The sequence below is a fragment of the Lynx rufus genome, unplaced genomic scaffold (assembly GCF_022079265.1).
Source record: "Lynx rufus isolate CCGP_SWC_20201006 ecotype Redwood Valley unplaced genomic scaffold, mLynRuf1.p SCAF_14, whole genome shotgun sequence".
Lineage (NCBI taxonomy): Eukaryota > Metazoa > Chordata > Mammalia > Carnivora > Felidae > Lynx > Lynx rufus.
The window spans coordinates 19390145-19462233 of NW_025814828.1; the positions used below are offsets into that span (position 1 = coordinate 19390145).

Below are 72089 nucleotides of genomic sequence, written 5' to 3' on the forward strand. Positions count from 1 at the left end.
TCACCCAACGTATCATAGTAAGTAGTGGGGCATGGATTCAACTTAGTGGCTATGGAACCAACGGCCTGAATGTCTGTATTGTATTGTCTATGTGTACAATAAATTATCAACAGAGGCTACCCCTGAAAGGTGGTGGGCGCAACAGGGATAGGGGTGTCGTTTTGTTTCCTTCTTTTTCTAGTTTTTATTTTCTAAATTTTCTACAATTAATATGTATTAATTCTTCATCAGAAAAAGGAATAATTTATGAATGTACTGATGGAAACTCTATTCCCAAGGTCATTGCCCCAAATGCAAACCTAGGTCTTTGGTGGTGGCAAGGCTCCTGTGAACATCTGAATCAAAAGAAAAAAAATCAAATCGGGAGGAGGCAACGCCCCCCCCCGCCCTTGCTCCAACTCAATTTAGATAATACTAACTGAATTTCCTGCAGTAAAAAGTGGCAGCAAGATTCGCTCTCAGGCCATTGGGGGTTTCTGAATTAAATCGGGGACTGTGGAAGTTGCCCTCACATATACACAAAGACGATTAGGAATAGAGTAGAAAGGACTAGAAGCAAATGCCAGGGTCTCAAAGGAAGGGCCCTTTCCGAGTGGGAGGACAACACTCCCACCCCCGCCAGCTGAGCAACTCTGGGTTTCTGCCCGCTCAAAGATTCAGCCCAGGCGTTGAGAAAGGGGGCACCTGCTCCTCGGCCTTCGTGGGGGCTAACATTAAAAGGCCAAATTCCAGGGACGAGGGCGAGCCAAGGTTAGGAGGGAACCATCTGGAGGGACAAAGACTTCAGAATGAAAAGAGCTTCGCCAAAATGTTAAAGGCTCCCAAGGAGACCTGTCGGCTGGTTTCCCTTCTCCCGATTCTGTCGCTGCGCTGGCATCAGGGCACATGAAACATCTCTGTTCGCTCCCCGCGCCAAACACCGACTTTAGGCCTCCTGAGAGGTGCCCACCCACCAGCTGCCGCCAGCTCAGCGGCAAAGAACTGGGCTCACAGTATTTCCCATTGCCACCGCACGCGCACCCCCCGCCCTTTCCGCCTTTCCTTCTGCCCCGGCTGAGAGCCACGCAGGGCATCCACCCTGCCATTTAGCACCTCGGCGGCGCAGTGGTGGGTGGTTTCCCGAAGCGAGTGCCCTCGCAGCCACTTGCGCTTGCCTTGCCAGTTGCAGGGGCACAAGTCAAAGAGGCTTTTCCCTCCTCGATCATCGTGAATCAGCAAAGCGCTGCAGAGCAGCGGCGTCTCCTCGAGCAGGAATTACGATGTTGGGGGAAGGGCACAAGCGGAGTGTTGCAAGGGAATTTCTAGCCCCCTCCCAACGTGTCCCTCCCAGGGACCGCGGTACTGGAGTGGGGATGGGGGAGGTGTTGGCTGGAAGCCTTTGGTTGAACCTAGGCGCCCGGGGGAGCCTTCGGAAACAGAGATCGGTGTGGGGAATGAGCGAGGGTGGGCCGAGAAAGTGGACCAGAGTACAGATGGGTAGAAGGACCTAGGGAGCAGTCAGAGCTGAGCGGGTGCGCCCCAGGGGTGGGCACCGCAGCAGCTGCAGGTGTTGCTGAGGGAATGTACGAAGGAGGGTCTGGTGTGGGGGAAGGGAGGAGAGAAACCAAAAAAGGAGGGTTTCCCAGCCCAAGACTTTCTGATTCTAACATGCAAGTTCCCAAGTTCAGTTTGAGAAGTGGAGGGCCGCTTAGCATTGGGGAGTCTGGAATAGGAATATTAGGGGAACACCTCCCTGAATCGCGTTCTCCCACCCATTTCTCTCTCCCTGTCCTCTTCTCCGCTCTTCCTCCTCCTCCTCCCCGTACTTCTCTTTCTCTCCCTATTCCGCCTTTCTTCAGCTTCAGTATGCAAGTCCATGCTCAGTAGTGCGGGCTACACTCCAGGGACCGCGCCTCCAGTCGCCACCGCCTCTCCTTTGACCCTTGGCATTAGGAGGCCAAGCGGCAGCGACTGGAGGCGTGGAATGGGAAAACCCAACACTCGAAGCGCAAAACCTTGGGACCCCTCCACCGCGCACCGGTCCCCACCCCCTTAGCCGGACTGAGCGCCTCAGTAGCCCAGGCTCTGAGATCCGGCTCGGTTTGAGTTGCAATGCATGGACCCCGGGGCTTAGAGCGCACAACGAAACGCGCTAAATTGTACCTGTGCGTGGCCGTTCCCGCCGCCGCCGCAGGTCTATCCCGGGCCCGAAGCCGGCGCCCGCCTTCTCGGGAAATTCTCTGGAGGGGGAGTGCGAGGGGAACCACAGTGGCTGCCTGCTAGCTCAAGGCTGGCGCGCACACGCACACGCCCAACTTTGCCGAGACGTCGGCGCCCCCCGGGCTCCCCCGCGCCCCCTGCGGCTCGGCATGCTCGGAGACCAGTATCTCTCCAGGTCTGAGATAAGGTGTCCCCCACTCCCACACTTGCGCCTTTGAGAATGAGAGGGCGGGGTGTTGGAGAGAAAGGGAGTAACGCTACAGACTCCCGGTTCACGAACACTCTATGCCCGCCCGCAGGGGCGCCCGCTCCAGCCCCGCCGCACCAGGTCCCCCAGACCCGCCTGTGACGACAGAGGGAGGAGGAGGAGGCAAGGCGGAGAGCCCGGAGTCCAGGAGCTCCACGGACTGATCATCAGTACCAGCACTTTTATTACTGGGGGACGGGTGGGCGCGCAGGTTGAGGGGCGCGCAGCAGAACTACCCAACCCCAATACACTCTGGAGCGACGCTGAGGGCGAGAAGAACGATCCTCTACAGACGCCTTTTGGGTGGCCGTGCCCCAGACGCACACTCGGACCCCGCGGTCCCGCGGCAGCTGCAGTGTTGGGGATAATTTAAATGGCTCTTACTTGAGAGGAGGCGTGATTTCCACGTTCGAGCGTCTTCGCTCCCCACCCCCTCTCCGCACCAGCCAGTGCGCGCCACCACCTGAGCCTGGCGAGAGCCGGGGCGCACGCAGTCTTCAGCCTCCTCCTTTCCGCCTCTGGGGGTACTTGGCTCTGAGCGGGTCCACCCGACGCCCCCCGGGAGAACTCTTTACTTTTTGTTTGGAAAATCAGGGCCATTTCTTTATTCATCGCTGGGTCTCCCCGGAGGAGGACAGGGGAGGGGAGGGCGTGCGTGGCGGCCGGGCCGGGGGAGGGGAGCGCGTGGAGGGGAGGGGACTGGGTGTAGCCTGGAATTCTCCGTCCTCGTGTTCCTAGGCTGGCGCGCAGAGTCTCCCCGAGATAGCGCCGCCGCCGCTCCCCGCGCCACCCCGTCGTTGGCCTTGGGGGTCGGGTGAGTGGGGTCATGACGCGCCGCGGGGGCTGCTCCGGGCCCCTCCCGCGCTGAGCCGGGACGCGGCCCCGCCGCGCGGAGCCCCTCGGGCTGGGAGGCGGCGGGGGGTGGGGAGGGCGCACGGGGTAGGGCGGGGTGGGGGCGGCGCGGAGGCCGCCAGGCTGGGGGGCTCTCTGGGCCGGCGCGGCCGCGGGCAGGAGGGCGTGTCTCCGGCCCGAGGGGACCCTCCCGAGGCGCGGCGCGGGACTCCCCGATGGTGGTGCCGCGGCTCCGGGAGAGCTCCGGGTCTCGCCTCCGCCGCCGCCGCCGCCGCCGCCGTCGCCGCCGCGGGCGCCACCACCGCCGCCGCCGCCGCCGCCGCCGCCCGAGCCCGCGCCGAGCGTGCGCCTCGCCCTCCTCCCGCGCCCGCTCTGCTCTAGGATGCTGCGGCAGGTTCTGCACAGGGGCTTGAGGACGTGTTTCTCCCGGCTCGGCCACTTCATTGCCAGTCACCCGGTCTTCTTCGCCTCGGCGCCCGTGCTCATCTCCATCCTGCTCGGCGCCAGCTTCAGCCGCTACCAGGTCGAGGAGAGCGTGGAGCACCTGCTGGCGCCCCAGCACAGCCTCGCCAAGATCGAGCGCAACCTCGTCAACAGCCTCTTCCCGGTCAACCGCTCCAAACACCGACTCTACTCGGACCTGCAGACCCCCGGGCGCTACGGCCGGGTCATCGTCACCTCCTTCCAGAAAGCCAACATGCTGGACCAGCATCACACTGACCTGATCTTAAAGGTGAGAGAGGGGCGGGCGCGGGCAGCCTCCCGCCCGTGCCGCTGGCGCGGCTGGGCTGGCTCTGCGCGGGGGTCCGGGCTGAGAGCGCCGCCTCTACCATCCCAGGCGGCTGCCGCAGGGGCTCCCCTGCACCGCGTGCCCCTCGGAGGCCGCCCGGAGCCTCCTAGCCTCCTGGGCGGGGAGCGTCCGGGTCCGGGTCCGGGCCCGGCCCTGCCCTCGCCACTGTCGCCGCCACCCCGGCAGCTGCTGCAACAGTTGGGGCGGCGGCAGCCACGGTGCTGTGGTCGGTGCGCTTGTTTTGGTTGCAGTGGTCTTGGGGGTGGGGAGGCTTGGGGGTAACGGCCAGGAAGGAACAGAACAAGAGGAGACATTCTGGAAAGTCCTGCTACTTGCAAACAAAGTATTATGCTTGGGGGCGATTCAGAGTCCCCTCTCCCATTCTTTTCTCCCTTCCTCTGGCCTTCGGAATGATGTGGGAAAGGCTGCTTGCAGGGGCCGGGAGGGGCCAAAGGAATGTGAGGCGGGATGCTGAGGAAAATGCCTCGTACCCACCCAGAAGGAAGTATGCTCCCTGGCGAGGACATGGGGCTGCCCTTCCGCCCTCTTCCCCAGAGCGAGGTGGCCATCTCTGTCTTCTGGGGTAGGAAGTGATGTCTGTAATTCGCAGTTATTTCGTCTTTCACAGTAGCTCCCCTCTTTCGAAAAGCAGAAACTTCTTTGGGAAAATAGAGATTCGATTAATCCACTTTTATTTGGGTGCATTTGGGCGTGAGGATGAGGGGCAGAGGCAGAAGGGGGAGGACAGAAGCCAGACTGTGTGGCTCTAAGAAGAGCACAGGAAACTCAGCAGCTGGGTAGAGGGTGACACTGGTGGAAACAGGTTGTGCCGTCAGCCCGAGGTGGGAATTTGATGTGAAAAGTGAGGTTAATGGTGGTAACTTTCAGGAAGTTCCTAAGAAAAGCAGAGGAGTGAGGACTAGAGGTGGAAAAGTGGAGACCTTCCCAGAGAAAAGCAAAAAAGAGGTGAGAAGGTTCCATACAAGCCCCTGGTGGGGATTATGGGGCTTGTTTACTTAAGGTGCCCCTCTGCAGAGGGCCGGCAGGAACCAGTCGCAGCCAGAGCCCTGGGGCAGAGGCAGGAAAGGTGCTGGTTTTGTGAGGGGCTCGGGTCCAGATTTGGGATTATCGGGCCGGTTAGATTTCTAATCTACTTATGCCAAGGGGAGTCAACCAGTGAACCTGGGGAACTCTCTCTTCTTTTCCTCTATAGGTAACCCTTTATCCCTGGAGACCAGCTAATTTTTCTATGTTATTTTCCTTCCTCCATCTGTTGATGTGTTATCAATCAGCAATTAGTAGCGAGGGGAATGCGACTAGGGACTCAATGGAATCAGGACCTTCCCACGTTGGGTGGCTTGTGACATTTTTAATGGCATACACATCATCACAGAACCTTAGTAACAGTAGTCCGGAAATATTTGCTTTTCTTATGATCATGCTTCCAACATTGAAGTGTTTTTTGTGTGTGTGCCAGTACTTCAGTGAACATAATATGACACACAGAACAATACTGCTCCAAATGCTTGCCCAAGAAAACACGTAATAGTTTCATTGCAGGTTTAAAGAAACTATAACTTAGCCAGTCCTGACAGTTGGAAAAGCTGCCCCATGTTTTGATATATGATCTAGTAAAAGATGTTTCTCTCTGTATCCCCCCCCAGATGATGTTTCCACTGGCTTCCCCCCCTCCCAACAAACCGTCACGCCACTGTGACGGGCAGTCACCAGTTACATTCACTCTCAAGGTTAATGAGACACCAACAGGCACATCAGATCTCTTTTCAACAGGATTGTTTCTCTCCTATTTGATTTTGATCTGTTCAGGACAGAAAACTATATTATCTGACAAAGTTGGGACTGGAGAGAGAGGGAGGCTGTCTTTGCCTCCGTGGCTAAAGGGCAACTTTAAAGGACAGTGGTCTTATCAGTGAATTGTTTTCAGATTCAAGATGGTTTTTCATGTGCTAGGTGTCTGGGGAAAATCAAAACCAAGTCAAATAGTGGTCAGAAGCCATTTCTAGCTGATGGCTGTCTGGTCAAATGAATTCACATAGTTTATAAAAACTCAAACCTAGGAAACTGAGGGAATTGCCTTCAATTGTATATATCCTTTTTTTTCTTTCTACATCCAACTCCTATAGCGGGTAGGTATGGAGCTGGGCACAGAAAAATGGACCTCCAGTAGTCATGGAAATAGAAAGTGTGGGAATGAGCACTTATCATTATTTTTCTTTCTTTCCATTAGAGACATGATGAAGATTTGTCTTTTACAAAAGGTGTTAAGAGTGAAAGAGTCACTGTTTCTGCCCATACTAGTGTTATCCTGATACTTTGCTGCTGGCATCAAGGACGGCCCTGACAGCTCACATTGCACACAACGCCATCCGGCTCCTGCCCATTGAATGGCATCACATTTGAAACGAAGTGGACAAAGCATAAGCAGGGCTTTATAAAGGCTTTCGCAGGCCCCATTATGAAACCGGAGGACGTATGTTGCAGGGCTGTGTCACTTACTCCTCATAGTACTCTGCGGTTGTACCCATTTAACGAAGGAGAGCCTTCTTCTCAGGCTATTAGTCCAGCTACTTTTGACCAAAAATAGAAGAGGGATGATGACAAAAAGCGAAAACCCAGGTTGATTCTTTTTTAAATATACTTCAGAGTATCACCAAAAAAAAAAAAAAAAAAAAAAAAACAAGAAAAAAAAACCACATTTGAAAATCCAGCCTATCTCATTTGGAGGAGCTTTCTCAAATTTGTACAAGTGACATGGTTGCCGTACTCCGGGTCTGCAGCGTAGATTTCGACCCCAAACTATGACAAGGGTGACCATCCCTAGCAGTGGTTTCCTCTGAAGTCTCTGGGGCCAAGATGTAGTTTGGGGTGTAGGTGGGTGGGGCCTGATGGTGCTGGTAAAGGATCAACCATTAATTTCTGAATGTCTTTAAATGTCTTCGTTTCACTAGAAGATTAAATTTAGCTCATTATTATATTTTAACAGAAAATTCAGGATGTTCATCTCAGAGCAAATTTCAGAGGAGTGCCTCATGAGCTTTCATAAATATGTTTCTTCTTGATCGCTGAAAATGAAGTGTAAAGTCTTGTTGGTAATTGACCTGGGGTGTGACCAAGACAGTGCTTGATTTATTCCAGAATCATCCATGTAGAAGGAAGAACCTGTTTAACCCAGTGCTTATAATAGTGACATAACCTTTATAGCATTCTATAAGTTATAAATGTATACGTATCAACGTATATAACTTATAATGTATATGTATAAACATATAAATACAGTAAACACCTTAGGGTATAAGTGCTATGATCCCATTTTACAGATGAGAAATCGCCATAGAAATTAACTCACTTATCCATGGAAAGAAGACAAGGACAGAATCAGGGCAGGACAGGGTTTTGACTCCCAGACCAGTATCTTCACTATAATGTACTGCCTCGCATATGATAAACTACTTGAATGATTTAAATGTACATTTTTATTTTTTTTTCAACGTTTATTTATTTTTGGGACAGAGAGAGACAGAGCATGAACGGGGGAGGGGCAGAGAGAGAGGGAGACACAGAATCGGAAACAGGCTCCAGGCTCCGAGCCATCAGCCCAGAGCCTGACGCGGGGCTCGAACTCACGGACCGCGAGATCGTGACCTGGCTGAAGTCGGACGCTTAACCGACTGCGCCACCCAGGCGCCCCCAAATGTACATTTTTAAAACCCAAATGAACTATACTTGACTAAAGTCTCACACCCATCTCATAGTGTTGTCCTAACAGTAGTAACTGGATAATAAGGACATTTTCTTAACTGATTCTGTCTGGTGTCAGTGAAAATCCACATATAGAAACTCTAAATGCCCAAAGTAAAGCATAAGATACTTGGAATTAGCAATACACAAAGACAGAAATCTAAAATGTTTTACTGGAAAAATCCCTGGATGATTGGATGAAGCTATTTCCTATGTGAGCACCGTTCAACTGTCCAGGTGGATTCAAATCCAATGCCTCACACAGTTCCTGGCACATAGTAAACCCTCAAGAAACAACTTGCCAAATGCACTTGCCCTAGTTTACTCAGACACTTATGTGATGGGTAAAGAAAATTCCATAGAAACTACTTTGACATGCATTTTCACAATGACATTTTTAAAATGTTTACGGCTCTACAAGCAGTTTCTAGTCCTTTCTTTTTCCAGGATTCTTCCTTCCTGGATAACCTCTGTAGTCCTATTAAAACGTATTTCAGTTTGGGAATTGTGTGGGGGCATTTCCTTTGTACACCGTCCTTTTCGAAGGACCCTCACAGGATAGTTTATTCCAAACCAATGGAAGGACACATCCTCACCATGCAGACATTCTTCCACTTACTGGGGAATCTCACTTTGTTCAACTGTTGACTTTCTATTTCATTTAAACTTCTCACGTTTGAATACATTAAATAGAACTAGGTTGCAAAACAAGATTCAGAGAATTTAATTTGGGATTAATTACTTCAGGCTTCCCAAGAAGGGCAGCATAACTGCTAGGTCAGGGTCATGAACACATTGTAGCAGTATCCAGACCCCAGTGTTTCCAAATACTGCCTCAGCACTTGCAATCATTGTGGGAACTGCCATCATCACTCTCTGTATATAGGCTAAGGATCGGCACATTCCAACCTAGCTTTGAGGTCAGAAGTTTTTATGTTTTTAAAAGATTGTAACAGAACAAGACAAAAACAAAGAATATGAGGCAGAGATGGCATGAGGCTCTCAAAGCCTACAAATATTTACTCTTTGGTCTTTTACATGAAGAAGTTCCCGTACTGTATTCCAAGCCCCTTTACTGGGACAATTACAGGAAGTTAACACTATTAAATAGCCTGGAAGGCAGTGGGTCTCACCCCTCCCCCCAGGGGACTCTTGGCAATGGCTGGAGACATTTTTAACTGTCACATCTGGGGGTGAGTTGCTGCTGGCATCTAGTGGGTGGAGGTCACAGATGCTGTTAAACATCCCGTACGCACAGGACAGCACCCCTCAGCTAAGAATTATCTGGCCCCAGCCCTGCTTGAAGAGGTTCATTTGTGTTTCTCTTGCTTTCTTAGGGTTTTTTTTCCCCAGCTGCACTGAGTACACAGAATAAAAGAATGCCAACAAGTTCATATGTTACAGAACTTGGGCTGGGGACAAATACTACCACCTCTGAGGAGGTGCTCTTTTTGTGAAGTTGGGCAGAGATCAGATTGTGCAGGTTAACCTTCCCCAAGATGCGGTTCTCCTGCTCTGTCTCACACCTCTGTCCTTTATGGTCTAAATCTCGCCGTAGCAGGACCCGAGGAACTGAATGCAGTCCAACTGCTGGGATGGCAAAGCTGAGGCTTGTCAGCGTGGCCGTCGTTGTCGGCAGGCCTGACCCGCCGTCAGCAGCAGTCACCCACGAGGCCGGCCTCCTCCTGACAGTGTGTGAGACCTCCCTGTGAGCGGTGGCCTGCTGAGGAGGCACAAGGCAATGCCTTGTTGCCTGGTCCATCTGCTTGGCTTTGCTGAACATTAAATGAAAAAAGAAAGAGCTCGCCCCCGAGGAACAGTGGACCAAAGAGCCTTGGGTTTGGAGGCCACCTTCAAGGGCGTCTGTGCAGATGCTGGTGCTGGAATCTGCTCTTGCATCTCAGGGCGCTTTTCCTGGTGACAGGTGCTCTGACGACTCGAGCAGCCCGGGTCCTCCAGTGAGTTATTCTAGTGGCAGATAGTCTTAGAAAAGATTGAGCACGAGCCTGAAAGGGCAACGTGCGTGCATCTGCTGGGCCAGCCAATTGGCTTTTGCATTTTATCTTTGCACTAGGGGAAAATTCGGGAGAGAGAGAGATCACTATTCATTCTCCTTTCACTTCATAGGTGTGCATCCCAATCATCCAGGCACAGTATTCTTCTCAGGTTGTCTGCCTCCTGAGCACATTTCCGTGGTGCAAACAGTATTCTCAAATGCCCACCCGGCTTGTCTCTTCGAGATTTGGGGAGCAATCTCTTACTTCCCCATGTGGATAAGCACTTGGGACAAATCTGGGTAAAGTGTTCATTTAAACTGAAATGTAAAACTAAAGCAGTAGTGTGAGAGGAAGGCCACCTTTTTAGTGACTCCTAGTATCTTAACAGATGCTCTATTAGAGTAAGAGAAGCATGATTTTCAAATCTTAACACCAAAACCAAACTGCTCAAGACTCGGCACACTTCTTAACCTCACAGAACAGCTGAGCATCTAACTGGTGATTCCTTACAAAGCCCGAGGGCAGGAGAAGCAAGCTGAAAGAAATTCGTTCTTCCCTGCCTGAGAGGGGGCAGCACCCCTTGGCACAGGAGCTAGGGAGGTACACGGTGCTAGGGATCTGGTCAACTCTGACTCAGTGAGATGGTGAGATGCGCCATCTGGTACCTGACTTTGGGGCTCAGTGTGAGCCCCAAGTGATACTCAAGAGAGGCTTGACGCAGACCTTTGAAGTCACCTGCTTGGTGTAGCACATCACAGCAAGCAGGCCTGTCTGCCGCCACATGCCCGGAAGGCCACAGAACTTCCGAGGAGTCCTGCCGGACTGATTTAATGACCAGCAGGGGAGGTGAGTAATCTCTAACCTTTAAGAGACCAAAAAAAAAAAAAAAAAAAAAAAAAAGGGAAATCAACACCAGTTGTTATTTTATATGGGAAGCCCTGAATAATGTGTCATGCCTTCAACTTCAGAATTCATATTTTGAACCAAAGCAGGCAATGAGGGAACCGGGAGGCTATTTTTATCTTCTTGCTCTCTAAGAAATCCTCTTGAGAATATTGTTTCTGGTATTTTCAAAGATCCCCACTGTTAGGTCTTCCACTTAAAGTTGAACTTGTGGGCTCCGAGTATGGTCGAGATGAGGATTTTAATGCAAGCAGGTACCTGGTAAGGTGATACCCAAAAATCTCGGCAAGAAAGTGGGACAGGAAATGAAGAGGCAGGCAGCCAGTCACAGGAGCCAAATGTCCACTGTGGGCATCTGGGGCCCCATGTCACTGGGGAACTCTGGGGGACACTGTAGAGCACATGTCTAAACTATCCCACCTGTGGAAGAAGAAGCCGGATATTCATTCCCCCATATCCGGGGGCACTAAATAAGGGTTTGACAATTCCAGATTCCATATGTGTCCCTGTAACGGAATTGTTGTTTTATAAAAGCCTCAGGCAAAGAGTCGTAGGTGTTCAGAGCAAGAGGACTTGGCATGTAGAGAGGAGCATGAGCTGAGAGATGTATCTAGAGTTATACATCTCAGGGCTTAGGGCTCACATTCCTCAGGAATGTTCATCCCTTCACTCAACAAAATGGCCATGACCCCATTTCCATGAAGTTTACAGACAAGAATGATCCAGCATAGACGTTTCATTATTCTTGAATTCGATTTGATCCACTGCCATTTTAAGGATTTCAGTTCTGCCACTGGATGGCAATAAAGATGATTCCCAACAGGGCCGGGACACCACGAGGACTCGGGGTTTTCTGTGCTAAACCCCCAGGTCTGAGTGGCCTGGATCCAGCCCCCCTTCCCTCTGTGAGTCCTAGAGAAGTCTGCAGCCTGCTTCTCATACCTCCACCTCCACACATGGACCTGTTGCTCTCCTCCCTAGAAATGCATTCATTCCTTACTTTGGGTCCAACTCACCTGCCTCCTACTTTATGAGGCCTTCCCACATTCGTGGCTCCTTCCCTTCCTTAAATCTATCTGGCTTTCGGCCATATCCACATTCCTTAATGCTTAACTATACGTTATTATATAATTTGCTGTGTTGTCACGTGATACTTTCTCTTGAACAAGATTGGAAGCTCTTCAAGGGCAGGAACAAGGTCTCCTACTCCTAAATTTCTCCCAGAGCCTACCACAATGTGGAGTATGCGGCAGGTAGTTGATAAATTATTGCTGGTTGATGGCTTGTAGAATGGAAAATGTGCTCTTCCTTCCCTATTGATTTATTTTGGTCACACAAGAACTGCTAATTTCTCAGCATTGAAGGTGAGATTCCTTTGCCCATTTTCCCACAGGCTCCATGACTTTGCCAAATACCACAGCTGTGCCAACTCTGCCTAATTATCTCAAGGGGCAAAAATGCATCTCTGCTAGAGAACTATCACTAGAAGTGCCCCCCAAAATCTTTGTGATACTCAGCACCTTAGTTTTGTGAGGCCTGCATTATTGCCTTTTGTTTTGGTTCTTGCTTTGGTTCGGCATCTAGGCAGGTGCTTGTACTGAGTAAAAGATTACTGGCTCTTGGACTCTTTCATGTGCCCACACATCACCTGGACATCTTGTGAAAAAACAGATTCTGATTCAGCCTGGGAAGACCCCCCCCCCGCCAAATTCTGGATCTCTAACGAGCTCTCAGGTGATGCTGGGGGCCAGTGGGGCGCACTTTGAGCAGCAAGGCTCAAACTTCACTGTTGTGAACAGAATACTGGATTTGGGGTCAGAAAAGCCAAGCTCAGGTCCCAGTTTTCCTAAGTATGTGACTTTGAGTTAGTTGCCTAACTCCCTGAGAAGCAGGTTCCTCCTGTGCATTGACTGTAATATCACCCACCTCTGTAAGGATGCACCGAGACAAGGTATGTGATGGCACTGTGTGACCACACCCTTCCGCTGGGTGGATTAACATTTCTGATCTTGGCCTTAAAAATGACTGTTATCCCTTCATGTGTGCCAGCGCTTCCAGAGCCATCACTGCCTGTTGCGTAAATACACATGTAAGCATTTTTGTCTTTGATCCGCCAGGCAATAATGGGTGCTCAGTCTACGTTCTTAATACTCAAATTGGCAATGTGTTGGCCTCTAATGACTCTGAGTCTCAACAGATGACTGGCGTCGTCCTACTGCTGAACATGCAGCTCTTAAGTTCCTAGGCAGGCAGGGGTCGGGGCGGGGGGGAGGGGTCGGGGGACTGACGGCTGGATTGCATTTTGCCTCATCAAGATGCTTCCTCAGAGTTCAGAACCTCATCTTCCTGCTCGACAGGGCTTCACACACAAAGGAAGCCTTCACTTGCTGCCCAGGGAAGTGTCTTTGGAATTAAAAGCTCTGGGAGGCCACGGGCCCCTGTTGGAAGGTTTCCTTCACCACTCCTCACAGCAAGCCAGACAGGGATTCTCCAGCAATTTCGGTGAGAGAGTTAATTTACATGACTAGAGTGTTTCCCTGAGAAATCTCACCGACATAAGTAGATCTGCAAGCACTTCAAAGGGAAAGCGTGTCCGGAATTGTCAGAGATCAGGAGAACCAGGCAGAGTGATCATCGTAAAGCCCTTTGAAACTGTGAAATGTAAAATTTTGCTGACTGGGGGTTTTAATCATTTAGGTCAATGCATTTCCCCCACCTTCTCCTTTCTAAAATTTCTTTTTATGGGGTTATAAAAGAAATCTATAATTATTTAGGATCAAAATCAAATCCAGCAAAGAAAATTCCCCTGCCTCCCTGGTTCTCTATGCCTGAACTCTTCAAATGGAACGAACCTCAGTGTAAGTGACAATTAGCAGTCCTTCTCAAATCTGAATATGCTTTCAAATTTCCTGGGAATTTTATGAACACGCATATTCTCATTCGGTGTAGGTCTGGGACAGCAGCCCTGAGTTCCACACTTCTTACAAGCTCCCAGGGCCGCTGCAGCTGCTGGTCTGAGGACCACACTGACAAGAGCAGTGGCTTGGGAGAAACCTTTGTGTATTCTGACTAATTACTCAGGGCCATTTAATTGCCTCCATTCTGTAAAACAGTGCTTCTCCAGCTTGAGCGGATCTCCCCCGGAGGGCTTGTCCAAACACAGATTTTGGGTCTCACCCCCAGAGTTTCTGATTCTATAGGTCTGAGGTGGGGCCTGAGGATTTGCATTTCTAACAGGTTCCCAAGATGATGCTGTTCCTGCCGGTCCAGGGAACACACTTTGAGAGCCGCTTCTATAATGCATCTTAGTAATTAGCTGCCAGGTCTAATTCCAAAACTACAGTCTCCCTCTGTGTAGAACTTGGTCCACATATATAGGCAGGGTGCAAAATATATTTGCCCAGCAGTTAATTCTGAACGAGAGTGTAACAGCTGTTGTGCAAAGGGAACTACGTAAGTCCAACCCTTTTAAGTCTGCAGTTCAAGGCGAGCATATTGGGCAGAGGGGCCGGCTCTACTGCCTGTCTCCAGGGGCTGGAGGCTAGAAGAAGATGGCTGAACAGAAGAAAGGATGCTCTAAGATGGAATGGGGGAGAGATAAGCTCCCTACCCACACACACATCTACACTGTGGATGTTGTTGCTACCATCACTGTGCAATTGCCAAGGCTTCCAGAATTTCTCCCAAAGACTTCCCACACAGGGTGACCTGCCATTTGCCTTTGTAGAAAGTCTCTTTACATCAAACCAGAAGGTGCAGTGGGTACACAGAGGAGCTGCACATTGCATTTTTGAGACCAGGACCCAGCTCTGTGGTTGCCAGAGGTGAGGTGTCCGCAGCGAGGGCCCTGGCAGCTAAAGTTCAGTTTCAACTACTGTCTGATGTCAGTGATGTTAAAGAGAGGTAAAGTGGAACTGGAGTGAAGTTCAGTAAGTGCTGGTTTGGGCATAGTGGAAATAAGTATTTCAGAGCCCCAAAGTTCTGGGTTTGAGGCTGTGAACCATTAATGTGTCCTTGATCAAGTCACTTAACTTGAGTCAATTTCCTCACCCACAAAAGGGGACCAGCAATATCATCACGGGGTAAGAAGATAAAAGGAGATACATATGTAAACAAAATTCATAAAGTGCAAAGTGCCTAAAGCCACACAAATTGCAGAGTATCTGCAATGAATGCATGTTTGTCCAGAGCAAGAGAACAAGCCTCTGAGGATTCCCAAGGGAAAAGAACAAGCACCAGAATCAATTCACATGTTTCACATCACCATCTCCTTTTGTAAAAAGTACCCGTAGGGTCCGTGACTACCTTTCGTTAACCAAAAGCTTTGCTGACATGGCCTTAGACTCCCAGATAGTGTAATATTACATCTGTCTCTATTTTCACTTTGAATGACCCAAGGAAAATTAAAAAATAGCATATCTGTTCATCCACTGTTTATACTTCTAAAGACTTAAACCCGCACTGTCCAATTCAGAAGCCACTAGCCATGTGTAGCTATTTAATTTAAATTTAAATTAACAAAATTAAAAATTCCTTCCCTCAGCTGCAATAGCCACTTTTCAAATGCTCAATAGCCACATGTGCCTGTAATGGACAGAACAGGTAAAGAATATTTTCATCATCAGAGAAAGTTCTAGTCAACAGTACTGCTTTTCACAGATAAATAACTGATACATCATAGGGCTTAATTAATAAGCAGTGGAATAAAGATTCAAACACAGGACCAGCTTCTAAATCATCATTTAAAAACAACTACACCAGACTGCCGCCATGAAATACAGAAATACATGAGTGAGGTGTGCCCCTCCCCCCCCCCCCCCCCCCCCCCGTGTCTGATGGCCTTGAGGCAGTATTTCAATCAGTATCAGAGTAAGGGCGGGGTGGGGGGGAAATCCTGCAGTATCAGCTTCAACATGTAAAGAGTTTGGAAGTGGTCCCGCCCACCCTTACACAAAGAAAAACATAGACAAACTGAAAATCAATGACTTCTCTTGGACATATCAAAGAACTGAGGTCACAAGGAAACTGTCATCCCAAAATCTGTAGAGGCAGACACATCCAGAGAGACATAGACATAATCTGCTTACCTGAAGCAGAAGGCTCTGGTAGAAACACTTACATGGTAATTTTGACAAATCGATGGAACCATGAGTGTAGAGTAGCATGAGACTCCTGGGAGCTGCGGTCACTGTCTTTAAAGGGAGAGGAATCAGGAGGCCCACACTTTCTTGGGCTTCACTTCCAGAAACCCCACCAGATTCCAAGGTGAAGGTCTATCAGGGAGAGGTGGAAGAGTAATCACTGTGATGAAAACCACCCAGTTTCCTCCATAAGAAAGGCCTACTGTCTAGAGAAGATTTTGCTAGAGAGCAATTCTGAAACTTTGTCCTAGGTTCCTGCCCACTGAAGCCCCCTTCAGCCTTTCTGTCTCACCTAAGTGGGGGAAAAGAGTTCACAGGTGTCAGGACATCAAGGAAATAGACCAGGGAAGGAAGTAGGGGATGGGGAAAAAACTTTACCCCTGGAGAAATATTTGTGAAAGTCACAGCCCCAAAACACACAGGCCCACTTAAAGACTGAGATTTCATCAGGAGATTATATAGCATTTGCTGTCCCTAAATCTTACCATATCAACAAGGTTCCAGTATAATGGTGGATTATAGCTGCAAGACACAAACTCTCTCCGTGAAGGAGTACACAGGGAAGCCCGAAGTCAAGAGAATAAACAAAAACAATGATGATGGGGGAGTTTGAAGCTTTTGGTACATATACTCACAGCAAACATGAAATACATCCCAACTCCCCTAGAGTAACATAAGTCCTCACTATAAAGGCCTGTTTACCTCAGTTGATATTAACTGAGACATGTCCAGATTTGGAAAAGAAAATTGTATGGCATGCCAAAAGAAAAAAATATATAGTCCAAAGAGACAAAGGAAGCATCAGTACCATACTCAGATATGACACAGATGTTAGAATTATCAGACAGGAAGTTTAAAATAACTATCATTAATATGTTATGGGCTTTAATGGAAAAAGCAGACATTAAGAACAAATAAATGATATAAGTAGAGAGATGGAAACTCTCAGGATGAATCATAAGGAAACGCTAGAAACTGAACCTGTAGCAGAAATGAAGAATGGTTTTGATGGACTCACAGTAGGCTCAACACCGCCCAGGAAGGAATCAGTGAGCTTGAGTACAAGGTAACAGAAACTTCACAAACTGAAGCACAAAGAGATACAAGAGTGAAAACATCTCAGAACATACAAGAATTGTAGGATAATATCAAAATATACACACAATTAGAATGCCAAAAGGACAAGAGAAAATGCAGCAGAAGAAATATTTAAAGTAACAATGGCCAAGAACTTTCCAAAATTAATGATGGACACAAAACTACAGATCCAGGTAGCTCAGAGAGCACCAAGGGGATAAGTACCCATAAAACCACACTTAGGCATATCATATTCAAACCACAGAAAACCAAAAACAAAGAGGAAATCTTGAAGGAGCCAGGTAGGAGTGGGGTTGGGGGGAAACACTGTGCATATAGAGAAACAAGGACAAGAATTCCATCAGACTTCTCATCAGAAACCGCACAAGCAGGAAGACAGTGGAATGAAATATTTATAAATAGTTGAAAGGAAAAAAATCTCACCAGCCTAAAATTCTATATCCAGCAAAACTATGCTTCAAAGTGCAGGAGATATAAAAAAAAAATTTCTCAGACAAAAAGTGAAAGAATTCACTGCCTGCAGACTTGTCCCGTAAGAATGTTGTTCAAGCAAAAGAAAAATTATATGGGTCAAAAACTCAGATCTATTATATGAATGTTAAAAAAGGAATAAAAGGTAAAATAAAATCTTTTTAGTTTTCTTATTCTTTTTTTTTTAGTTTTCTTATTTGTAATTGATCTAAAAGATAACTATTTAAAGCAATAAAAGTAACAATGTATTATGTGATTACAACATACAGATTAAGTGGAATAAATGTCAGCCATGTCACCAGGGACAGGAGGGAGGAATTGAAAATACTCTCTTATAACCCAACTATACTACACATGCAGCATTACAGTATTATTTGAAGGTGCACTTAGATTAGGTGTAAATAGATGTTGTAAGTACTAGGGCAACCACTAAACATTTTTTTTGAAAGAAGTAAAATTGATATGTCAAGGGAAGAGATAAAAAGAAAAAACTTAATTATCAAAACCAGATAAGACAGAAAAAGAAGGGGGAAAAGAAAGAACAAAGGAAACAAATAGAGAGCAGTTACAACCACAGTACATATTAATCCAATTGTATCAAAAATTACTTTAAATGTGAATGCTATCAATATACTGATTAAAAGACAGTGACTGTCAGAGTGGACTAAGAAAAAACAAGACCCAACTCTATGTTGTCTATAAGAAACCCACTTTAAATATAAAGACTTAGGTTAAAACTAAATGGATAGAGGAAGCTATACCATGTTAACACTAATCAACATACAGAAGGAGTAACTATATTAATTTCAGATATGGCTGACTTCAGAACAAGGAAAATTATCAAGAATTAAGAGAGCATTATATAATGATAAAGGGATTGATTCTCCAAAAGGACATTAGATGCTAAACATGTCTGCACCTAACAACAGAGCATTAAAGTACATGATAGAACAGAACTGAAAGGAGAAAGAGACAAACTCACTATTCTAGTTGGAGACTTCAACATTTCCTCTGTCATTGACAGGGCAAGCGGGCAGAAAATCGGTGGGGATACAGATGACTTAGAAGGAAGGGGCAGGATGTCTTACATTCTGAGGAGAGTCATGATCCAATTTTTATAAGGATAGCTCATAGAAGTGTAGGGGTTAAGTTGCAGCAGCAAGATATTGGCGACAGAGAAATCCCCTCCTCCACCCAGGGAAATGTTTTATGTAAGCAGGAGGCTTTTAGTAGGATAGCTATAGAAGAAAAGAGGAGATAGATTAGGCCACCATTTTCCAAAACGTGTTTTAGGAAAGTTTCCCTTGATGTTGCCAAAAAAAAAAAAAAATAATAAAATAAAAAAAAATAAAAGGGTTCTGTGACTAAATACCTTTGGGAAACAATGTTTATGGTATCTCAGTATCAGATCCCCTGTATTGAATGCACATTAGCTGCACATTAGCATATCAAAGGTTTTTAAAAGTTACTCTTAAAGAAATCTATTTAACTCTGTCCAGTTCAGCATTTCTCAAGTTTATTTGGTCATGGATACTTTTTACCTTTTTTGTGACACCTAATAACATCCCAAGGAACTAATATGCTTCAGAACATACTGAAAATATTATCCCTAAAATAGGGAGGTAGAATCAACAGGATGCCAGGTTCATTGGATCTGTGAGTAAACAAAGGGAAAAGGGTGATACTGGCCTAGAGGTTTCCCAACTGGGTAAGGAGAAAGAGGAGGATGCTGTTAAGGATAATAGGAAACAGGTGGAAGAACAAATCTGGAGGAAAAGATTCTGCTGTTGGATATACACCAGTTGAAATATTGCCATAATATGGATTTGCAAATCTTTAGGAGGAAGATGGAAATACAGACCTGGAGTCTGGAAGAGAGGTGAGGTATTGATGTGAACCAGTGATAGGATGGCATAAAGGTGACAAGCCAAACCATGGCAATGGAATTCACTGCCTAAGATGAGTTCATTTGAATGTGAAAAGATCAGAAGTGCCAGAGACAGAATCTTGACTAATACCAGATTTACAAGGTAAGCAAAGGTAGAAGGAGTCAGTTAGATGGACACAGGAAAGCCAGGTTTTAAGGTAGGAGGAGAGGAGAAGTCATGTCATGGAATTCATCATGGCAGAGGAAGAATTTAGGTCAAATCACACGTATTTATTGACCACCTTTGTTTGCCAGGCACGTAGTAGAGGATGCAGCAGTGAAGAAAGCACACCCATGCTTCAATGGAGCCTACTGGATTCCCTTTGAAAAGTTCAACATGCTTAACCATCTTACATATTTTTAAAGTACTGCTTTGACCCCACATTATTGACTTAACTGTGAGTATCTGCTAGGAGTTTAGGAAAGTGAGGACTAAAAAGTAGCCACTGGATCTGCATGCTTAGAAGTCATTGTTGAGTTTTGGTTGAGTGCTGGGATACAGTCTAGTCTGGAGTGGTTTGAGGAGTGAGTGGGAGGTGAGGAAATGAAGTTAGCAAGCATGAATCACTCTCTGAAGTGTGGTTGGAGACAGAAAATATAAAGAGCTCCTTAAAGAAGGGGAGATGTGGCAGAAGCTGGAAGTGAAGTAGGGTCAATGAGGCCTGTTTTTTAACATGGGAGAGACATCAGTGTATTTCAAAGCTCATGGTAAGGAATTAGTAGAAACAGAGACATGTTGGAGGAGATAAACAAGACTAGGAAGAAGGAAAGGAAAACCAGAATCTAATGGAAGAAATGGATCTTAGAGTAGGGGTCATGACCTTGATTTCCACAGGAGGAGAGGACAGAAACATATAGACGTGAATATTTTTATAGATATGGCGGCAGGAAGTTGAAGGTAATTTCCATCTGATGGCTTAGGTTTTTTTCTGCAAGACAGAAAACAAGGTCAGTAGCTGAAAGTGAATCTTGTCAAGTGCTAAAGAAAGTGAGCATTGGTCTAATACCTATGGGCATGGAGGGCAAGTGACAAGTGAATGAAGAGAGACTAGGTAGCAAATCAGAAGCCATCTCTTTAGCAAAATTCTGGTTTGAGAGTCTCATCTTCCCTTTTGTCTCAAGATGGGCAACAGCACAGAGGAGAAACTGAAGTGGAACTGAAAGGCAAATTGAGAGAGTTCGCACCTGATGGTTTTAAATCTCAGAAAACCAGTGTGGGTTATGTAGAAAGGAGGATTCCTTAATTCCAAGGGTTGGTTGGCATTTGGATGGCTCATCAGAGGAGAAGGAAATGACCTAGAATGGTTCAAATAGAAGCTGGAACTATGTGACCTCCAAGGTCCCATCGTTCAAATTCCATCACATGGCTCAGTGGTTCTCAACCCTGGCTACATGGCAGAATCATTGGAAGAACTCAAACCCACCATGCCTAGGTCTCACACCCATAGATTCTCATTCTCTGGGTCTGGCAACAGGGTGGCCTACTCCAAATGTGGTCCACAGACTCGCAGCAGCAGCAACAGCAGTGGCATCCCTTGGCACCCTGTTAGAACTGCAGAATCCCAGGCTCCACCCAGACCCACTAGATCAGAGTCTGCATTTGTACGAGATCCCCGATTGATTTGTGTGCACATGAAAATCTGAGAAATGCTGGACCGAAAGCATGGTCTACAGTGGGGTCTGAGATGGGTACTTTTTTAAAGCTCCCCCTTGACTTCTTTTTTTTTTTAATGTTTATTTATTTTTGAGAAAGAGAAAGAACACAGGGAAGTGGCAGAAACAGGGGAAGAGAGGATCTGAAGCGGGCCCAGCAGTGGCAGTGCAGAGCCTGATGGGAGGCTCAAACTCATGAACCACGAGATCATGACCTGAACTGATGGTGTATGCTTCACCGACCGAGCCACCCAGGCATCCCATCCCCCAGGAACTTCTAATGTGTGACTACAGTTGAGAACCACTACTACACAGAAAAAGAGATACTTCTTAAACTGTATTTAGCTTGTGATAAAATGTCATAGTATTCTATGTGCACATGCACACAGACACATACAAACACAGTATGTGTAAAAACTGGAGAAATCCAAATAGACCTGTGGTTGAGTTAATAATGTTGTACCAAAGTCAGTTTCATGGTTTTTTAATTTGTTTAATGTTTATTTTTGAGAGAGAGAGAAAGAGGGAGAGAGTGAGAGCATGAGTGGGGGAGGGGCAGAGAGAGAGGGAGACAGGGAATCCGAAGCAGGCTGCAGGCTCTGAGCTGTCAGCACGGAACCCAATGCGGGGCTCAACCCTACGACCATGAGATCATGACCTGAGCCGAAGTTGGCCGCTTAACCGACTGAGCCACCTGGGCGCCCCCCCTTAGTTGCATCATTTTAATCATGTACTATGGCTATGTAAGAAGTTATCATTAGGGGAAGCTGGGTGATGGATATACAGGAACTCTGATCTACATTTACATCTTCTTGCAAGTCTTAAGTTATTTTCAAAGAAAAGCTTAAAAAGAAAGCATTTTAAGCCGAGACAGATCCTGCCTAGGATGAGGATCAGCTGTTCTCCATCATCATCTAAGAAATAAACAGGCTCCATCATTCATTCGGAGGGGAGCCATTGGAGGATTTAAAGCAGAGGGATTACAGGTTTGAATCTGTGTTTTAGAAACATAAGTCTGGTGGCAGTTGGAGGATTGACTAAAAGCAAAAAAGATGAGTTGGGAAGCGGTCTCTGTCGTCCAGATATATTATCAGGGCTATCCCCAAATCTGGAGCAATGGAAATGGAACACGAGGGATGGATTGGAGAGACTGGGGAGGTGGAATCGGCAGGACTGGAGGAATGATTCCAGGATTGTCGGTGGCTGTGTGTATAGGCCCCCGGGAAGCTTTTTAAAATACAGATGCCCGAGTCTTCGCCACAAGATTCCAATTCCGAGGGGCGAAGCTGGGCCCAGGCCTCTGAGTTTGTAGCGTTCCACAGGTGGTTCAAATGAGCAGGGTTGAGAGCAGCTGGCTGAGGCTGAGGAGGCGGGAAGTGCAGGGTAAACCTCACAGGTTTGCAATCCAGTCGTGCCGCTAACCGGTAGAGGAGGAGGAGGCAGCAAAGAGACAGCCAGGATAAATTAGGGAGGTAGCCCTTCCTCTTCCCCTTGTTTTATGTTGAGGAAAATTGTGAAACTTGGGAGTTCCAGCGCAGAAATCCATAATGCTTGCAACCTAGCTATCTTCCCATGGCTTATCTGAACAAATACACCTTTTAATGAAAATAAAACCTGAGTCCGATTATTTGTGCCATCTGAGCACAACCTCAGCTTATTAAAAACAACAACTTTCTGTTAAACTCAAAGTGTGAAATATTTACACAAACAAAGAAATCTCCAGGAGGCTGAGCTAAAAGCTTCCAGAAAAGATGAAATTCCTTGTTTTTAGTGCTGCTAGCCCGACCTTCCTCCTAAATCCACCTAGATACTGTATCCATCTTCCTCCACCCAAGACTTGCATGTTGGGTTGGTTGGTTTTTGCTCCCGTGAGGCTGTGTTTTGGAACCCTTCCAAACTCTGCAACAGGTGCCGAGTGTGGTCACTGACTCTGCTCTGCTGGAGCAGCAGGAGAGCAGGCGCACGTAGCCTGTGATGTCAGCCCTCACTGCTAATAAACCCCTAGGTTCCATGGAAGGTGTTCTGGGAGAATGCTCCGAGCCTTCAGAGCCGCAAGGGGGAAGCGGCCGATGGCTAATGGATTGTCTTTTACAGGGTGACCTGCCAAAGCCACCAGTCTCCCCTCACAAAAACAATCTGGGGATTCCCTACTGAGAGTTGCTTGCTGCCCATTGGGGGATGTCTTTACAAAGTTGTGTGCAAAGCACCGTGAAAATGTTCCCATTTCAAAATGGTCTGCTCTTTAGCATTCCGGTTTTCCCCTTTAAGGACATTTTTGCCCGCTTTTTAACTTAAAAAGAGAAGTTACAAAACCCTCTCATATCCATTATAATAATGCATAAGCACATGGCAGAGTTTAACGATTATTTTAAATGGTTAATGTGAAAAAATGTTCAGGTGGCATTTGCAAGGATACTTCTGTGTCCCAGGTTCTATTACAGCTCAGCTTTCTACTAGCTATGTTATTTACAAGGTAACAGAGTAACACGTAAGCTCATCCATTTTTTGAAATGAACCTAAACTTAGTTTGAAATCTGTAGGCTTGTTTCTATCGATTCTGATAAAGCTACTAAAGCTTGGAAAAAGGGAGAGGAAATGATAGACTGAGAATTTAAAAATCTCTTTATTCCTAATTCTAATCTCTTGTTCTTTCAGGAGCTGCACATATTAATACCTGCCTGTGTATTCCCTTGAGGGCTGGGCTGGAAAAACATTGCTGTACTGTTTAGTTTTGTGTGTAAATTGCCACAGCATCTTTACCTTTAAACATGAAAGTACATATACTCACTGCAATAGTCACCTTTCCCCACATGTTCTGGTTCCCCTTGTTTGCTTTTTTTGTTTGTTCTGCTTTTTTTACCTCTGAGTTTTTGTGAAGTAGCTAGTACTTTTGCTCAGTCACTCATTTGCAGTATCTAACTAGGTTTCAGGACATGAAAGAGGAAACTGCTTAATGCACACCGGTGATGCTGAGGCGATCGGACAGGAGTCTGCTGGCTTGTCCAGAACATTTGTGTCTTGAGTATTGTGTGCCTGCACTGTGCTGGGAGTAGGGACGTAACAAAGAACAAGGCTCAAAGAGCTGAAAGAAGATGTCCTTCTCATATGACAAGAGAGGAGACAGATGTGTCCCCATGCAGGGGACCTGGGAGGATCTCAGGGCAGACTTCCTGGAGGAGGTGATGCATGAGCCAGGCACATCACTCCTTGCAAGGCCTAACCCCCAAAAGGGAGGGTTGGGGACTGGGACTTGACTGCTCACTGGGCGGCCCTTTCCAAAGCGGCCCGTTCCTCGTGGCTGCCGGACCACAGCAGCTTGGCCCTCAGATAGAGGACGGGGCTCTAAAAAGTGCCCTGCGCATCCTCCTGCCTCACATCAAATACGGCACTGCAGAATATGATCGCAAACCTTGCCATCGTGCCTCCGCAAAAAAGACACATGCTGCTTCTCACAGAGAATGAAACCCTCACATCAAGAGACGGGCAGTTGCTCTACGACAAGAACACCACCGGTCAGCCAGGAAGACTATGGGATTTCCAGGCGTTACGTTAAAACCATCATGTGCTTCAGGAAACTATGGGTGAAGATGCCAGCGACACTTTCTGATGGCAGTGGGGAGAGGTGCCAACACTTATGAAGAACTCATGATGTGCTCTTCTGCCAGGCACACCATCTGCATCATCTCATTCAGAATGAACAACGCTTCTAGACCATCATCCCATTGTGATGATGAAGACGGTGAGGCTCAAGAAGGGGAATTTGCTCCATGTTATCAGCTGGTCACTTCGTGAGCTAGGAACACAAGTCTCCGTGACCCCTTTGTCAGGTTCTTTCTAGCATGCCAGGCTGCGTCCAGCGCTCCTCTTTCTTTCAGTCTCTCTAGTCAGTCTCAGTTATCTTGAATTAGATAGTCTCCTACAAATCGGTAAGGAAAAGACGAAACAAGCCAATACGCCCAGTAGGGCAAAAGGCTGGAATAGGCCCTTTGGAAAAGATGACAGCTGCATGGCTAATGTGCACGTGCAAAGGCGCCTAGTTAGCTTCAGGCAGCGTGGAAGTGCAAACCGAAACCAAAATGAGATACCAGTACACACTCACCAGAACGGTAACAGTTTCAAAGACCGACAATGCTAAGTGCTGTGGAGGATATGGGGCAACTAGAACTTTAACACGTTGCTGGTGGGAATGTAAAATGGTACAATCCCTTTGGAAAACTTTAAATATATGCTTACTCTCTGATCCCCAAATTCCACTCGCGGGTGGTGTCCTGAGGCTGGCTCTTACTGGCTCCTGAGAGCTGATATGGCGTATCCCTTTCTAACTCACATCCCCTGGGTAGCTTGAAATTGGCCACAGTGGGATATTTACAAACGCTTTTGAGTCAGAGCTGCTTTCGTTGGTGAGCTTCCTGTTAAACACGTAGCCATACCACACTGTATATACCTGAAAGACACGACTGCATGTGGCCACCAAAGGATTTGCACAAGAATGTTCATCGCACTTTTATTTCCTTCTAAAAAAATTTTTTTTAATCTTTATTTATTTTTGAGAGAGAGAGACAGAGTGCGAGCAGGGGACGAACAGAGAGGGAGACAGAGAATCTGAAGCAGGCTCCAGGCTCCGAGCTGTCAGCACAGGGCCCGACGCCGGGCTCGAACTCAGGAACCGTGAGATCATGACCAGAGCCAAAGTCGGCCGCTTAACCGACTGAGCCACCCAGGCGCCCCGCACTTTTATTTCTTTCTTTTTTTTTTTTTTTTTAATTTTTTTTTCAACGTTTATTTATTTTTGGGACAGAGAGAGACAGAGCATGAACGGGGGAGGGGCAGAGAGAGAGGGAGACACAGAATCGGAAACAGGCTCCAGGCTCTGAGCCATCAGCCCAGAGCCTGACGCGGGGCTCGAACTCACGGACCGCGAGATGGTGACCTGGCTGAAGTCGGACGCTTAACCGACTGCGCCACCCAGGCGCCCCCGCACTTTTATTTCTAATAACCGCAAACTGGAAATAACCCAAAAGGTCCACCAACAGGAGAAGAAAAATAAACTGTGGTATCTTCATGCAATGAAATCCTACACAGCAAAAATAGGTAACAAACTACTGCTAAAGACAACATGGGTGAAGCTCACAAGCTGTGGGTTGAGTAGAAGAAGGCGGACACACATCAGTGCAGACAGCACCGTTGCATTTATCAGAAGTTCAGAATAAGCAAGCTAATCAATGTTGACAGAAATCAGAAGCACTTTGCTCTGGAGGTTGTGGGGAGACTGACTGGGAAGGAAGATGAGGGAGCCTTCTGGATGCTGCAGTTGTCTATTGTGATCTGAGTGATAGTCATATAGGTATGTACATCTAAAATTCACTGAGCGGTACACTTAAGATCTGCACATGTTCCTGTAGAAACATCATACCTCAAAAGTGAAGAGCACACACACATACATTCTACTCAGCCGTCCTGTTCATAAGGTGGAAGAGTCACTCCCATCCCAGCAGTGCAGAGCATGCAACGATGGTGAGTAATGACAAGAAGGCAGCCTGAGTCTTGGCAGACAGATGATCTTAGTTTTACTGACGTCCGACACACTGCCATCATGGACACTTTCAACACCTGTACCGGCAGCAGGGCCGGTGCATGAAGACTGCCTCCACCGGCACATACTCCCCAGGCACATCACTGCCTGGGAAGGAATCCAGTGAACACATCAGCTGTCTCTCCCACACACCTACCACCACCATAACAGCAGAAATCTAGAAGTGTAAAGATAGGAACTCTCATCCAACTTGGGCAATATGCCAGCCTTTGCCGTCAACAGAGAACACCGAAGCCTCAGACCTTACCTGCTGAGTTATTCCAGAAGGATGCAAAGAGGCTGCTGTGTCTCTGAGTATTTTTTTTCAAATACAGTGAAAGCCGAAGAAATGCCTGCTTCCTTTATCGTCAGCAAGAAGAAAGACGAGCGATCATGTCATCTCACAGTTCTCTGTTCCTGGCAGGAGGTAGGCCTAAGCCCTTCTGCACGAGTTACGGTGCGTTCTTGTCATGAGTATACCCTAGACCCACCGTGCTATTAGCTTTAGACTTTAATGAAAAGACTGGACAATATCCCACACGAGGGAGAAGTGCAGCTGACAGCACCGGCCATCTGCACTCATGAACTTATCAGAGCCGCGTGAGAAATATTTGTTGCATCATCCCAAAAAATCTGTCCACCGTCAAAAGATTGAGGATGAATAGAAGCTCGAAAGATTCCTCCCTCAGGGTTGCGTTTTATTCTATTTTGACATAACCATATTTGGGTTTGGGGTGTTTTGAGGGAGGAGCGCTAAGTACTCTATTTTTTTAAGTTCCTATTTAAATACCAGTTAACATACAGTGTCGTATTAGTTTCAGGTGTACAATAAGAGTGATTCAACACTTCCGTACATCACCCGGTGCTCATCATGACAACTGGACTCCTTAATCCCCATCCCCTCTTTCACCTCTCCCCCATCCCACCTCCCCTCCAGTAACCATCAGTTTGTTCTCTACGGCTAAGAGTCTGTTTCTTTTGACATAACCGCATTTTAATACATAGGAAACTGAGAGTTGGTTTTAGAATGCTTTAGTGTTTTGGGAACAGCAGGAAACTAATTCCAGAGACTTTGACCATTGTTAGACATTCTCTTAGTTGGGGTTCCCCCAGAAACAGACCTTGAAACAAGAAATCAAGTACAGATTTGGGAGGTGAAAGGCAACCAGAGGGGAGCAGGGCAGCAAGCGGAAGGAGACAGAAAGGGGAAGGAGCCTGAACTGGTGTGTGACAGGCAGGCCACGGCTGGAAGGAAATGGAGCAAAGCCCCACCAGGGAAGCTCTGGGAACCAATTTAAAACACACTCACCCATGAATAGTCCCACCCATGGGGAGGGAAACAGGGTATTTCCATGCCAAGTCCCATCTGTCATTGGTTGAAGTCTGATCCCAGGGGGTGTTAATGCCCCAGAACTTCTGGTCTGCCAAGCAGATGGCGGAGTGGGCTCTCTGACAAAGAAGCATGGGCGCTGGCATTTGCAGTCAGGCAGGTGTGCTCTCAAGAGGTGAGCACTAGAGGATCTGAGCAGGGTGCCAAGTGCATCTGCGACAGAGGAACTTGAAGCGATTGGCCAAGAACTTCTGTATTTGTGCAGTCTGTGGTTGCACTTGGGAGGCATACGCACAGAAGAGTGAGAGGCCACACATCAGCTAGATCTGTACCTTTATAAATCTACAATCCATTGATGTAGCAGCTCAAATGCTTAATCGGTACCATGGGTCTAAGAATTGTCATCACATTGGACTACCTGGCTTACTCCCTGGGCTAAGCTGTACAGATCTTTAAGAAAATAGAGACATCAGTGTTCTGCCTTCTTCATGCCAATATGTCCACCGTGGTTCAGACCTTCATTTGCATCTCCCTGCCTCTGCTCTCCAGCCTTCGCAGTCTGTCTACCACACTGCACACAGAGTAATCTGCCCACGGTTCTGATCATCTCATCCTCTGCTTGAAACTCTCCATTGGCACCCAGTTGCCAGCAGGACAAAGTCTGTCTCCCAAGTTCAGCAGACAAGGCCCTGTGTGATTTGGACTTTGTTTGCCTCAAGCTCTACATAAAATATAAAAACTCTCATGTACCTACATCCAATGTCATGTCTATTTGAAGATTCTGCCCCCCACCCTGTATTAACGCTGTCCGTGGGTGGGGTGATCGTATAATTTATCATTCAGACTGGAATACTTTTGAGAGTGCAAGAGGGCATGTTAATTTCAGAGAAACACCAGGCATAATGTGGGACCATCACAAGCAAAGCAGGATGCTCTCCTTATCTATGGGTGTCTCAGAGGATGTGAGCACTAATACGACTTCATCCATTTATGCCTCACAGCAGGCATGAGACGGCAATGCTTTGGTTTTCAGACCCATCACTGCTGATGGAACCTACACTTTTATTACAGGTGACACTATCCTGTCATCAGGCCTCCAGGAAAGGAATCTGGGAAAACCCCTTACACCTCTAAATACTTCCTACCCTCCCACCATTGCAACTTCCTTCCATGGCAAGGCTCGGATGTTTTGTGGAATTCGGCTCTCGTATAGCCCAGTTCAGCTCACTACTGCAGAGGTGGAGTGCATCTATAGTGTCCTCAGAACATTCCATCTACTTGCCCTAAGCACACCAGCCTTGCTGGCATTGACAGATGGCTTCCGCTTGGTTGTCTGAGTGACGTGGCTTCACCCAGCCAGGAGCAAAGACTGCTTTCATGTCCAAAGATGTCACTCTGGGTGATTCTATCTTGCTTTAATGCTGGCAATGGCTCACAGATTTGGGTGATTAAATTTTGCAAAGGCTCGCACATGTAAAACCTGTGATGGGTCTCAGATAGGCAGCAGGTGGGAGGCCACAGCATTTTTGCTTTGCTGGGAGAAAGTCATCTCCATTTCATCACCAATTATAGCAATGAACCATTTACTGAACATATATTAAGTGTCTACACTATGCTGGATATTAACATAAGCGCTGGGGAGATAAGAAACATTAAGACATAGTTTTACCTCAAGAAACTTAAGTAAGAGTCTAGCAGAAGGACTTCAGGCAGAATCTCAGAATTGGTTAGTGCATGCCACCAGCTCTATATCTCTCAACTTTTCTGTATTTAAAAAGAATTCTCCAAAAATAGAAATCCAACAAATACACAACAAAAATTCAAGCTACTCTGTAATTAAGTATAATACATAATTATTTCAGTATCCAATCTCCTACCGAAATTGTTTCTCTGCTCTTATATTTTTTAGATTATAGTCTAACCATATCCATTTATCTAATGAGATCAGCCATTTGTCTGCAGCATAAGCGACAGGACTAAATTCAATGTCATCTGTTTACTTAAGATGGAAATGATATGCATGTAGCAGAGTAGCCTTTGGGTACAAGTGAAGTATCATTCAATGTCATCAGAGAAAATATAAATCAGCGAGAAGGAACAAACATGGAAGGCTCAGTCAGTACATTGTTGTTGGACTTCCCGTATGTGCCAGGGATACAGGATGGAGTGGAACAGAGTCCTTGCCCTCAGGCCACATATATATTTTGGTCTTGACCAGCCTTTGGGGAGGGGCGATACACGCATCCCGCAGGATCCCCAACTTCAATCCAGTGTTTTGCAATAAATTCCCAAATTGCCAGACCCATTCGCCAGTATGTTCTGTAAAGTGTTTTTTCTCTTTTTCCTTCTGTGTGTGCATGGGGCAAGAGGCCGGTAGTCACACAGGAAACATACAAGACAGAAAGGATGCTGTTTAGACTGATGAAAGTCTCATCTCTACACGTCTGTCTTCTTCATCTCCAGCTGGCTGTGCATGCCTGTCATTGGTAATAGGCTGGTGGCTCCTCTCTGAGTTTTCTGTTGTAAATATCTTTGCGGGGTCCCAGTGTTCAGTACTTTAGTCTCGGCTGCTCTGTCACGTTTGGCTCCTTGACTTTGCTATGTCATCACCACTTTCAGTTCATAACTGCTGCTGAACATCTCATGCTGTGGCTTGACTGTGCTGAAGCCTAATCCCCAAACACAAATTTATCAATATCCAAATGGCCAGAGCATAGACATTGGGATATGAAGTCTTTACTTTGCCAAAGGAACTCCAGTTGGGGAACAATGTACCCAGCCCAGGATTTAAAGGTGGGCTGATCCATATACTAAATCTGTGACCATGGGCAAGTTATTTAAGCTCCCTGAGGCTCAGTTTCCCCACCTGTGAATGTGGATGTAACAGTCTACCTCCCTGAATTCCCATGAGGATGAAATGAGGTGAACACAGGCAGCATTCTCTGCACAAGGCCCAGCACAAAGTACGCACTTAATACCTTTCAGTTTTCTTCCTTTGCCCCCGCCACAGTTCCTGGCCTGCTCTGATGTGCACAGTAATGTAACTAGGCAGCGGACCTGGAAAAAGTGGGATGGTGTCAGGGTAGGAGCTGATCCTGGAATTGGGGAGTGCCAACTTTTAAACATATACTACCCAGCTACTCTCTTCAAATATTTGCATCGATGTATGCACTTATCCCCTAGTTTCTCAGCGAAGATGTGAGCAAAAATATGTCACCTTTCCATTTCACTGAATATACTTTTCAAGACCAACTGAGGAACTGTTGTTGAGTTAAAGAAAAAAAAAACGTTGTGGGGGACAAGGCAAGACAGAGGGTAGGAATGGAGTATTTTGTTTTTGCTCACAAACCTTTACTGGGAACCGCTTGTTTGTCAGAGACCATATCGACCAGTGCACATTCAACTTCTCATTTATCCTCCAGCAATCTCACTGAGGTGGGTACTATGATCGGCCCCATTTTACAGATGAGGAAAGTGAAGCACAGAGAGCTATTCCAGCTTAGTGTCGAGGATCACACAATCACTAAGTGCCAAAGCTGGCAGGTGAGCACAGGCAGCCTACGTCCACCGAGCCAGACTGTGCCACCAACACGAGCACTTCCCAGAAGGGCCCGGGCCCAAGCAAGCTGAATCATAGCCTTGACTATTTGCTCCATAAGGCCTCTTTCCAGATCCAGAAAAGGAGGGCAGTGGCTGGCATCACTACTCTGAGTTTTAAGGGCAGTAGTTTTGTTGGAGAACCTTGATAACAAAACGAAACAAAAACCCATTATTTCCAATGGGAAAATGCACCATCAGGTAACACACTCTTTTCTGAGTTGTATCACATGCTCGGTCTTGTAAAGCTCATGGACCATCCTTCAGGAGTGCCATTACCACATCATTATGTGTAATTTTTTTCTTATTCCTTCTTATATCAGCCATAATTTACACTGTTCTCAAGCTCAGTGCTCATTAGAACCTTAGTAAATCCTTGGAAGGAAATAAAAATTGCCGAAGAGTTCATCTGATAGAGACATTTTTTTCATAATTTTGTAGATTTAATATTGTTATTAATTATTTGCCGTTTCAAATATTTCAGGGATGTGGGTTATACTGTTTTACATTTTTTTCTTAAGCCAAAACTGCTGAATGTGTGAATTCTAGTTGTATGCAGGGACTCATCATGCCCACAGTATCTGCAGTCTTGTTTGTGGATATGGGACAACTTTCCTAGCCCAGAACCGTTGTCTTTTTCCTAAAAGCCTGTCCCAGTACCACCAAACTGTACCTTGGAAAGCAAATAAAACTCTCTGGTACTCCAACAAGGGAGGTGCTGGGTCTGTCAGGGCTCGTGGAAAGGAAGAGAGGCTAACGGGGGAAAGAACAGACCCTCACTGAAGGTCGATTAGGTGAACTACAAAAAAACTACCAAACCACTTTGTTACCTACAGAAATGGCAATTTCATATGGTTTAATGCAACAGTAAATGCCAGGGAAGACGCCTTTTATATCTTTCCACACTTGATCCTCATAATGACACTATGAGGCCAGAGTGATCCCCATTTTACAGATAACGAAACTGAATTAAATGCTGAAGTCATCGTTTTAGTTTGGGTTCCTCCACAAGTTGGCCCAGAGTCAAAGACACAATACGAATAGTATGTTTGGAAGACAATCCCAGCAAGCACTGGTAAGAGAATGGCACTATGCAACAGGGAAGGGAAGCGGTAAGTTACAGGGACCTTGTCAAGCTAGTTACCCTCTGGGCCGCTGGAGCCTAATCCTGCTGGGGAACTCTGGGAAACAGGAAGGAACACGTGCTGCAGAGTCATCCCACCTTGGGGACAAGGGAGCTAGGGTATTTAGTCACAGGTCCAGGCTGCTTGGGACTAAGATAGCACATTAGTGCCCCAGTATTTCCACATCAGGCTGGAAGTAGGACCAGTGGGTAACGAAGTCATGAGACGAGAGGGCCAGGGTCCAGCTGTGTTTGCTATGGTCCCATAGGTAGAACTAACAGAGGCCGGATTTGAACTTATGGCATTCTGACCTCATAACTCATGTCCTTCCCACTAAAGCACAAGATACTGTCAAAACCCAGGAAAGATCAGGGGCACCAGAACTATCAGGAATCAACTCTAGGGCTACATCTGGATAGCTGTGGGACATGTGCCAGAAGAAATACCATTCCATGCTTCCCTGCTGTGTAATAACTGCAGTCACATTTGTGGATCCCTCTAGAGTTTACAAAATGCATGCACTCCATCACTTCACTTGGCCCTCCTCTTGCCCATGAGGCAGACTAAAATCCATTCACTCACAAGATTATTATATTTTCATAAGTTTACTCTAGAACTATTGAGTAAATGTGGTAGGAATTGTTCTAGGTGGTGGAGATGTGGAAGTAGACCAAATAGACAAACACACCAGCACGGTAGAACTCCTACTCCAGTGGGGGCAGCAGAATAAAGAAACAAAAAGAGATGCATAACACAATGTCGTATCACAGTCAGTGCCATGAAAAACTTTAAATGAGAAAAACTGACGGAGATAGCGAGGGATGCTGATGTTTCCAATCGGGGGTGGGGTCAGGGAAGACGATTACATCTGGGCAGGGAAGGGAAGGAAGCAAAGCTATCTGGAGGAAGGACATTCCTAGCAGAACTAAGAGAAAGATGAGCCATGTGACTAGGGCATGGTGAGAGGAGTTCCGAGATATCAGCAAGGACAATGTGCCATCTTGTTGGCTATAGTCAGGACTTAGGTGTTGGCTCTCAGGGCCATGGGGAACCACTGAGGGATTTAGAGCGGGGAAGTGGCATGATATATGTTCTAAAAGGCTCATTTTTTACTTATCTCTAACTCATGTGGTCAGCAAGACCCGACACCAGAATTTAAGTGGAAGTCTTGTGACTCCTGATCCAGTGCTCTTCCCACTCAGGTTCACGGTCATTTTCCAGACCTGGAAGTCCTTGGTACCGTGTTTTTCCTATCCCTTGAAGAGTTATTTGTAGCCTCCTGGCCAAATATTAAAACTGCTGTTGCATATTCCTCAGGCATCTGGCTCTCTGGGACTTCTCTTTGCCTCTTGGCCAATCAGCTTTGACATTCTCCCATTTCTTTAAATTTTTTTTTTCAACGTTTATTTATTTTTGGGACAGAGAGAGACAGAGCATGAACGGGGGAGGGGCAGAGAGAGAGGGAGACACAGAATCGGAAACAGGCTCCAGGCTCTGAGCCATCAGCCCAGAGCCCGATGCGGGGCTCGAACTCACGGACCGCGAGATCGTGACCTGGCTGAAGTCGGACGCTTAACCGACTGCGCCACCCAGGCGCCCCTACATTCTCCCATTTCTGAGAGCATCCTGTCCTCTTACCAGATATCCAGCAAAACTCGTGACCCACAAAGTGGCTCACCCAAAGCTTAAGCCTGACCATGAAAGTCAAGTGAGGACAATGGGATTCAAAGATAACCACTCTAATCATAGAGTTTAACATAACAGGTTTCCAGGGGTCTTCATGGTATCAAGGGATTTTTTTAAATTAAGACCAAATGAAAATTCCCCCAGGCTATGGAAACAGAGATTACTGGATCTCATTGTCTTTCTCCTCCAGACCAATATGGAATCGGGCAAAAGATGCAAGGAGATATTGTAGTTGCCTTTTCCTTCATCATTACTATTTTTTGTTTCTAAAATCTCAGATTTATTTGCTTCAAATCGAAAGCTGCATTGCTTTTTCAGCCAAGGCTGCAAAGACAAACAGCCTGTTTTGGGAATTACAATGTGGGGCTTTCTTGGCTGCTTTTTAGTGTCAACATCTGCAATAAGAGCATTTACCCCCGGTAAGGCAAGGAGAAGAACCGACACATCCCACTCTCCAGGACCTCCGGTGACACTACAGTATTGACAGAAGTCACCATTTGTCTTTTGTCACTGGAGCAGGTCAGCCTGACACCAGGCGCACATGTATAGAAGAAGCGTGTAGACAGATAGTCACTTGTTTGGCTACATCCACAGCTTAAATTTGGCGTCCTCCAAACATGTAATGTTTCAAAGGCAGAATGATATTTCTGTTCACTTATTAAGGGATGACTAACTTGCTTTTGGCTGCACTACAAATGAATCACGGTAACAATCCCCAACTTGCGACTTGTGGTGTTCTGATGTAATGCATTTCTATTAAAAGAAGAGGAAAGAGAGTGGGTGAGAGTGAGATCATGCAAAGACAGAACATAACACCGAGGGAGCTAGCGTAATTGATGAACTGCCGAGACCAGGTCTGTCCACTTCAAGGTGTTTTCCTGTGTCCTGGGTGGGGATCCCTTGCCAATCAGTTCCTACCCATTTACTAGACCCAGATTACGACCTGGAATTTGGAGGGATTCAATGAAGAAAACATATCATTTGGGGTTGAAAACCAGATATTCCTTGAAAGCATTTTTAAAGCAGTTTTGATTTAGTGTCACTTTGTAGATAATTATTTGGGAGCAAATGATACAAGTTAGAAAAGCAAACGGACAACCTCACCTTTTAAGGTGTTTTAATGGGGGTGCCTGGCTGGCTGGCTCAGTTTGTAGGGCATGCAACTCTTGATCTTGGGGTTGTAAGTTCAAGCCCCATGTTGGGTATAGAGATCACTTAAAAATAAATCTTTAAAAAGGTTTTAATGAATGCAGCTCCTTTGTGAGTGGCAGAAGGAGGGTGTGGGAAGGCGAGACAAGGAATGGAAGGCAGCTAATAAAGGTGGGTCATCAGACAGACTCCCCCTGGGGAGCTGGGGGACCCTCACCTCCTCCACGTCTCCCCTCACAGGCAAGGTTGCCAAAGACACCTTGAGGCCCCTCCCAGAGCCTGTTAATTGCCTGGCCTGGCTGAGTGGCTTTCAGGCCCTTTTCAACAAAAAACAAATACAAAAAGACCTGAAAGGTATCCTAAAAGATCCTGTGAACCCACAGGTATTTTTCCTGTGTTAATCACCATTCGGGAGCGGACACTTCCTTCCTCCCAGATCCCTTCTGTACTCTCTACAAGGTGCCCCTGCTGTCTTCTGAGCAAGATCTGAGTGTGCCAAGGAGAGGCAGAGAGGAAATTAGACTCTGGCCTGTCGTGACCGGCAGCCCACACTGGCTTTGTCCCAGGCTCTGGCAGAAGGGGATTATAAGAGCCAGTGCCTCCCCAGAACGGGAAATCACTCAGAGAAGGGAGTCTTTTTTTTTTTTTCAGTAAACCTATTTTCCCTACCCTGTGGTTTTCTTTCTGGGTTTCATCTACTATCAGATCTGTCATTGACCTAAAAAGGACTTCAATGTGTTGGAAAAGCATGCTTCAAGCAGCTATAATAAATCTCAAATTGATATTTATGAAGTTAACTTTCTCTCACCCAGAATCTGATCGCATAGTATGTGGATGTCACTCATCTTAGAATTATGTCGTGTTAGAACCAAAAGGGTCTGTCCGTAAAGATTAGCTAAACCAACCTCCTGTTTTTTACTGATAAATCTGAGACCTGAAAAAGTGACATTCTGAGGGTCTCTGACACTCCTACGTAAGCAGCAGAAGCCAGACTTGAAGCCAAAACTTCTTTTTGCTGGGTTCCATTGTGTCCCACAGCCTTTCTTCTTGGTAAGCCTGTCTTTGAAAAGTTTTATTTGGCAACTACAGAGTCTGGATGGAGGATAAGAAAAGGCAGTAGGCTCAAGACCCATCCCCTTTGCTGCCTGTTAGTATCGCCACCTAATGCTGCCATCTACAGATGAGGTTTGGCCCTTGGGATTATTTCTGGTCTCTCTTAGTGGACCCCAGATCTCCAACTACGGCCAGCCCACAGCTCTGTTACAGCCATGGCCCTTCCTCAAATCTTCTTCATCCTTGTGCAAACCGGTCTGTGCTGGGCTAGGGCCACACGTCCCACTGCACCCAAGATCCTACCTCCACCCTTTACTCACTGGGTCCGCTTAGGTGAGCTACTGACATTCTTTAGGCCTCAACTGCTCCAGCTAGAAAATGAAGGTAATCATTTAATCATTTCCATAGGGTCTTGTACTGAATAAATTTTTTAAACTGTAAAGAAAGAACTTAGCAGACCAGTTACTATTACTGTTACCATTCTTCACCTGGAGGGTGATGAGAGCAGAGAAGCTAACAGCTTAAGTGGCATGTTCAGAGCCTGGGAATCAATCTCGATTTAACATTCAGTTCTGGCCTCTTTGGCAGCAAACACAGAACAGAAAATATTGTGATCAAGATTGACATTGGATTGGGCCTTACCAGTACAAAGTGCTTGGCACTGGCTACTGTTAGAATATTGCCTTTGTTTTGAATGTTGTTATCTCTTCTGTGATTTTCCATGTGTGAGTGTGAGTGCACTAAATTCAGGGAAATTATCCTCTTGTTGACAACACGGTAGACTTGATGAGTACTTATTGAATGTGTGTTGAGTGAATAATCTAGAATCTATACATAGGTATGGAAACATGGATTATGTGTTGACTCACACGACAGACTCCGACTATATTAAGGGTCAAGACTATGACTTTGTGTCATTTCCCCCTGCTTTTTTCTGAAGATCTCTCACCTAGCTCAATAATAAGCCTGTGTAGCTTGAGGTTGTCCATTTTGCGGACTGAAGTGTCTCGGTCACCATTTCACTATTGTGCTCTGATGTTTTCCTGGCTTTCTTTACCCCTTCCAGACCCAAGAGAAGAGATTAATTTAAGGGCAAAGATAAAATCACTATAAACTAACCAGTCATCAGTTTCACCTTCCTTTTCCAGTGCAGAAACTAAAAGTAAGTATAAAGAAAAAAAAAAGAGCATAGCTTCAATCCCTGGCTTCCCTTTTCCCCTGTGAATATGTCAAAGAACACCTACTAATGTCTCTACTGTCCTGAGTGGGGCTTCTTTAGGAAAGTAACATCCTATACAGGTTGATATCCGGGTAGCATGTGGACAGGCAAGAGTAGACAGTGCGTGTACTTGATATGCTTTCACAACAACCAAAAAGCAGAACTAAGAAGTTTCAGAAGTCACAGAAGGGAGTCTCAGTTCTTCCCCATGCCTCCATCATCCTCTCCCCTCTGATCCCACAGTAGAATCCCACAAACTCCTCCTGCCAGGTGGGTGGCCTCAGCCAACACCCCCTCTCCGGATGGTTTGTCACTCAGCATCTCCCTGCCACTCAGAAGGAAGAGTGACACATGTTCCACCCACCTTTCCATTGGAAATTCAAAGCAGCTGCGTCTCACAGCAGCTCGCGTACTGAGAACTTAGAAACCTTCCTTGTTCACCTTCACGAAGGTCTCCCTGCCCAAGTCTCCATCCTGCGATCTGCTGGGACAGGACTTAACACAGTGGCTGCTTTCTTCGGTCTGTCATCCCAGGGGTCATGGCAGTAGATCTGCAGATCTGGCAGATCTCTAAATAGTTTACAATGCCCCACCCATCAGGGCCTGGTCGCCTTAGAGAATGGATGGAAAATATCCCCTTGCTGTAACTGGGTTCAACCCTGTGGCTTAACACCATCTTATTTGGCAATCTTTTTCTCTTGACATATTTAGTAATCACTCTAAGGGAGATTTATTAGACTGCTCATAGGAACAAACAATGCACTAAATATTACACATATGCATGCTTTCAATACCACTCCTTTTCTAGCCTATTCTGGATCTTTCCGCAAAGTCTTTTAACAGTTATCAAAACTCTCTCTTGTCTTTAAATTCCTCTTGGTTCTTCCCTCCCCAAAATAACTTTATTGTTGGGATTTTTTGTAGCTGGAAGTTCTTTTAATCAAAATTCACCGGGCCATGCTTAGAGAAAGAAGAATGGATAAAAAAGACACACTCACAGTTGAAAATCATTGACGACATTTTGCTCCTCATTAATCTCCAAGCATCAAAACAAAAAGCTAGAGTTTTATGAAAATAATCTCTTAGGTATCTCTGGGAGATTGTGTGTGTGTGTGTGTGTGTGTGTGTGTGTGTGTGTGTGTCAAGGAAAGAACTCAAAATGTTTCAGCCAAATGTCGTACTATGAAGTGTTTCCCAACCTGAGGGGTGGTGCCCACGAGGAGATGTTGGGGAGGGTACACTGAGAATTAGGGTTAACAACTCATGCTCTGTGCTAACTAAAAGACTGACAGCTGGTGCCCCTCTGACATTTTCAAAGAGCATAATAAATATCCCACACACCCTGGCACATGCACAGCAGAATGTCTTCACAAATAATCCATCTAGAGCAGATTCAAGAGAAAATATATCAGGGTCATGGAGATGCTCAGGTTATGAGTTATAATGGCATAGTCACAGTGTGGTGACTGGATGTTAAACTATTCCCTTTACATACAAAATGTTTTTCTTTATCCATTAGATACACAGAGGCTATCTCTGCTCTAGAGAGAGCGCACTCAGTTTTAGGCACAGGTCTACCTCGCCTACCTGGCACCCATTACGTGTCCACCACCGGCCTCATGTTGCAGACCGGGCACATTTCACAGAGCACAGGCCTTGGACCGTAGAGTACACACACTCCTACCTATGTGAACTTGAGTACTTGTGATTTTTTAGGGCTGGGGCAGTGAAAGCACAAATGTGGCCATTAGTTGTGAGCACGTACCTTGATTCAACTGCCAGCATTGTTAACCTAGAAGTGTGTGGCGAGGCGCTGGGAGCACGGGTTCTGGAGCCAGACCCCCCGGGAGAGCCCAGCTTTCTCTCATACTAGGCGCGTGACCTCGGGCAAGGAACTGTGTCTCGGTCTCCTCATCTGTAAAATGAGGCTAGGACTTGTAGCGACTTCATAGTTTCCTGTAAGGGTTAAATGAGTTCATCTGTATGAAGCCCCTGGTACTGTGCCGGCTAGAGGAGGAGCTGTTCAATGAGTGCTCGTATTCCCAGCGTCCACTTCGATCACAGGTGTAGAGGGCGTGACGCGTGACGTGGCCACTGTGACTTGGGGTGAGGTGTGCTGACTAAATCCCACTGTGCTCCTTTAGCACGACTGCCACGTGTCCCAGCCAGTGTCTTGCAGTTACGTCTCCCTTCCCATGTAAGCACGCAGGGAATGCCAGAGTATACAAAGTCCCTCGAGGTGAACCTCTTATCTTTGAAGGCACTCAGGGACTAAGTTGGACGGGGAAATCATTTGGCTGCCCTACCAATTGGCAGCAAGGGAGGGGCCCACGGCAGACCTCTGCACCTGAAGCTGCGCCTCAGTTCACACCATACCTTCCATCTTCAAGACGGTGGACGTACGTGAGACTTTCAGGCATTATAGACCAACTGAGTCACAAATAACAGAACGTGTGGAAAGAACGCTGGTGCAGTAGCCCAGCATGTCTCAAACTGTACCTTTATCAGAATCCTCTGGAGAACTTATGAAAACCCAGATTCCCAGGCCCCACCCCCCGAGATTCTGATCTCCCAGGTGTGAGGTGGAGCCTGGCAGTTTTCACGTCTGGTAAGTTCCCAGGTTGTGCTGCTGCCGCCGGTGGTTTTGAATCCTTACTACGTATCTCTAACGCAAGGTTATACCATTTAATGTGAACTCTTTAGCTTAGAGATGACATGAGAAACTCCCCCACCCCACACAGACATACTTGACTCCACAGAGCCAATGCCATGCATGAATGTCTCGTTCTGGGTAATAAACACTGACTTTCATTTTTTCCCCCATAGTTGCATGCTGCTGTGACCAGGATCCAGGTTCCAAGGCCTGGTTTTAATTACACGTTCGCCCACATATGTATCCTGAATAATGATAAGACTTGCATCGTGGATGACATAGTGCATGTTCTGGAGGAGCTAAAGAATGCTCGGGCCACCAACCGGACCAATTTTGCTATCACATACCCAATCACTCACTTAAAGGACGGGAGGGCGGTGTACAACGGACACCAGCTTGGAGGCGTCACTGTGCACAGCAAGGACCGGGTCAAGTCCGCAGAGGCCGTCCAGCTCACCTACTACCTGCAGTCAATCAACAGTCTCAACGACATGGTGGCTGAGAGGTGGGAGTCCAGCTTCTGCGACACTGTCCGACTATTCCAGAAATCCAACAGCAAAGTCAAAATGTACCCTTACACATCCTCCTCACTGAGGGAAGATTTCCAGAAGACCAGCCGCGTATCAGAACGTTACCTGGTCACCAGCCTGATCCTGGTGGTCACTATGGCCATCCTGTGCTGCTCTATGCAGGACTGCGTCCGCAGCAAACCCTGGCTAGGCCTGCTCGGGCTGGTGACTATAACCCTGGCCACTCTCACCGCGGCCGGGATCATCAATCTTACTGGTGGGAAATACAATTCCACCTTCCTGGGAGTCCCTTTCGTCATGCTAGGTAATTACTGCCCTTCATTTTTTTCTTTCCTCCTGCTGTGTGGTGGTGAGTACGCTCCTGAAAGGCAAGGAGTAGCCATATGACAACTTTGTTTCATTTATAGGGTCTTGCTTTTGCCCAAATGTCCTGGGACCAATTCTGTAATGCACTGGCCATCAGCAAGGGGAAACCTTATTTGGTAAATGTGCCAGAAGTCCAAAGTCCCGGGTCCTAGCCCTAGTTCCCCATTAAGTAGCTGTGTGGCATTTAGCAGATACTAATCTTCTCCGGTGCCCCAGTGTCTGAGGTGGGGCTTCCCCCGAAGCAGAGCCTGAGACAAGGATTTAGATATAAGTAGCTTACTTGGGAAGTGAGCCCAGGAAGCCCCAGGAAGGAGAGAGGACATGAGCCAGGGAAGGAAGGCCATTCAGGCTAACGGGCAGGTTACTTCTTTAGGCACCTGTGGCTCAATCCCACTGGAGACCTTTGGGAGACTTAACAGAACACACCTCAGAGAGGTCCTCCTTGAGGGCTGAGGAAGCTGCCAGCTGGGCTACATACCCAGAAACCCTGTGTCTGATTCACTGAGGGCTCTCCCCGAGAAAGACAGAGCACATTCCTGCAGCTGGAAAAATCCCTCAGGTGAATGGTATTTGTAGGAAGAAGCCTTGAGTGAGCTCAGGAATAGGGAATAGAAGGGCACGTGGGTTGGGCACTGACAGTGTCTGCTACCCTCAGTTTCCCCACCTTATGAATGGAGTGGATGTGAACATCATGGAAGGGGATATGATAAACGTACAAGAACTTCGAAAGCAACAAAGGAGACCTAAGTAAGAAGGGTCTTTTTTTCTACTCTTGCTATAAACTCAGGAGAATGTCTGAAAATGGCGGCGTGAGAATCCCAGCATATTCTCTCTTGGGGCCTGTAAGAACTTCCTGATAGAGGTAATGGTCGAAACAAAGCCACAGTGTTTATAATATCACATCAGTTGCTCTGTTCATCTGGTACTGAAGATGGCTGATGGCAGGGTTCTTGCGGGCCAAGGGTTCCAATGGTTAACTTCCCCCTTTTCTGTGGCAACTTCTCATCCATTCCTTTAGCAAAAGAAAGTGTCATTTGAATCAGATACTGACATGACACATGAAGTGGCATTTTTCACTGAATGAGAAAGAACTCTGCTTGAGTCCATTAGAATGCCTAACGCCCTGCGTGGGGGTGGCAGAAGGAAAGGGAAGAACTTACTTGGGACGTTTCAGCTGCATTAAGGTTAAATGACAAGCGGGGTGGCGGGGCTGCGAGGTCGCGGAATAACGTGAAGCCCTGGGGGCTCTGAGGCCTGTGGGAAGTCAGGCCTGGGCAGTCAAAACAGAAATGGCAGCTCCTGGGAAAGAGGGAGCCGCAGAGACCGAGCGAGCTGCAAAACTACCAGGTTGAAAGCCACAGAGAAGGAGGCTGCTGCACTTCCTCCTGAATTCAGTCTGTTAAAGAGGCAGCATAACTTGCCTCCTTAACCCCAAGTCAGTGAGCACAGATGCTGGGATCCATGGCGGTTCCATGAAGACAGTGTGAGCGGTTCTCAGCTTCCACGGAGGCCTGAGTCAAGGTTTCTTGAAATTAAGATGTTTTGCTCATAATTAGGCCCATGCTTGGATTTTATTTTTTTAGCTTTTCATTTTTAAAAATGCAGTGTTTTGTGTTTTGATTGTTTTTGCGGGAGGAAGAAGAACAGAAATAAGAAAAGAGTGGGGAACTGAAGGAAGACGGTGGGTTTTTAAGGTAAAGACAAAAGGATGTCCGAGCTAGAAAAAGGACTATTGGGCTTGGTTTTATAGCACTCCAAGCTGTGACCAATGAGCCCAGAGGATGATACAGTCAGTATTTAAAACTTCCTAAAAACTGACTGTGTTAAGTAAATTAAAATTTCAATACTTAGAGCTTCTTAAAATTAATTTTTAAGTAAAATAACATAGCGATAGGAGTGCCTGGATGGCTCAGTCGGTTAAGCGTCTGACTCTTGATTTGGGCTCAGGTCATGATGTCACCGTTTGTGAGTTCGAGCCCCATGTCAGGCTCTGCGCTGACAGCACGGAGCCTGCTTGGGATCCTCTCTCTCCCCCTCTCTCTGCCCCTCCCCCGCTCACACTGGCTCACTTGTTTTGCTGTCTCTCTCAACATAAATAGACATTTATTTAATAATAGTCAAAACTCCTTAAAATCAATTTCACCACGTGAAATGAAACTGAATATTCCACACTTCTAATAAATTTTATTAAGTAAAATAAATTACGATATTTAAGATTTCTTAAAACTAATTTCGGTACTTCCTAAAGAAGTTTTAAATATCGTAAGTAAAAGTCGGCACAAAAAGGAATACACCAGCTAGTCCTGGCGCAGGGAAGGATGTCAGAGATGGAAAGGTGCTGTGAGCCGAGAAGTGGCTTTAGAAAACAAATCCAGCAATCGTAGTGCCACAACTCCACAGAGACTGAGTACCAGCGAACTGTACGGCAGAGTTCAAGTCCCAGGAGTCTGGCATTTGCGATGAAAGAGACCAAACGCTGCAGGTACCCAATACTCCCTTGTTTGCAATTTGTGAGGAATGATACATGCATTGATTTGACGGCGGTTTTCCCTGCTGACAATCAGTATGCAACCTTTCTGTACATTTTCAGCCCAAAGACATCTCACATTACTGAGTCACAACATTAAAGGAAGCTATGCATTTTAGTAGCTAAGGCCCATTTGCAATAAATACTTTGCACCATGTAATGGGTGCTTCATATGCCCATAAAGCCAACAGTGCCTGGATTTAGGACGGTTACCCTTCTGTATTGCACAGATAAACTGTTTATTCTCAGAATTTGATTGTAAAATGAAATACAGGCAAGGGCATGTTCATAAATGTCGCGTTTAGGGCCAGTGTTTAATTCTGGATTTTTGACGACCAGTCCTAAAATGCCAATAAATATTTCAAACGACCAAGGAGAAATATAGTGCTAAGGGGTTTGCACTAGGAGTCAATAAACTGTCCAGTTTTAAAAATCTGCCTGTCTATACCATAAAATGGCTATGCTTAAACTAAGATTCAAGCAAAACTTCTTGATTTTCTGTTGTATACATACAGTGTCAAAAATTTAAAACTATATGGCCTCATTTAAAAGGAAAAGTATCTTATACAAAGTCTCTAATATACAGACATTTCCTTGGCAACAACAGGTCTATAATGCGATAAACATTATATTTAAAATTCAACAAACTAAACATTCTCAGTGTGATGCCAGTCACATAAGGCCAGATCCAGCCAAATGCCAAAATGGCAGAAGATTTAGAATGGAAAATTTTGAGACCACGTGTGTCAAGCAGTATTAACCTGACAAAATTCCAGAATAGGAAAGAATTTGGATAAACTCTGAGAGTTCGCCATAATGGGATGTGACTGTGTGATTCTAGCCAAGCCGATACGTGACATCTCTGGCAATAAGAATATATCCTACACAGATGAATCATTTTGGCAATGATGTAAGCATAGATACATCATGATTTAGAATGTTTTTAATCAGTGTCATGCATATTAGACAATCCCACTTCTGCCAAAACCCTTGTCCATATGAGTCACATCAGTATATTTAGAGCTGAAATCCTTAACGGTCTACAGCATTATAAATGCCCATTGACATTTTTTGGTTACTATAAACTTGGAAGAGAGTTTATTTCATCCCTACCCCTTCTGCATAAAGTAATATCCTTTCTTTCCAAACTATATTAATTCCAGGTACTGAGGTACTTGAACTGCCGTTTGTAAACATGTGACACTCATCATTTTAATCCGTTATAGAACTTCCTTTAAAGGATGAGAATTTACACCATTGTCCTACAGTTGACTATGGTTTAAGAAACGGGCATAGATTTTGTGCATGCAAGCTCTCCTTACAGGCTTACTAGTTCCACGGCTTTCTTGGCCAGATGCAAATCAGGAAGGGAACAGAATGCTGGAGAATCTTTGGGATTTTGAGACAGTCAAATGCCACATCCAGGGTGCCCTCTTCCTTCTGACTTATCAAGCCAAGCCACTCGAATTCGAGGATGGGAAAGGAAGAAAGGATGTAATTAAGTGCTAGGAGGAGAATAATAGCAGAGATGTTTGGTTCCTTTCAGGTATATTCTAAGATTATCTGTATTTAGTAGAAACCAGAAGATCAGGTTCAATTCTCTAAGAATACATTCTCATTTGATGCTACCTGGAATATGATGCAGTATTGAAGTACATGGAGCTCAGGCCTATAAAGAGGTGAAAGTTCTTGGGCAGAAAATTTAGTTCAGAGAAATGAGAACCCCTAATTATTTTTTCTCTGAACTCAAGCAAACCTGAAAGGTTTTGCTTTCCTACTGCGTATTCTGATATAGTTCCCTTTTTTTTTTTTTTAAGTAATCTCTGTACCCAAGGTGGGGCTCAAAACTTATGTCACATGCTTTACTGACTAAGCCAGCCAGGTGCCCCATTCTGGTATATTTCTAAAGTCATGAGACAACGTGGGGGGAAATCAGCCAAATAATAATAAAGCTCAAACTAAATGAAATTGCGACAACTATTTTTTACCTCAAAATTGGTACCAATAAACAACCATTTTGGAACTCCAAAGCAACAACTTCTCATGGTTCAACCTAACACATTATTGTAGAAGTCCATTATTTGCAACAATATGACAGTCTACATGATGGAGTAGAATGCTGTGGAAATACTCTGCTTGGATATAAATCACTAACTGGTTTCTAGGGGAAAAATTTCTAGGGGAAAAAACATGGTTTATAATGGTTTAATTTTTCCCAGTTTTGTTTATATCTGATTAAGAGAGTAATTCCATACAATATTTTTGAAGATTTTTTCCATGAGTATCTTTTTATAATGTATGATGGGTCATTTGGGGACTAATTTACAAGGAGATTGTGTAATCTAGTTTTGTGGGTAGTTTTCACCCTTTTATTATGCTTCACCAATCGTAGTACAGTAAGGGGTGGGTGAGGAGAAATAGGTTTGATGATACGGAACAAAACATGCTTTATTGTTCTCTTCTTAACCATAAAGGAGGACGAGAACAGGACTGAGGGGGCAGGTGCAGGGAGGCATAGTATCCTGTCAGAGCTCAGTAAGGCAGAGGAGTATGATGACACTTCCTCTTTGACCCAAGCCTGCTGGTACACTCTGACAAGTCTGACCCCTAGTCTAAGGAATGGGGGAATGGCAGATTCTACAAAGGTCAGGCAGCAGGAGGCAACATCAGGACACTGAACTGGTAAAAATGGACTATGAAGAAAAACACTTAGTTTACTGTTGCATTGGAACCAGCATCTCAGAAAGTTACTACCGAGGCCAGGTAGTACTGACCACATGGGTCTACAGAGCTCACAATCCAAGCAGATTCACAGTCACTGTCGAGGAAAACCCTGCATTTCCCCTAGGCTACTTCAGCAACCAAGACCCAAAATGTAGACAGAACATAAGAGAGGGATTCTAGCCTCTTTTCTGCACTGATGGTAAAGGAGCACTAGCATTTTTTCTCTTCCTCATCAGTACAATAAATTTCAAATCAGCCTACTGATACACACATACACATCGTGTGTGTGTGTGTGTGTGCATGTGCATGCGCATAATCTGGGTGCATAACATATATATCACATTGGGTATATTCTGTGTACTATGATATATTATGCAATCAGTTCATGTGTATATATATGTATTTCATGTGTTTATAACATATAGTACATATTGTTTGAATATTTGAATATAAATGTACTATATATTTCCCTATATATTACACAGTATATATTCACACATTTTATAAATACATAAAACACGTTTGAACAGGATATGACATATATGCATATATTTATATATTACATATGTCTTCTATATGAAAAGATATTACACAATTACCATAGTATATATAGTGGGCCCCATTTATACACACTGATTTTATATAGTGCATGCACATACACACACACACACACACACACAGTATCTAAATACCTTTCTTTCAACAAGAAAGAGCTATTAGCATATTCCTTTCTTGGACTCTTATTTGCAGCTCTCTAATGAAGCAAAAAGCATTTTGCAGATTAAAATCCAATGCTGTGATTAGACCCGCCACACTGTGACGAGACTCCGGTAGAAAGCATGAGATATGTGCATTTGCCCTGATGTGTGCCTCTGTCTTAACTTAAGCAGAGTACATCTTCCTTTACTCTCACTCTTAACTGTGACACAAAACAGGCTGTGATAAACCAAACAATTCAGCACAGAAAGTAAATGTTTATAACTGGCAAAGTGTAAATGTAACCCAATTAATGAACTTCTCCCTGAAAATAGATGTTACTTAACCCAGACATACATACACTTTAAATTTCTTCTCAAAGAAACAAAAATCATGAATTTATGTGGATGTCACTGAAAGAAAAGCATTTTATAAACATGAGCTACTTAGTGAACCTCGTCTAAGAATAAAATATGTTTTAAGCAGATTTTACTCATGCATTCATTATACTCTGGATTTTCTAGAAGAATGCAGTACTTTTATTTCCACATATGAAATTTGGCAATGCCCAGGCATGCTATAAATGGCTTCATTGTCTCCTAATATTAAATGTTTTCACACTGAAACTAAAAGATCATCCATTAGCAAGCCATCCCATTTCACCTCCTCATCTTCTCAGCTATTCCTTGTTTCTGGGAACCCCCATGAGGAAATCCTGCCAGTATGGAGGGATGAAGACGTGAGCCATGCCCAAAGGCATCAGCCTCTGTGCTGTGCGTGTGCCGGGGAAGGCATGAGAATCTGGGCCTAAAGAAAATCTGCCTTACAGAATTCAGATGTACAAAATAGATCAATTTGCTTGTGATTATTCATTGACAAAAAATTAATAAACAAACCACCCAGACTGCCTCCGATAGCAAAACCATGAATACATTAAAAATAGGATTCATTGTATGAACAGCTCTCCAGAAGCACATCTACTGGATAGTTAGGTTAACTCTCAACTATTCATTGGTGAATTCCTACGTTAGTGGATTATAAACAACCCTGAAGGCTTTGGTCAGGCCCCAGAAAAGAGTCCGGGTGAAGGTGAGATTTAATCTGTGAGTTCCTGAGACTCCCCGCAAGAGACTGCAGGATTAGCCAGGTGAGGGTTTTCCACCATTAGTGCCATATATATCATTTGTACTGCTTTTTCTCGTCATTGGCCCCAAAGCCTAAAAGTCAAGTGCACATAAAGATATAAAATCACTTGGAAAAGAAGAAAAATTATTAGCCTAAATCCTCTAGTATTTGATTTTACTAGATGACAGTTCCAAAGCCTACTGCTAATAAAATATAAATTGCACTCCTGGTACAAACTGTATCTGAACACTGGTGAAGAGCTCGGCTGTCCTCATCTCAGGACTTGGCTAAAAGTCCCCGTTGCGTCAAGGCCTTCACTCGTGAGTAATGAGAACTTGGGCCTGGATGTATATCTTGACACATACTGATAGGCATGGAACTACCCGGATATGCAATATACCAAAATAGAAACAAATACCTTGCGTGTGCTTTTGAAAAAGTGAATACTTTAAAAGCTTCTTTATCTTAACAATTTGACAGAATCAGTATGTGGTGTTTACCCGTGCCCTTTGGCAACTCTTCTGCCTTAAATACCGTGCCTGTAAGAGAGGGAATGCCCTGGGATACTGGTCGGTTCCTGGCGCACTCACCATCATAGTCTTTACTTCCAGGTCTTGGGCTGTCGACCTGCTGTGGTGATGTCATGCCCGGGCTCCTATTACCACCACAGGGCCTCTGGTCACCAAAGGCCGAGTCTGTTTGGAACTTCATGTTTAGGTGGCTCCCTGTGTGAGTCCTGCCACCCGGGAGTGCTCATGAACAGGCGTGGAACACCGGAGATGGATAATGGCCCCTTGCCAAAATGATGCTTTGGGCCAATGACATAGGCCCCTTGGTCAGAGTGAACACGGAGGCTTGTAGACTTCCGACTTCATACAGAAAATATAAAAACTAGAGTGCAAAGAAGACAGCAGTATTTTTGCTTTTGAAGCACCTTTCAAAAATAGGGGAAATGACAGCCAAACCTCTGAAAAGCATCTTCAGTCCACACGCACTGTTTGCCTGCCTCTGTACGATCTGGCCTCAGAGTCCTGCTTGCTAGACCCCAGCCCCAAAGTGAGGAGAGTGGTGGATGATGGTGAGGCTAAAGAAGGGAGGCACATGCTGAGAGAGGAGAGTGAAGAGGAACAGAACCCACCAGAATCTTTCTTCCCTGCCTTTCCTTGAATTCCACTGGCCTGTTTCTGAAGTAGCGACAAAAGATATGGCCAGGGCTGGCTGTGAAGGAAGAACTGAAGGATTCGATCTCTGTGAAAGCCACCCACCTACAATTTCCTCTTCACTGCCTCCCCATCTCCAGCTTCTGTCCTACCCCTCAGACCTAAGGCAAGCTGCTTCAGGAGACCACTGTCCGAGAGGGGTTTGCATTTCTAAGAACACCCTTGAAGGCCCAAACCAAAGGGAATGTGGCTATAATTATGGACAGAGCAGGCATTCTGAGGAGTTAGGGAAGCAGGCAATGTATTCCCCATATCAAGGGCTCCTGGAATAGGACTCCCCTGGAGTCCAGGCCAGAAAACAAGAGACCCCACAGTTCAGCTTTCCTTTAGGGTAACAGACTGACCTCTTCAACAGAACTACCCAGCTGTGAATCGGGTCTAGTGCCAGCTGCGCGCTCCACGCTGTCACTCCCTGGGAAGCGCCTAGAGCCATGTGGGCATCCATCCTTTTCCTGACTGACTGCGCTTCAGGAAGGGGGCCCAGTTATGGCGTCAGCACTTGTCCCTGAAACCCAGAGAGCTCTTCGAAGACACTGTACAACTCCAATTTGGAATTTGGGAAAACATGCATTCGCCAGAGAGGTGTGGCTTGAGAAACGAGAATCTGCCTTATCAGGAATGACGGTGGGGGGCTTTGGAAGCAAGACCAACAAGGACTAGCAACAAATTCTGAGTGACCAGGTAGAAAAGATTCTTTGTCAGGGCCTCTTCTTCTTGCCTCTGTGAGTGTCTGCATGTACACCCCTGTCACAAGAGGAATGAAGGAAAGACATAGTTTCCAAAAGCCCCTAAGAATAAAATTAAAATTCTCTCCGGAGCTGCCCCCAAAACCAAGAACCTATGCAAAGAGAGTCAGGACTCAATAAAAATGATCAAACCATAGAAGGACAAGGCATTTAAAATCCAACAACAGAACTCAGGAGACAAGCTAACAGCCTCTTTCTGCCTTTCCCTGAGTTTATTTTCATTTTGGACCCTCGAGCCTCACTCTCTTCACCTAATAGCTCAGTTCATTCCAATTCCTTTCCTCAGCTAGCCTCTAAGATTACTCAACAGCATGGTAAGAAATGGAATCTTATGGTATTTTCCAACAAGAGTTAGGGTCAGATAATGTCCAAAAACATCACATCAACCTAAAAAAAAACAACAACAAAGGACTGCAGAACAGATTTCACTTAAATTCTACTATATGACTAATTCTAATCTTGCTCTATGCTTCCTTATATTCTTCCCATATTTAATGACTCAGGACTATAGCCCTGTTTTAAAACATTTTTCTTGTTTCTAGCAAGTAAATACTACAAAAAAATTGTCATTTGCCATTTTCAGTGAAACTCCAAAGTGTGTCTTACCCATGAAAACTTAGTCTACATGGCCCCGGGTGAAATGGTCAGCACTGTTTCCCCAGGCCACAGATGCCTCGGAGGTATTAATCCTTTTTACTCTCATTGTCCTAGAATGGCTTACTTTTAATTGAAGGTCGGTCAGTCCTCTCTGAGAACAGTGTGGAAACAAGACTTAATAAATAGTTTTCCCTCCTGAGACTAGACGTTAGCTTTCTGAAACATAATTAGCGGGACGCCAGTCAAAGAGTGCATGTTTTACCACACGTCTGGGGAGTTTCGGTGCCTCCAATTTAATAGGGGCCACGGTGCTAGTTATCAAATTGACAGTCTCGACCTGACCTCTAAAAGGGGCTGTAGAACGATGCCTAGTAAATTAAGATAAATGCCAAATCCTTCGGAGGAAACAGGCCTACGTCACGACTATGAAATGGGTATTCGGGTTTGAGACCAAGCAAGACTTCACAGTAAGGATATAAACACGGGCCTGAGCACGAGAGAAGATGTTCACCCAGTTATTGTGCACACAAGATAACAGTGACTCTCTTCACTCAGCATTACACTTGGCCAGAGATTTTAAATTCCTTTTTAAAAACAAGACTATTGCACCACCGAGTAAAGATTTTATTATCCTCAATAATGGGATTGAATATGCCAAGGCAAAGAAGCAGAAAATTAGATCTGCTGTTCCCAGTGCCGAGATAGGGGTTACTGAAAGCCACAACAGGTCACTTTTGCTGGGCTTTCTGATGTTGTAGTGGCCTAGAAACCCAGGGAGAGCCATCAGCGCAAGTGTCCACCTCCAGATGGGAGAGGTGGGAGAAGTCAAGATAGATCAAGCCTCAAGCAGTAGAATGGAGTCAAAACACGAGCACTTACCGTGCCTCTGCTACTCCAGTGTTACTGGAATACTAACCAACGAGGCAGAGGCACTAAGTAGTTAGGGAAAGAGGTGACAGATCAGCCTCTCTCCCTCAGAGGCCATTGCCACATAGTGCAGAAAAGCCAGCACAGTTACCCCCTACTTGATATGTCATCTATGAACAAGTAAAATTGGTCAAACAGGTCCCCGAAGACAAAATGTAAGCCCTACACCTACAAGCTGAATTTTAATTTTGATCAATTGCAGGCAGAGTTCATGTGAATCGTGTTCCATCTTCCGTCTTTCCTACTCACTCCAACTTGTTCCTACTTATTGTGCTTCCCTGTGTGTCTCAGATTTATTGCTTCCTGAACTGATGCTTGGGGGGAAAAGGGAGGCTGTGGTTTAGGTTCCCGTCAAAGCTCAAATTAAACACAGTGCCTCTTTCTCCCGAAAGCCCTCCACCTGGCCAAACTCAAATGAGGTGATAAGACATTCAGAAACCTCTGCCCACTCGCTGCCTTCCTCCGTGCTAACCTCCAGCCAGACTCGTGGGGATGACAAGCCAAGTGATGAGTGGCCAAGAGCCCTCTCTGGAGTGTTGCACCAACCAAGGGGAAACAAAAACTCTGCAAGCTGCACCAACAACCCTAAACTAGCACTGTATATAGTCCCCAAGAGACAGGTGCAAGTCTACTCGGCTTTCTGTGGGCAAAAGTCCACCCAGCATTCTTCAGGCAGAAGGGAGCATGAAGGTCTTGGCTCCTGTCTCTCCCCTTTCACTAGCCATTCACATTTAAGATTCACCAAAACACAGGTCTCGCTTCCACAGGAGAAATTAGTGGCATTTACCTGTCACCACCAGGGCTGGTTAGATTTCCCGTGACCCCATAACCAAGTTGGTTCCCCTCTTGAAAGATGGTGGCAGTCTCTGCAACTTTTGATTTGGTCTTTTTCTGTCCCCTCAGGTCATGGATTATATGGGACTTTTGAAATGTTATCCTCCTGGAGGAAAACTAGAGAAGACCAACATGTTAAAGAGAGAACTGCAGCAGTCTATGCAGACTCCATGCTCTCCTTTTCTCTCACCACTGCCATGTACCTGGTCACCTTTGGCATAGGGGCCAGCCCTTTCACGAACATTGAGGCAGCCAGGATTTTCTGCTGCAATTCCTGTATTGCAATCTTCTTCAACTACCTCTATGTACTCTCGTTTTATGGTTCCAGCCTGGTATTCACTGGCTACATAGAAAACAATTACCAGCATAGTATCTTCTGTAGAAAAGTCCCAAAGCCCGAGGCATTGCAGGAGAAGCCGGCATGGTACAGGTTTCTCCTGACAGCCAGATTCAGCGAGGACACAACTGACGGCGAGGAAGCGAACACTTACGAGAGTCACCTATTGGTATGTTTCCTCAAACGCTATTACTGTGACTGGATAACCAACACCTATGTCAAGCCTTTTGTAGTTCTCTTTTACCTTATTTATATTTCCTTTGCCTTAATGGGCTATCTGCAGGTCAGTGAAGGGTCAGACCTTAGTAACATCGTAGCAACCGCGACGCAAACCATTGAGTACACTACTGCCCAGCAAAAGTACTTTAGTAACTACAGTCCGGTGATTGGGTTTTACATATATGAGTCCATAGAGTACTGGAACACTAGCGTCCAAGAAGATGTGCTAGAATACACCAAGGGGTTTGTGCGGATATCCTGGTTTGAGAGCTATTTAAATTACCTTCGGAAACTCAATGTGTCCACTGGCTTGCCTAAGAAAAATTTCACAGACATGTTGAGAAATTCCTTCCTGAAAGCTCCCCAATTTTCACATTTTCAAGAGGACATCATCTTCTCTAAAAAGTACAATGATGAGGTTGATGTAGTGGCCTCCAGAATGTTTTTGGTGGCCAAGACCATGGAAACTAACAGAGAAGAACTCTACGATCTCCTGGAGACCCTCAGGAGACTTTCTGTCACCTCCAAGGTGAAGTTCATTGTCTTCAACCCGTCCTTCGTGTATATGGATCGATATGCCTCCTCTCTGGGAGCCCCCCTGCACAACTCCTGCATCAGTGCTTTGTTCCTGCTCTTCTTCTCGGCATTCCTGGTGGCAGATTCTCTGATTAACGTCTGGCTCACTCTCACGGTTGTGTCCGTGGAGTTTGGAGTTATAGGTTTCATGACATTATGGAAAGTAGAACTGGACTGCATTTCTGTGCTATGCTTAATTTATGGAATTAACTACACAATTGACAACTGTGCTCCACTGTTATCCACATTCGTTCTGGGCAAGGATTTCACAAGAACTAAATGGGTAAAAAATGCCCTGGAAGTGCATGGGGTAGCCATTTTACAGAGTTACCTCTGCTATCTTGTTGGTCTGATTCCTCTCGCAGCTGTGCCTTCAAATCTGACCTGTACACTGTTCAGGTGCTTGTTTTTAATAGCATTTGTCACCTTCTTTCACTGCTTTGCCATTTTACCTGTGATACTGACTTTCCTGCCACCCTCGAAGAAAAAAAGGAAAGAGAAGAAAAACCCTGAAAACCGGGAGGAAATTGAATGTGTGGAAATGGTGGATATTGACAGTACTCGAGTGGTTGACCAAATTACAACAGTGTGATAGAGTCTCTGCTTGTTATATTTTCACCCTAGGTCTTATCGAGAGCAAAGAGATTATGTTACTGAAACAAATTCAAAGTTGTTCTTTCTTTTTTAAGTATAAGAAACAGACATTGCCAAAGTAAAGGACAAGGGGGGAAATGGGCATTGCACATTTTCAGTCTTTAAAACAAAAGGACTGTTACCAGAAAGAATGTACACACACACACACACACACACACACACACACACACACACATGGAGACAGTCTTAAACTAAAATCAAATAGAAGAAAGCTTATTAGCAAGCAGAATCCTATTTTATTCACACTGCAGATGTTGCTGGTATTGTGACAAAAACCTACTGATTGAAAGGTCAGCTGCCAAGGCAGAAATAGCTTTAAGCATTGTTCACACAATAAAGCTTCCAGAACTTCTGCAGAGCAGTAGCTCCAGGCAGGGTCTGTGGTTTGAGGTCTTAGCTGTCTCATCTAGCTCCGCAGCACCACAAGGAGATGCTTTCAAAAGTTCTGGCCAGCAGAAACAAGCCAGAACCTTGGAAGTGACACACAGTAGAGTGGCCATCACCCATGGAGTGAAATTGAGTGATGTCTAAATTCACCCAGGTGAGGCAGTTTTGTTTTGTAGAATGAATTGATCATATCCCCCCATCAGTATACTTTCAACGTTTGTATGATTTGGTTAATACACCTTTAAACCAATGACAGCTCCAGCATCGCGGAGTTGGGGCGATTCTATTTTGGAATATCTTGTTGCTTGTCACCAAATGGATCTGCTTTATTAGTTACAGCTCTTGGCAGGAGGCTCTGAGTACCCAAAACGACAGAGCCAAACCCAAATACCTGGCATGATGGAGAAGCAGGAGTCTACTTGAACCCAGAGACAGCGTCTCCATTTTAACAAAACAATATGGCCAGCTGGTACAGCTGTTTGCAGTTTGACCCTACATGCAGTTTTTGCGTGGATGCCCAGAAACAACATCTGCCTACGCACAGCTGAGGAAGGAGAAATGAACACTGACATGGTTGTTTGCCATAGCTTTCAACTAGTAGAGCCGGTCTGCCTTCACGATGAGACACGGCTGCTCAAAGACACAGAGGAGAAAAGAAAGTTCTTTGGTGAGTGTAATCCCGAAACGAAGAAAATTTTCAGAAGTGCAGGCAGGGAGATGAAGGACTGAAGGGGAGACAGATGGAAATGACCGGAAGATGTAATCACCGATACTAGCGTATCACTGGTGACAGTCAAACGTTCCTGCTAAGCCGGCTGCACTTTCATCTCCCTGGTTCCCTCCCCCTGCCCCCGCACACACATACCTTTGCTGGTGCCCCTCTAATGCATTGCACGGCCCTTCTGTACATTAATGAGCCTAGTTTATACTGTTCATACTGTTGATTGCCATATCCACAGGCTCTAAAAAGAAACAGCTTGATTGGAAGAGGCTGTGTATGCTGTCCCAGACCCCTGCATTTCTTTATGTCTATAAAAATGAAGCTAACTCCTGGTCACATTTGAGGCAAACGTCTACAGTATTTTTCCCTTTTAGAGACGTAGCTTATTTAGACATCTATAGTGGTAAGCATTTCCCAAAAGCACCTTTGCTCTCTGGACCTTAGCGGATGTACCGTGCAACTTCCCCATCCTCCACAGAGGAGGAAACCAAGACCTAGGAGGAAAAAGCGACTCAGCCAGGGTCACACCACTAGAGGGTTTCCATCATTTTAGCATGCCTAAGACAGGGCAGGCCACTTTTAGATTTTCCCTTAAGAGGGCTATTACTCCCTTCAAGGTACATTTCCAAGGAAAGAACATAGGACTTTACTGGCCACAAGGCAGACTTTTTTTTTTTTTTGTAATGTCTGGGTAATGTTTGGGATTTAGCTTTGCCATTGTCTTTCCAAACAGCAAAAATGCCCAAATGATTCAGATGTAACTGCACCAAGTGCAAACCTGTGCTTTCTATTTCATGTACTGTTGTTCACAGAGTTCAAAATACACGTGCAGGGGGTCGTAGCTAGTGCGTTATGCACTTGTGCAGTCTCTCCTGCAGACACACTAAGTGATCATACCAACGTGTTATGCACTCAACTAGAAGATAATGAGCTTTAATCTGAGGACAAGTATAAGTCCTCGAAAAAGGGCAAGTTCGCATAATAGATCTGCGATCAATTCTCTCTCCAAGGGGCCTGCAACTAGGCTATTATTTATAAAACACAGATGAAGAGGGGATTGGTTTTATTCTTGAATCATATGTTGCTAAATCATTTTCTGAACAGTGTGTTCTAAATCAGCCATTGATTTAGTGTCGGCCACGTGGAGTACCTCGGGTTAAAGCTACTCCACAAAACTGATAAAACACACACGCCAATTAAACAGATTTTGTTGAGAATTTCATCATTCAATTTGGTCAACCAGAATGACTTGCTGTGGAACTTTGTTTTATGACAGATGGTAGTTTTCCAACTTGATTGAGTCTCTGTATACCTTGGAATATTGTATTTTTAAATGAAGGGCCTTTTCAACCTTGTCAACTTCCCTTTTCAGCACTTGAAATCAAGGCTTATGGAATTCTAACTGTGGAATGATTTTTTTTTTACTAGGGGACTCTGCATGTCAAGATTTATTATTTATTGTTACATCATTATTTATTTGTTAATGATTATTGCTCTGACAGCATTGGTTTAGCCCCACCATGGAGAAGCCACTTTAGAAGCAACTCAGAATCACATCCCCATAAAATTTAAGTCTTTACTTGGTGAAGTTTTACTTTTGCAATTGCTATAAAGAGGGAGGGAAGAATCCTGGAAAACACTTGCACAAGTTTTATTTTTCAATTAATTCCAACCAAGACGTTAATTTTCACTTTACCAAAGAAACTTTTTTGGTTGGTTTTCAGTTGGTGTTTGTTTACCAAAGAAAAATATTCCATTCATCAAAAATATGTCTCCTGGTCAACTAAAAAACTGTGATACTTGGGCGTTCTTGGCCAGTTGTAAGGAAAAAAAGAAAAGTCAGGGTCAGGGTGGCAATTCTTTCATTGAAGAGAACTCAGCAGAAAATGTAAATTCATAAGACACTCGGGGTTTGCAAGCCAGAAAATGATACTTGAAATAGGGCACTGTTGTTGAGCCCTATACCAACGGTCCAACACGAAGCATGTGGGCTCCTCAGGCTAAAAGGAGTACATTTTTTTCCACAGGAAAAAAAAAATAAGACAAACCCTCATGAAGCTCCCTCTTCATCGTTGCAGTGCATAAGTTTTGTCTGGGTTTGGTTTGAAGTTCTGGGGTTTTGTTCTACTTTGGTTTGGTTTGCAGTGTTTGTTTGCATTTGCTTGTTTTGCTCCCATCTTTCCTACCATTTTTACCTCCTCAGTTTTCACTCAGAAGGGAGATAATCAGATGCCATCCTCCATTGCAATGGTTATTTAGGCAACATACTGCTGTAAATGAGGCCCATGATAACCCAATTGTTTTAAACTTATTTAACCACCACTCAATTGTTCTAAGTGGCATTCCAGGACCATGGCACCACGACCCCCCAGTCCCAGCAGTGGTTGGCTGTGTCTGTCTCACGAACAGGTGGGCTGGGCAGCCACCTGGGTAGGGTTGGCCGTGGGGCGGGGGGGGGGGGGGGGCAGAGGCAGAGACTCTTGGACACAAATGGTACCCTCCTCATGATGGCTTTATTCCTTTGGATTCTATTAAAGTAGCCCTGCAGCTTGTAGTAGTGTCCGAACTCTGTGAATCTCTGTTTTCTCATCTGTAAAATGGGGATAATAACAGTAAGTATCTTTAAATTTGGCGAATACTTACTGAGGGCCTACTATCACCTAGATACTGTTCTACAGACTGGGGACAGAGCAGTGAGCCAATGAGATGAAATATACCTGCCCTTGGAGAGTATACATCTGCATGATGCTGTGGATATACTGAGAGGATCAAGGGAGATGATGTTCAGAAAGCACTCATGGCAAGGGCTGGTGTAGAGAAGAAATTCAAGACATTGTAATTCCTCTGTCCCACACAGTAGCACTAGGGCCCAGGACGTAAAGCTACGGAGAAGTATGTTTTTCAGATTTGGGCACAGAATTAGGGCTATATAAAGATGCAGTGAGTTCTCCTGGTCATTTCAGGGCACTCAAAATGCAGCCAGATCACCATTCGGCAGGGCAAACTGTCAAGAGGGCACAAGCTCCAGATGTGGGGGTTGGATTGCAATCCTTGAAAAAAATGGGCTATAGGCACTTGGGGATCAGAGTTGGGAGGCAAGGGCACTTGCTATTTAATTACTGTGCCTGACTTGATTGAAGGTATTTGAACATTCCTGCTGGGTAATTTGCTTTTAAGTCCGGGCTACACAAAAAGCACCAGGTATTTGAAGACAAAGTTCCCACTTTTTAAAAGCACGGTAAAGCGGCAACATGGAGGAAAACATTAAATTAGTACCACCAGGTTCTCTGGCGAAGAACTGAGGATGGCTGCAGCCAGCACATGGCAGCGTTCCTCCCCGTGGTGGCTACAACTGTTTCTGTTTCAGGCCAGTCCAGGACAAAGCAAAGAGGAGAGTGAATGAGCTAGAAGCCGTTCACCTGAACAGGCGGTGTCAGGAGGTCTTCCCCAGCCCTGCCTCTCACCTGCCCCCCTTCTGCCCACGACATCTGTGTGAAGTCCTCTTTGAGATCTACGAGGGTACCGTGCAAGGAAGAGGAAGTGAGGCGACCAGAGTGCTACGGCCTCTGTGCAGATTTCCAAGTTAGAGTACAACTAGCGCCATAAGGGTCCAGAGGAGCCTACCTCATAGGGAAAGAAGGCTTCTCATTTCAAAGTACAAAGAAAGCAATATATACCAAGGAGGCAACCCACAGAGGATCCCTGGTGGAAGAAATGCTGTTCGTGTGGAATGTGCCAGCCTCTTCTCCCTCCAGAATGTTGGCACCAGATGAATCTTTGGATAGAATTAAGCTTACTCCCTCATTTTTCACGTGAGAAAACTGAAACCTGGAGAAGTGAAATTACATGCACAGAGCTACTTAAAAGCAGATACAGGACTATAATTCAAGTCTCCTAGCTCCTAGCCTCAGTCCTTTCTCCATTCTACCACTTTACTGCCAAATTCTATGTATCTAAATTATGGGATCTTAACGTAGGGGCCGCGGATGAGTTGGTGGGAGGGCGGGGCTCTGAACTCCCGAAAATTAAATCATATGCAAAAATGTGTGTATATGTTCAATATGTGCATTTTCCTAAAAAGAGAGTTCATACTTGTCATCAGATTCCAAAAGAGGTCTGTGACCCAAAAAGGGTGAAGAACCACTGTCCTAAATTAATAAAGACCTCACCGGGAGTGTGATTCTGGTGTCCTCATTTTGGCTAATGGGCAATCAAGAGTTTCTCCACCATCTTTTCTTCAAGGAGCCCAAAGTGCTTCCAAACGTTGGTCTCTTCATGCCCAGCCAAGTGCCTACTTCCACTCATTTATTCCTCAATCAGCAATCTGTTTATTTATTCTGCATATTCATGTTCCAGCACCAGCTACACATAGTCTCCAGAGCAGAACAGAGGAAGGGACCCCTGCACTGTGCTCTTCTTAGCAGAAAGAATACCAGGTTGCTACCACACTCTCACTGTCGCAACAAAGTATATGCAGCCTCAAAATTACAGTAAGCACACCCCACATACACATGCACAGAGGGGGCAGTCAGCAAAGCCAACATCGAAAAGTGGGCCCTGTGGACACAAGAACCTGTGTCCAAGTTCTGCAGGGACACCCTGTGCGGCAGCAGTACGCCCTGGGCTTAGAAGGGGTGCTCCCAGTTGAGCCCTCTTCTGAGATGTCTACGCGAGGCCTGCATGCACACGGTTGCGGCAGCCGACTCGCCAACAAACAGGGAGAGGATGTGTCTCATTCATCTTGATAATATTTGTAGTAGGCAAATAGGAAATCGTGGCTATGGACATATGGTTACATTTACGGACAGGTGTGTCTTGGACACAGAGATGCAAACAGAAGCCCAGTTTTCTTGACTCGTAGCCATAAGCTAGATATAGTGTGCACACTGATGGAGGAAGTTGGAAAAGAAATGACTCTATTTGTACCTGGTGGTTCTGTTTCTACTGGTGTAACTTTAGGCAAAATGGAATGTACCCGGGTTGTCCTAATAGCGATACTGGGGGAATCACCGCTTGGTCTTCCCTGAAGCACAAAGAAGACAGTGGCAGCCCAACACTGCCCTTTACACGACACTCTGCCCAGCCACAACAGGGAGGCCTTCTATTGAGAGGGAGGAATATTAGTTCCACTTAGTAGCATCTGATGTGAAGTTACAAGACTTGGTTCATTGAGATATATAAAGTGCTTTGTTTACTTTCTACAAAATGGCAAAGACTACTCATTCCAGGCTCATCACTGGGAAAACCCATGTAAGTCTCCTTGGAAAAACAATGTACCTGGGGCGCCTGGGTGGCGCAGTCGGTTAAGCGTCCGACTTCAGCTCAGGTCACGATCTCGCGGTCCGTGAGTTCGAGCCCCGCGTCGGGCTCTGGGCTGATGGCTCAGAGCCTGGAGCCTGCTTCCGATTCTGTGTCTCCCTCTCTCTCTGCCCCTCCCCCATTCATGCTCTGTCTCTCTCTGTCTCAAAAATAAATAAACGTTAAAAAAAATTTTAAAAAAAAAAAAGAAAAACAATGTACTTAATTTCCAGGGAGAACCTTCAATGTGTTTAACTCGGACTTTCAGATCTTCATTTTTTAAATTAACATCCTGCCAAAATTGACTATGCCCCCTATCCAAAAACACCAAGTCAAATTCCATGATGCCTCCCAGGACCAAGGATGACTGGCCAAAAACTGGTAATGACCCACTGGCTCTGCTTCTCTCTCTCTCTCTCTCTCTCTCACACACACACACACACACACACACACACACACACACCCCGCGTACACATAATGTACATATATTCAACACGCCCGTGTGTGTAACAGTGTAACACATGTACAACACATAAACACATATATATCCCCATATACACATAACATACGCACACGCACATATACACATTGCCATTTACAACATAGCTGGCACATCTAAAGCACATTAAAATACTTTAGCAGGTCCAACCCTGTGGTTCTGTGGGGTTTGGCAGGCCATGGTCTTCAGCTATCTGCAGGGAACCACAAAACATATGATCTTCCCATTCTAAATGTTTTCTTTGCATGAGCATGTTTGAGGCCAGACCAACAGTACACTTAAAAAAAAAAAAAAAACAAAGAAAACCAGGGATGTAAATGTTTCTTGAAATTTGTAAATTGCTAACAGTTCTACAACAGGAAACTGCATTTGATGCAATTCTCTAAGTTATAGGTGAGAACAGCAGAGACCCCAAACCACCGAGACCTCTCCCAGTGTACAGAATTGTGGATATTATCTAAAATTTTGCTTTGTGACCAAGACAAAGGGAAAAGGAGTGGGGAGGAAGGAGGAAGGACATACCAGGTGTTCTCCAAGTTGCCAATTTCCAGTCCTTCATGTTGCCAATTCCCAGTCTTAAGAAGGAGTGGACATTTTCCATTTATCCCTAACATTAGTTTGATAGAAAAACCAGTACCTTTCATTCACCTCAAGGAAAGAAAGTGCCATCCAAGGAAGCCTGATAATAGGAAACATCAGTTTGGGAGAAAAGTCACACAAGTAACAGAAAGAACCATCCAACACCAGAAACTTATAGCTAACACACACACGCACACACATACACACACACACACACACACCATTTGGGGAGTGGACATTAGGACATTAAGAAGAGTGGGGAGAGAAACTTAGCAGAGTTCCTAACATTTAGACGAGTATAGAAGGAAAAAAGTAATTATTGGGAAGATGAAACAACTCAAATTTGAGCAGAAGGGCTAAAAATATGAGCTGCAAATATGGGAGTCATTCAGGAATCTCTAGAAGATAAAAATACGGAGCCTGAATTTGTACTTTTTTAAAATAAAGCCAAAGGACTGAACATTTTCTTTTGAATTCTCAGCCCAGAATTCCTCTTTAGTAATTTGGTAAGAACACATTCGGGTTCTATTTCTATTGTCTATGATCCCATGTTCAACCACCCACTCTTGGTTGTGTGTTCAACATTCTGACTTAGAACCTGTAAGCAGAATTATTGAATGTCAGGCCCAAACAAGGAAAGTTTCAGCTTGGGTTTAATAACTCCCTGGTCAATCTCTCTCATTCCTCTGGATGTGCAAATGTGTCAAAGCTGTAAAAAGTGTGTCTAGATAGGCAACGAACATAATTTTTTTAACATCAAAGATATCCCCTGCCAATAATAACAATGACATACTCATAACAGTTAAAAGTGCCTTTAGCAGTCCAATTTTGGTGAGGGACAAAAGTGAAGAGAGTCCATACCAAATATTTAATGATGTTAGAAAAGATTCTCACCTTAGACATAAAATGGTTTAAAGAGCAAAATGTGGTCCCTCTCTTGTTCCCATCACTAATGAAAGAAGTTTCTAAAATCGTATATTATTTTGTACAGTTTTGAGCTAAACCACAATGGATTTTTAAGTTATATCCATGGCAATTAGTCATAAGATTACATCTAGTCAATCAGATTAATCACTAATGCAGCATTGGGTAATCTTTTCCTCCAAAAGCAACCCCAGCATTCTGTTGTGTTTCTTCACACTTGGCAAGTAAATGACTCTGGGAGTAATAAACTGTTTTTAAACTATGAAAGAATACCCAAATCCTAGAGTACATAATTAGTTCAGTTTGGTCACTTCTGAGACAGGTGCAAGGATTAGACCCTGTTGGGAAAAATAGCACAGTTGCATCCCAATCTTGACAACGTGTGGGTCATTACACCTATGATCTGTGACAGGCAGCACCTGCTTGGGTGGGATCAGTTGAAAACTTGCCTGGAAAAATTTTCCACAAAGAGTTAAAACATGTGTCTATCAAGCAGCATTAATAAACTATACTTTTTACTTAGAGTCCTGACATTTTAAAGATGCTTAAGGAAAGTCAATGTAACGAGTGACCGGCTCTTCAGGAAAAATGATGTCCTATATCTTAAAGCACTTGAGTTTCTCTGACACCTAAAATATGTATTTACCTCATCCCACGGCTACAAAAACAAAAACAAAAAAAACAAAAAAAAAAACCCAAAAAACCAAAATCAGCAGGGAAAACCATTCCACTGATGATTGGGCCTCCCCCAGCTCCCCGCCATGTGACCAGCTTTCAGCAGAGGGCAATGTTTCAGGCCTGCGCCAGGAAACGATAGACTGCAGAAGTCCCTGAGGAGCTCAGCATATTAAACCTGGGAAACGGCTCATGACAAATACATTGAGTTGTTAGTTGACTATCCTGTCATATTTCAATCCCACCTTCCAATGAAGCATCCTGTTTCTAGTCCTGATATCAAATTTCAAGTGTAAAGAAGATTTTGCATTTATCGCTTTCACTTTTTCATACATGTGTCTAATTCTCTGATAGGCACACACCAAAGAGTGAAATGGCAACGAGCCAGAGGAATGTCTTCACTTTTACTTTTTTCCCTTTTCTTTCATTTTCACATCGAGATCATTTCAGGGCTCTTTAATAGCAAGTAGTACGTGTTCTGTTTTGTTGTGTTGTTTTTTTCCCAACTGAGCAGTCAAAAAGTTTATATGACTTACTGTCTTAAAGTTTGGGTTATTTGTTTAGCCAGGAGGTGTCTTTACAGAACTTCGCATATATATAGTACCTTCATTGGCTTAAGGGTCGCAATGTTACACCTCGGTCTCTGGAGAAAGAAAAATCCATTTCCTGGCCTTAGTTGAATACAGGATCACAAACAGGGCACAAAAATCATAGCAGGAAGCATCCAATATACCTACATGCCAGAGCTTAAAAGAAGCCAGTAGACGCCTAAGAAAATAAGTTTAGCCTTGCTCATCTGTAGCATTCTGATCTTCTACAGGTATTCAGGGTTGAGGAGAGAGGAAATACTGGATGTAATAGTTACAGGTCAACACCTGTCCGGAGAAAGAAGAGAAAAGCCTGAGACAGGAATAACAAAGCAGCATATACGAACAGGGTGTTAAATCAATTGTGGAGGAGTAGTGGGTCAGTTTTCATTTTTAGTTTATTTCACAGGGCTAACTGAACGGATGCATGATTATCACTGTGGCAAACAAAGTTTAAATCCAAAATTACATGTCACAGGTACCAAATTATACTATTGATCTCCTAATGTAAAGGACTGGAATGATGTCAGATTTTGTCTCAATAGTTCTGAGCTGGGAATAGCAAAGAAGTTGCACTCGTACTCCTGTCTGTTAAAATCCTTATTTAGCCCATTTCCATGGAAACTGAAATCAGCTCGCTCACTCTCTCTCTCTCTCTCACGTTCACACACACACATACACACACAGAAGACAAAAAGTGTACAGAGTTTGGCGTGTGCACATGTATGCGTGCACGTGTGCACGTGTCTGTGTGTGTGTGTGTAACCATCCACAGGATAATTTCTGTGGGGACACTCTCTCATCAGTGGTAACTCTCCCACAAATGGAAGAAAGGCCAAGCTGACTTCCTTTTTCAAAAGCCAATTGGTAATGTGGATAAAAATCCCCGGTCAGAAAAATAAGCACATCACACCAGGCCTTTGTTACCAATTCCTTGGAGAATTCCATTTCAGAAGTGCATGTTCATTTAATCTAGTTAACTAACTTGAAATATTCTATGGTGGAAAGTCATCCACAAGAACTAAATTTAATCCCTTGGACTTGTGCCCACTTTGCTTTATACTCAAGCATCGACATTTCCCTAAATAGCCCAGAAAAGTAAGGGCCAAGGGAAAAGAGAAATGAATGAGTTCATTTGAATATTTCAACATATACTTGGTTAAGTTTCCATCCTAATGGCAAAATAATATGTGCACATTCCCGATTTATGGAGATATTTAGTCAATTATTGCATCGTTGTCCACATCTCCCTTGAAGTTAGACCAACATTCAAATTGCTGTCTATAAAAGGGCACTGCTACAACCCAGAGTAGGTTTGGAAAAAGAATGAGTACTGCCCCCCTCCTTATTTCTTGAATGATGTCATCGGGCAACCAGGATTATCTTCTATACATGGACAATTTGTGATGGGGGAAATATTTTACTTGCTATTTTTGTTCCTTTTTTCTGTAAGAAAAGAGAAAACGGGATATCTTTTAAAAGAATTTCATCTTAAAACGGATTGTAGATGATGATTTTGAATCTTAATTTAGACTCTCTTACCATTCCCTTCAGCAATCTTGGGGAGTTTTACAACCCATGAAAGATCTGGCTTTTGCCAGAATCCAAAACAGAATGAAGAGCTGTACAGTTCCGCTGGCAAAGATCAACAGGGCAACAGGACAAAACTCATGTTTGCTCTCAAACATGAGATTTTTGTTTTAAACCTCACTGCAGCGTGTTCTCATCCGTGCTTCACGCTTGGACGGGTGGGCTTACACAGGAATGAGGGTGCATACAGTCTGTATTCGAAACCTGGGGGTGGGCAATGACGTTCTCAAATGGAAAAGTCATTTCTTAGCATCAAAAAAATAATCAGGAATGAAGAGCAAGGGGTGGAAAACCCAAAAGCTCTTAGGACCAGGGCAGGGCGCGAGAGGCCAGGTTCTCCTCCTCAGGTGTTAAGTGCTCACCTTCCCAAGGGTGTCACGCTGACAAGGCATTTCATCATTGACATGAAAATCTGCATTTCTGCGGAGAGCATCACTTATTCATGAGAATATAAACAACAGAAAATCCCTCGAGTCACTGACTTAAGTCACCAAATTGAAAACATCCGTTGAGGAGAGGGAGCCCTAAAAATGTGTAATAAATACTCATCACAACAGCTTGAACAGGAATCCAGATATTGAATCTGTAAGAATGGCGAGTCCCATGAACTGGATGGAGGCCGTCAAACAAAAGATCCCATCCTGCCTGTATTTATATGAATTCACAAATGTAATGCTATTAGCAAAAGGCCCACTTAAGTTTTCACTTCAGTTGACCTTGTATGGTAGCAAATGATTTGAAAAACACCCCCAAACCCTGGAAGTAGTACTGAATGTTGTCAGGCCGCAGCAATTGAACTTCCATGGTTAAAAAGTAAATTTTAGAATCAGTGGTACTGAATAATCTCTATAAGTATATATACTGAGTCCAACGCTGAAACTTGAAATAACTATAGTTAGGGTATTCTGAGATTTGTATCCCTGCATGCCTTTTACGAATGTGAAAAAGAAAATCCTCTTCATCCTTCATACTTTTACTGTTTTAGAGGTTTCCAAAAATATCCCGAGACTTCAGCCACTGTGGCTCAGAAGCTCTCCAAACAAACTTTTGCAAGTGTAAGCAGGCAGGTGTTCCACAAAAGGGTGGCTGATACAGCTTCCAGATGAATTGTATCTTAAGAGGTACAGAATTATGTTCCAACATCTAAAGGACACAATTACAAGCTGAAATACTGTGACACATTGTGTAATGTCATATTCAGCGTTTAGTAAGCATACACTTTTTGTCATTTTGTATCTATTTTATACAGAATTTAAAATAAAGCACACCACTAAAAACAAATATATATGTGTCCCTGCTGCATTGCTTTTATGATGGTAAAAAGAAAACACAACGAGCACCACTGCAAAATGTTTGGCCATCACACAGCATTAAAAATAAAGTTAGATGCCAAGCTGAACATTTATTAGTTTGTGATCTGCCAACCAAGAATCTTCTTGCTCCAGGGGCGCCTGGGTGGTTCAGTCAGTTAAGCGACCGACTTCGGCTCAGGTCATGATCTCGCGGTCCGTGGCTTTGAGCCCCGTGTCGGACTCTGTGCTGACAGCTCAGAGCCTGGAGCCTGCTTCGGGTTCTGGGTCTCCTTCTGTCTCCGTTCCTCCCCTGCTCATGTTCTGTCTCTGTCTGTCTCTCTCTCTCAAAAATAAATAAAGATTTTAAAACTTTTTGTTTTTACAAAAGAATCTTCTTGTTCCAGTGTTAGAACTCAAGTATTTTTCAGAATGTGGTCCATAAGTGCCTTTCAGTTTGGTACTGGCATAAAAATGAGGGTGATGAATATCTTAGATTGGGTCTCCCCCAGAATAAGACCCAGAGACAAGGATTACATGTATAAGCAGTTTATTGAGGAGGTGATCCCAGGAGCACCCTCAGGGGAGAGCAAAAGTGAACATGGACAGGAAGGAAGACAATAGGGGGTGTGTTAATAAACAGGTTACCCCTGGACAACCAGGGCCCGATCCCACAGGAGACTCCTGGGAGATGATGGTGGGAAATGCATCCGAGTTGATCCACATGAGGAATGAGGAATCTGGGATTTTTAACTTCCAACGGCCATCACACAATGGCCAAGGGCTTCTCATGGGGCATGAATTTGCTAGCCCCTCTGGCCTGTCCCATCTGTGACCTGAAGGGCAGCCTTCAGGGAGAGAACTGCAGGTGTTCTGTAGATGTTGCTGCCATATGCTAAAATGGTGTGTGCCAAAGGATGTGGACAGAGCACCAGCAGTGTCTGCTGCAATTACGAATAGTCTTCAAGATACGTGCAGACAATGAACAGAATCTTGTTTAATTCTCTGAGAGATCAAAGGTGTAGGGGCTTCAGGGCCATAAGCCAAGACTGAAGGTAATTAAGGTTAAGGTCCTAGTAGAGTAACACCACCAACAGAAAACTAAAACTGATTAAGGATACAGAATAACTAAGGCTATAGCTGTGGTCAGCACAGATAAAGATGATGGCCCATCCGGTGCTCTGGAAGCTAGGTCATTCTGAGGTATGAATAGGATTAAGAGACTGAATGAGTTTGGTGAGCTCTTTATAGATTTTGGATACTAGCCCTTTGTCTGATATGTCATTTGCAAATATCTTTTCCCATTGTTTTCACTCTTATGTGGATCCTGAGAAACTTAACAGAAACCCATGGGGGAGGGGAAGGAAAAAAAAAAAAGAGGTTAGAGTGGGAGAGAGCCAAAGCATAAGAGACTCTTAAAAACTGAGAACAAACTGAGGGTTGATGAGGGGTGGGTGATGGGTATTGAGGAGGGCACCTTTTGGGATGAGCACTGGGTGTTGTATGGAAACCAATTTGACAATAAATTTCATATTTTGAAAAAAAAAAAGAGACTGAATGATTCGAGAAAAAGCACGTCGAGGTCTAGCGTTAGAACCAAGAAAAGTTCCAATTCTAGGAATTGTATCCAGTGGTGTGCTTATAAACTTTAACAACTGGCTTTCCGGGGAAGAGGAGACATAGCCAATTCCAAAGCCATTCACAGTTTAATGAGTGGCTCACAAAATTCCTAAAACTTTAACAATCGTCTCTCACAAGCCGGCATGGGCTGGCCCCAACACATCACTGCCAGCCACTCTCCTCCCAATATCCACCCTCTTTTTTGAGGTTTGAAGGGTTAATGGCCAACTATTCAAATATATCCAGTGCCTGATGTCAGAGGGTATGCCTGTAATGACCAGTACCTGGATGGGTGGATGACACTACTGATTTAGCTCTTGGGGATACTCAGTAGAGGCTGTGGCCTCTTCACACCCTCTGATTCTCTCCTTTGTCGTATCTTTCCTGGAACCTTTGAAGCCCTTTGTGTCTGGACTTGAGCTTCTGACAGAAGTGCTTCTGGGTCAGACTTTGTCAGTCCTTCACTCCCACTTGCACACTGGCAGACATCTATAATGTGTCTACTCCATTCCATGTCTCTTCCGATAGCTTATGCCCTAAGAGTCATGTCACGTACATACAAGTAAAATCAAACTATACTCAGATCCAAAAGCAGAAGAACCTGGAGCTGTCATGAGTACTTAAATTAATGAACATTTATTGCACCAAAGCCCTGTGTTCAATGGATATTGCAGTTAATGTAGACTTTGTCTGCCCTAACCATGAACAAAAAGTTACACATGTGAGGCGCCTGGATGGCTCAGTCAGTTAAGCGTCTGACTTTGGCTCAGGTCATGATACCATGCTTTGTGAGTTCGAGCCCCGTGTCAGGCTCTATGCTGACAGCTCAGAGACTGGAGCCTGCTTTGAAAATTGTGTGTCCCTCTCTCTCCACCCCTCCCTTGCTCTTTCTCTCTCAAAACTAAACATTAAAAAAAATGTTTTAAGTTACACATGCAATTCAATAGAGGAGCATGTGCAGTTCATACAACATCTAGCTTCCTTCCCACCCAGAGTTCATGGACCCCTTTCTCACTCCATCACATCCTAATAGAGGTCACTGTCAACCATAGCTATAAGAAGCCACTCCTTTTTCTGCAAGAAATGGCTCCAATTGCTGCACACCACCAACTGGCATTCACCATAACATTCATATTTTTTAAATAATTATTGTCTTCCAAGTGACTTATATCATCTAAACCCTGTGTGTCTTTCACTATTCAGCCCTACATTTTTATAAACTCCCCGACAGTCCACAAGTTCTACTCTGGATTCATGCTGAATTGTGGCCCAATTTCTTGGTTGTTTCTTCTGTGTTCAAAAAAGAAATATAGATCTATTTTCAAAGTAAATATTCCCCTTTCCCTGTCTTCCTCTGGTCTTACATAAGTTCAAAGTTACTAAGACAGCTCTCATGTACTCTTTAGATTTCTTTGCACCTCGGTAAACTCTCCCTATACCTCTTTGCTGCTAAGGTGGCAAACTGGAGTTGAATTCTTTTGTTACCATGTTTTAAGGCCAAAAAATCTCTTAATTATGTCTAGTGGAGTATTAGGGGATAAAAGAGTATGCCGTTCTGATTATTTGCACCTGGCTGCTCTGCATGTGCCAGTGTTCGGAAGGCATCTAAAGGAAGGCCTGGAAAGGAAAGAACTAACCAGAAGCTCACAATTCTTTATCTTCCTAGGGCTTCTTTTCAGGGTAGCTGCCCCTAAGCTCTGATCAAGGCTATGATTTTAAACTCCCTTGTATACTTTTCTGCTCTTATCTGATGCCTAGCAGCAGAAAATAGCAAAGTGAGTAACAAAAACTTTTCAACAGAGTTCCAATATTTCCTCAAGAGGTATTCAAATGGAAGCATTTCTTCACTATTCTCTGGCACATTTTCCTTTGGAGAAATTGTGATCTACAAAATATTTCATTTTCTACCACATCTTTCCCATCATTTTGTCCACAGCAGCCAGATGGTATTTCTTATTAGGGGATGAAAAAAATGAGACAAGAATAACTGGCCACTGACCAATTAGGAATACTGCCTGATACATGTTTTTCCAAGTACTTACTCTTGGTTCCAGGTAGCAAGAATGTGTCAGCTTTAACATTCCCCAGCATCTTAAGTCTCAAGGCAACATTTCTAAAACCCTCAGCTTCATCTCAAAACCAAACTGAGCTCCAGGGACAGTGACAGGAGGCTGTCACTTAGGAATCACCACTGGATTACAGACCTGAATAGGCAAGGTACTAGGAGATGTGGGGTGGGAGTGGGAAGAGGAAGAATGGAGAGCCTAATCTGTATTTAAATAAACTTCATTTCCTTAATACACTACTTTTTATAGTATTTCTTCATATCAGATGCTTGGCTGTTTGGAGCTGTCATTTCTAGCTCCCTAGTCAATGCTAGAAGCATACTTTAAAAAAATATATAATATTATAAAAAGACACCTAAATGGATTTTTCTTTGAAAGCCTACTGATTTGCATTATCATTCAAGAAAATTTTTTCTTAATTTCAAATTAATTTTTGATTAACTTACTCTTGAGTTTAAATTGTTCTGCCCACCAGGTTTTCAAGGAATAACTGCCAAATTCCTTAATGAACTAAGGAAACTGCTATATCAAAGAACCTCTTGGTTAAATGGAATCAACATATCTCACCATAAAAGAGAGGTTCTATGGAGTAAGGTTATTTCCCCCAACTGACCAGGAGACTGATTGATTGAGGACTGATTAAATAAAGAAATAAAGAAAACACTTTGTTGATCTTATTACAAATTTTATATACTTAATTGTTCCATGTGAAAAATGGCATCTCTGGCAAAGTGGTCCTCTGTTAGAAATGAACTTGATTATCAATCAGCTGTTGCACACAAAGCATAATTTTCTACTACTGTTAATTAAAACTGCCTCTTAAACTCCTTGCATCCACTCACCCATCAAATATTCCAACCTCCTACAACAGAGTCACCTAACTTTCCCTCAAATCACCCACCAAGGAAAACACAGAGGATACTCACAATCTATGCCACAGGTGGTGAAATGCAGTGGGAAACTGGGTGGAATTTAAATATCTCTCCTGCCCACACTGGCCTCTCACTACTAAGATAATAAGTTGCTGCAGATGATGAAAAGTGAGAAACAATTCTCTAAAATCGGAGATTTTGTTATCTCATGGAAAAGGATGTTTGTAAATTTTTGCCACTGCTGGAAAATGCAATATTTGGGTCATTTAATTGCAATAATGTTAGCTTTCACATCTGCCATCATTTTTAAAACATTTGCATATAGTTATGAATATAACACAAGAAATCAAAATAAATATTAGGACAAATTAATCATTAACAACTTTATTTAAATTCTGTGTAAATGCTTTCTCTGTTATATTTTGTAAATCATTTCTCTTATACAGAAATATATTTATTAAAAAATTCAAATAATAATGGGATG

The 72089-nt window shown here is 44.7% G+C and overlaps 1 protein-coding gene across 1 annotated transcript; it reads left to right on the forward strand.

Annotated features, from left to right (window-relative positions):
* Positions 1-3680: 3680 nt before the first annotated feature.
* On the forward strand, positions 3681-54436 carry PTCHD1 (patched domain containing 1). Its single transcript, XM_047076368.1, has 3 exons — positions 3681-4031; positions 40594-41254; positions 52782-54436. The coding sequence occupies exons 1-3, from the start codon at positions 3681-3683 to the stop codon at positions 54434-54436; spliced, it is 2667 nt and encodes an 888-aa protein (XP_046932324.1).
* The last annotated feature ends 17653 nt before the right edge of the window (positions 54437-72089 follow it).

Bases quoted from the DNA above. Each gene is read 5' to 3' on its own strand.
- PTCHD1 (XM_047076368.1), top strand. From the start codon at position 3,681: ATGCTGCGGCAGGTTCTGCACAGGGGCTTGAGGACGTGTTTCTCCCGG. The intron at 4,032-40,593 runs GTGAGAGAGGGG...TTTCCCCCATAG, and splicing joins ACACTGACCTGATCTTAAAG to TTGCATGCTGCTGTGACCAG. The intron at 41,255-52,781 runs GTAATTACTGCC...CTGTCCCCTCAG, and splicing joins AGTCCCTTTCGTCATGCTAG to GTCATGGATTATATGGGACT.